This window comes from Apium graveolens, chromosome 9, assembly GCF_009905375.1.
Source record: "Apium graveolens cultivar Ventura chromosome 9, ASM990537v1, whole genome shotgun sequence".
NCBI lineage: Eukaryota > Viridiplantae > Streptophyta > Magnoliopsida > Apiales > Apiaceae > Apium > Apium graveolens.
In genome coordinates this window covers 256,795,510-256,867,598 of record NC_133655.1, presented here as the reverse complement: position 1 = coordinate 256,867,598, position 72,089 = coordinate 256,795,510, and the positions used below count along the sequence as shown (strand labels likewise).

Genomic DNA, 72,089 nt, shown 5'->3' with positions numbered 1-72,089 from the left:
CGGTTTAGAAAATGTTCACATTTGGGTCCCCTATACTAAGGGTATACGCAACTACTGCTTATCTCTAGCATAGGTATTATGCAACTTATAAACATTTGAATCAACAATTAGATATCAAGATTACGAAACTGACATACATATATACCATATCAATATGCTCCAATATATCGCAAAATTTGCTAATAACAATCATGCACTTATCACAAAATAATGCATATACATATATTTACATCACAACAACAGTATAACGGGTAGAAAACTTTCTTGAGCGACTGGGGGTGGTAAAAGGCTTGAGACGAGTCTGGTAACCTATAAACAACTTATAAGTTAGAATTAAACCAAAGTCGCTTAAGAATCTATACTTTAACCAATTAGACCCTAACGTTCGCTTTTGCGCTTACGATTCACTTAAGTCGCTCGAGTACCCTCGGCTCCACCATTTTTAATAAATTAACCATTAAGAATTTTAAGGCGATTCTTTCGCGAGTACCCTACAAACTTCCTAATCCACTTTACATAATTGTTTCATACTCCAATTAGTCATTTAAGGACCTTACCCAAGGTTTCAAAGTAAGGCGAGGGGTAATGGTTCGTTCGCGAAACGCCGTTACTTAAAACGGTCGTTTCTCCTAAACCGTACATCGGATTCAAGCGAACCACATATCAAAACGAAGCTCGTAACATGAAATATCTAAACATGGCAATGGTCAGAATATAACAGTGAGTTCACGGGTCCTGAGGTTAAGAGCAAAAATAGTCTAAGGTAAATCGGGCATTACGACGGCTATGTTTACGCGATTACCAAATTTATACCACTCCAAATCAATTCACAATCAACCCACAATCATCATTACAACCAAACTCCATCCATACTTTACTACAACAGCCCCAACATCTCAAGATTTCTAATTTATACTACCCTCAAACATGAACTAAAACCTATACTTAAGTTCATTAATCAATAATCAAAATTTACAACTTCAAACTTATTACAAATCCAACCACACTCTAAGTATACAAGAATCATGCTTCTCATGAACCATATCAATAATAAAAACTCTAAATATACAAAAGTAGGGCTAGTGTATGAGATTATACCTTCCTTGGTGAGTAAAAGTAACTAAGGAGCTTGAAACAACCCTTGGAAATCCTTACTAAAGCTTTATCTAAACAAAAACACAAGATCAAAATTTCAAGTTATTAAAAACACTATTCACTCTCTTCTTCCATGAATTATTGGAAGAGATTGTGAAGGAAATGGAAGCTTACATTCATAAGATATCTATATCTATATACAAGGAACCTTGGATAATTACCTCACTAATTATCAAAGCTTGGAACTTGAATTTGGATTTTCTTTTCTTTGAAAAAGAAGAAGGGTCGAGAGCTTTGTTCTTGAGGAACAAAGTGAGCTTCTTGATTTTTTTTTATGTTATGATAATTGTTGGCTTGGTTGCTTCCTTTTTTTTTGCTTATTAATTAACCTTTTACCATGGTAAAAATTGTGTGGCTCACAATCAACCAACCAACCCTTCCCATTTGGTCATGCTTATGTCATCTACGTATGTCATCTTGTTACACTTGTCTTCCTCTTGTTGGTGTGATGACATCATCATCCACTAACCTCTTTGATTAACTCCTAATTACTTGGCTAATGACCACTGATCTGTTATACGGTTCGCTTAACTTTTGTTCTCGTTTATCGTTTGAGGGATCATACTCGGGATCTTATTACTTGGGTTCCCTTAACCTTTCTCAATACATTATATTCCTTTTATGATCCTCTCTTATAATCCTTGAATTTAAATCATTTTAATCATGTTACCTTATACTCAATTCTTTCGGTATCTGGTGGATTTTCGGGAAAAATCAAAGTGTTCGAATTTGGATTCTGACGATCTTTACATACACTTATATACCATATAGAGTACTAATAAGATCTCATAATAACAATAAAAGAACCCCTACATAGTGTGGCATGAAAAGATTTCTTATTCAGCATAATCAGCAAAATCACTATTCATAAGGGTTACAAAAAGTCCAAAATTTTTGGGGTTATTACAGGATGTGTGGTTGTTGAGGTTGTGAGGTTGATAGTTGAGGGTCAGAACCATCTGTGACAGGAGTCACAGTTAGACTCACAGATTTCTCTGTGTTTATGACAAGTTGTTGTTCCTCACAGGTAGTGGGAACCTCCAATTGAATTGGTAGGGATTTGACTGGGTTATTGTCATGTGCACCAGTCTCAAACCCTTGTGTGTTTTGCACCACACTGTCACTTAAATGTATTATACTTGCCTCCTCTATAAAAAGACCATTGACAATTGTACTCCTAGCATCTACTGCTAATGCAATTTCTGCTAGGGTTTTGAGGGGAGTTGTTCCCGAAACAGGAACCTCCAATTGAATTGGAGAGGATTTATATAGCTCCCCCTTAGGAGTACTACCCTCAAACTTAACAGCCTGTGAGGGATGATTTGCACATGAAGGTGCATTTGTGACATCCATGGGGTCTTTAGTAAAAACTGATGAATCCCCCATGGTTTTGATGGTGTCATCAAGTTCTACCCCAGCTAGTAGCCTCTCACCATCTGAATTTAGTGTGTGGGTGGTGAGCAAGGTTTCTTGAACCAAGTCACTTGAAAGGGGCAACACTTGAGGATTTGATTCAAGTGTTTCATTATAGGAAGAAGAAATATTAGATATAAGAGTATGAAGTTTGGGACTGAGTGTTGGAAGCTCCCCCCGAATGAATGAGGGAGCTTCAAGCGATGTGCTCTCTTTGTGTGTGCCATCCTTATTTCTCCTATCATACATTTGTATTTGTTCAAGTGTTTGTTGTGCAGACTCTTTACAAGATGCATTGGGGTGAATGTTCTTTTTAATGGAAACATCATGTTGAGAGGATGTCTTTAGAATCTGTTTTGTCCCCATTTGTACAATCACATCCTTTTGGGAGGATACAGAGGTGGCTTGAGTGGTCAGCTCAGTTTTCTTAGCCTTCTTTGTTTTTTTGACCAAAGGTGACTCAGGTTGTACTTGTACTCACTACTCTCATTCATAACAGTTAGGGTTATCTCCTTTCTCTTCTTTTTACTCACTTCACCCTTTTAAGAGGATGAAGTGGTTGGTTTTCTAGCTGCTATTTGGTTTGAAGAAATGGTCTTATCTTGGGAAGTCCCCTGTTGATTTTCCTGTATTTGAACTTCTACAGGTTCAGGGACCATAGTTGTACTAGGTTGAGAATCTGATCTCATATCAGGAATAGGGTAAGTGCAAGTCCTAAACCTCTCCATCATGAATAGAGTGATTTTCAGACTCACATTTACCTTATTCTTTGTAGTAAGTGAACCAAATATAATTTTGGACATTTGCTTACAATTTCCTATTTTAGTGTTGTCTATACCATTCAACAAATGTATGTATGATACCTTATGATTTAAGGTAGACATGATAAATCTAGGGAAGAAAATTTATTTACCTCTAGCAGAGAGGGGCATGGTCATCCTGGTTACAAGTTCTTTCAGGATCAATAGACCAACATTCAAGTGTCTGTTGTGGGCTATTGAGAACACCAGCTTCTGCACCACACTTGAAATGTTGTCATACCCTGTCTTCCTGCATGTGAAGGCCCTCACTATAGAATCAAACACAAAGGATCACTCATTTCTTAGGTTTGTTCTGTTCAAACTTCCCAAGTTGATTCTTCCTCCATAGTTGATGAAGTCCATAAACTCAATTAGTTCGTCCTGGGTTAGCACCTCCACTAGATTTGCAGTTGGAAGACCCAAGGCTGCATTCACATCTTGCTCATTGAAGTCTATTTGTTGGCCTCCAATTGAGCATGTCACCACCAAGGACACTGAGTTGTCAAGCATAACAGTTCCCACCACTGCTGTTGTCCGGAATCCATGCAGAACGTCTAAGGATAGGACTGGGTTAGCTATTAAAGCACCTACGAGATAGGATTCAGACAAAAATTTCACAAACCCCTTAAAACTGTCAGGGGTTTGGTTAGCATCAGTGAAAGCAATATAGTTGGTTCCTTTCTCTGGGATTACAGCTCTAACATTGTTGAGGGCCATTTTTGTTGAGTAAGATTTAATGGGTAAGAAAAATTAGTGAGAAAGAGTTTGAAATGAGAGAGAAATTGGTTTCGAATTGAAAGAGCTAGGTCACTTAGAGTTCTCGAAGGCGTAAGTATATGTATCGAGATGTCTGGGTATTTATAGTAAAAACAGATGACTCATCGAGAAGTCAAAAATAGATGTTTGGATTATACTTATCGAGAAGTCATTTTGAAGGTGAATTTCATATCGAGAAGTTATTTTAATTAACTCTTTTTGAGAACCAAAAATTAACTTATCGAGATGTCACATAAATACCCAGTTTGTCCAAAATGAACTGAATTGTTTCCAATTTTTATTTGAATAAATCACAATAAAATCAAAAAAAATTGTCAAAAGTATATCACCAAAATATTTATTGAATTAAATTATTTCAATTCTGAGTTATTTATGTTAGGTCACACAACACTATAGAAGGGGGTTGAATATAGTGTTTATACAATCAAATCGATTTAGAACACAAGTATGTAACAATAATCAAGTTTATTCAATATAATAAGCTCTGTTACAAAGTAAGTTAAACTACTCTCTCAGTGATGAACAATATCACTAAGAGCTACTAGGTTACAATGAATAATGCTCTCGTGAATGATAACACATATAGTGTAAACCCTGAGTTGTGTTTATATAGTACACAGTTACAAGATATCTTCTAATTGATATGGAATATAATTCTGTCTCCTAAAATATATCAATCAGATATTATCTTTTACAAGTCTTCTAGTCTTCCAACTCTCCATGCATATCTTCTATTGTTTAGTCCAGATCCTCTCCTATAATCAGCTGCATTCCTTATCTGAATTCTTCCCGCACTTAAGTCCCGATATATCTTCTGACGGCCTTAAGTTCTGATATAAGCTCTGACTTTAGTAAGTTCTGATTTCCAGTAAGTACTGATAAGTCCTGATATTAAGTTCTGAAACTAAACACAAATCATATTAGACATGACATCTCAAATATATCTAACAATCTCCCCCAACTTGTAAATTATGAAAAATATATAAGTTAATATATTTGATGATGTCAAAAACATTTAAGTACAAATACAATGAGAGTTTATTTAGAAAACTAACTACAACTTACAGTCCATGCAGCTTTTACCAATCTTATTGAATCAATCTGATTCCAAAGTGATTCCTTGTAAAGTCTTTTACCAGCTTGTCTTCAGCTTTTCTCAGAACTTCAACTAACTGTGCTTTGACTTGCATCAGTTCTTCATCTTCATTGTCACCAATCTGATAAATGGTTGTTCTGAGTGTTGGAATAGATGTTCTTTCAATACCATCTCCAAGTCTGATAACTCTAGGATGTGAAGAGTCTTCATTGTAGCATAGACACTTTCCTTTCAGAATAACTTCCACCTTAGCAGAGTTCTTCCTCATAGGAATTTCTCTTCCATCATCTTCAGTTATTTTTGGAATGTACTGAGAAGCCTTTGTACCAGAGATTCTGAGAAGATCTCTTATATCCTTCAAAATATATTCTGACCATCTTCTTGTAACATCATATTTTACTTCCAGAAGGTAGTGAATATGTTGAAGCTCTTTGACAGACTTCTTTAGCACATCAGTATCAGCTAGTCTGTAAGTTCTGCCATCATTGAGAAATAAGATCAATTTCTCTTTTAGATCATCTTTATCATGAGCATCCATCACAATTTGAGCAGACAGCACTTTGTCAAGGTGCTTTTGTTTGATTTGTTCATATGGTTTGTCTGTCAACATGAAAGGATCTCTGAGAGTAACATCTATTCCTGTTTGTATCTTTTCTTCATTAGAACCTAATCCAACTCTATCTCTCGGTTGCTTGGCTCTTAACCCAAACATTGCAAGTATATTAATCATTAGATTGGACTTAGGTTCCACTGGAGTAGCTTTGTTCCATAGTAACTTCTTATCAGCAATTGTCATCTTGTTTAAATCAACTTGAGCTCTGTCAGAGGTTGATGTCTTGATGACTTGATCAGGATTTGTTGTTTCATTTATACCTTGTTGTTCTGAAATGTCTTCACTCTGAATAACTTGAGCTATGTCAGAGGTTGTCTTAGATTCTTCTATTATCTTCTTTCTTTTCAGAGTTTCAACAGTTTCATCTTCTGCAGCTGTATCATCAAAAACCTGAACCATTTTGCACACAGGATTCATCAGGATTTGAATAATCTTCATCTCCTGTTTCTTTGTTGGTTCATCAATCTTTCATTTCCCTTTTTCCTTTGGATCAATTTCAACTTGTGATCTTGTCTTGGGCTTTGAAGCCTCAGAAGTTGACATTTCCTTGATCACAATGCCTTTTTCCTTAGGCCTTGGAGGTTTCTTTGCATTAGAAGCTTTAGATTTAAGATTTGTCTTCTCAGCTGCAAATCTAGCTTCTTCCTCCTTTAGAGTCTCTAAATCCATTCCAAGATTATGCTTGAGAAACAATCTTTTAGCAATTTCTTCATCAAGAGTCTGAATCTTGGGATCCTTATAGTAGACAGTAGTCTCCCTTCCCTTAAGTTTCAGAGTTTGTAAAAACTTCTGAGAGTCTTGACTTTCAGCTTGAATCAGAATATCAGAACTTGATATCAGACTTTGATTTTCAGAACTTGCTTTCAGAACTTGAGCATTCACAGCTTCAGAACTTGTATTCTTCTGTGTAGAAGATTTACTAGAATCAGAAATTAGTTTATGTGAAGAAACTTTGATGCTTTGCTTGCCTTGACCTTTTCCCTTGCTAGGGTTTCCCTGGTCATATTTAGAATTATCCTTTTTCTTTAGAGTTTGGCTAGTTGAGCATTTGGACTTAACTACCTTCTCCCCCTTTTTGGCATCATCTATCAGGAGTAGTGAGAGAAGAAGGAAGATTGGATTTCAGTTAATTGAATTTGTTGAGCAGCTTGATTTTGCAAGACCTCATCCAGTTGGGCCTGCTGCTTTTCTTGAACTTTCTCAATTGCTTCCACTTTCTCTTGAATAGGTCTAATAAACCTCTTTTTATCTAGTTTGATCTCCATGTCTAGCTTGTAATAACCCCAAAATTTTGAACTTTTTGTAACCCTTATGAATAGTGTTTTTACTGATATTGCTGAATAAGAAAACTTTTAATGCCACACTATGTAGGGGTTCTTTTATTGTTATTCTGAGGCCTTATTAGTACTCTATATGATATATAAGTGTATGTAAAGATCGTCAGAATCCAAATTCGAACACTTTGATTTTTTCCGAAAATCCACCAGATACCGAAAGAATTGAGTATAAGGTAACAGGATAAAAAGGATTTAAATTCAAGGATTATAAGAGAGGATCATAAAAGGATTATAATGTATTGAGAAATGTTAAGGAAACCCAAGTGATAAGATCCCGGGTATGATCCCTCAAACGATAAACGAAAACGAAAGTTAAGCGAACCGTATAACAGATCAGCGGTCATTAGCCAAGTAATTAGAAGCTAATCAAAGAGGTTAGTGAGGATGATGTCATCACACCAATAAGAAGAGGACAAGCATGGGAAGATGACATAGGATTGATGACCTAAGCATGACCAAAAGGGAAGGAAGTGTGGTTGATTTCAAGCCACACAAAAATCACCATGGTTAAAAGGTAAATAATTAAAACAAAAGCAAAAACAACCAACCAACAAATCATTTCACCAAAAACACAAGTTGACTTCCCATTTCAAGCAACAAAGCTCTCGGCCTCTTTTCCATTTCAAGAAGAAAAAAACCAAAATCCAAGTTCCAAGCTTCATTAATTAGTGAGGTAATTATCTAAGATTCCTTATGCATAGATATAGCTATCCTATAAGTTTAAGCTTCAAATTCCTTCACAATCTCTTCCTAAAATTCATGGAAGAAGAGGGTGAATAGTGTTTTTCAAGAACTTAAAATTTTGTTCTTGAGTTTTTGTTTAGATTAAGCTTTGGTAAGGACTTTCAAGGGTGATTCCAAGCTCCTTAGTTACTTTTACTCACCAAGGAAGGTATAATCTCATACCCTAGCCCTACTTTTGTATATTTAGAGCTTTTGTGTTTGGTATGGTTCATAAGAAGCTTGATTATTGTGTATTTAGAGATGTGTTGGTTTTGTGATGTGTTTGGAGTTGTAAACCTTGTTGATTAGTTAAAGAACTTAAGTAAAGCTTTTAGTTCATGTTGGGAAGCAGTATAAAATTTGAAATATTGAGTTGTTGGGGCTGTTGTAGCATTGTATGTATGGAGTTGGGTTGTATGGTTGAATTGAGGTTGATTGGTGGTTGATTTGGAGTAGGATAAAAATTGGTAATCGCGTAAATATAGCCATCGTAATGTCCGATTTACTTTAGACTGCTTTGTTCTTAACATCAGGACCCTAGAACTCACTATTAGGTTTAGACCAATGCCATGATTAGATAGTTCATGTTACGAGCTTCGTTTTGATATGTGGTTCGTTTGAATCCGATGTACGGTTTAGGAGAAATGACTGTTTTAAGTAACGGCATTTCGCGAACGAACCATTACCCCTCGCCTTACTTTGAAACATTGGTTAAAGACCTTAAATGACTAATTAGAGTATGAAACATTTATGTAAAGTGTATTAGGCAGTTGGTAAGGCACTCGCGAAAGAATCTCCTTAAAACTCTTAATGGTTAATTTATTAAAAATGGTGGAGCCGAGGGTACTCGAGCGACTTAAGAGAATCATTGAGCGCAAAGCGAGTGTTAGAGTCTAATTGGTTTGAGTATAGATTCATAAGCAACTTTGGTTTAATTCCAACTTACATGTTGTTTATAGGTTACCAGACTCGTCCCAAGCCATTTATCACCCCCAGTCGCTCAGGCAAGTTTTCTACCCGTTATACTGTTTTTGTGATGTATATATGTATATGCATTATCTTGTGATAGATGCATGATGGTTAAATTAGCAAATCTTGCGATATATTGGAGCATGCTGATATGGTATAAATATGCATTTCTGTTTCATAATCTGGTTATCTATCTGTTGATTTCAATGCTTATAGTTGCATAATACCTATGCTAGAGATAAGCAGTAGTTGCGTATACCCTTAGTATAGGGGACCCAAAGGTGAACATTTTCTAAACCGGGAGTCGATGTTCCCGAGTATATTATATATATAATTATATATATATATATATATATATTGATATAGTTTTCAAAACTATTAATCGAATAAGGTTTATTCGATAACTTTATTTTAAATAATGAATATTATTTGAATATTCATTCGAGGACTTATGACTCTGTTCATTCTATGTAATGAATATTATTTGAATATTCATTTGAGGACTTATGACTCTGTTTATTCTACTTATTGAATATTCATTTGAGGACTTATGACTCCGATTATTTACTAATTAATATTCTTAATTTTATTAAAGAATAATGTTTCGATAATCAAACTTTTTTTCGATTATTCAAGTAAAGATAGTACTTTCGTATAAGTATATCTTTGGTTATTTAAGATTCATTTCAAGTATGAGTTTAAAACTTCTACTTCAAGTTATTTATATAAATATTATTCTTTATGGGAATATTATTTAAATAATAATATTTAGATATTTTCTAATATATCGGGATTGATTTATGTCATTAAATCAGCATTACTCCAAACATTCTTAAAAGTGTTTTCGAGTCTTCAAAATGATTTTAAAAGTTAGAGCGGATCCCAAAACTCATTTTTATATTCAAGATCTTCCTTTCAAAGGGGATTTAAATACTCCCTCAAAACCTGAGGGATCCGGCTCTGTGGTGTATTTATATTCGCAACAAGGTTGCTGTTTTGATAAATGAATTGATTACTTACCCAACGTTCGGGAAGTAAGTCAATCTATTGAGTCGGCATAAGCAACATGGGCTCAGTGGGCGTCCATGAAAGTGTAAGTGGCTCAGTGGGAGTCCATCAAATACGTAAGTGGCTGAGTGGCAGTCCAGCATAAGGTCCTATTGCGGCCAGGGTGATGACCAGTGGGGAATTCGTCCATCTACTAGTAGAAAAGGTTACTTATTGGTATCTTTGCCTGATCAGCAAGATATCGGGTTTATGCCAAAATTCTTTTCCTTTCCAAAATTCATTGGATGTTACAAACTCTGTTCATACTTCACATAACAGAGGTTTCCAGGAAATGTATAAAAGATATATATGTGGATATATATATCGGGACTAAATAAAGTATCTCGTAACTTCATTTCATTCAATAATATATCAAAGATTGAATCTATTCAAGTCTTAACTTGTGGTCTCATCTATGGGATGACCTTTTGAAACCTATAATACTTTGAACAGTGGTAGTTCAAGTAGCTTTATAAAATGGTATAAGTATAGAGAAGTAATTGGTAACTTCATCTTCCTTTAAGCTTATATCCAGTAAGTATCTACCTTACACTTGATAAATGTTTCCAGTAAGTTATCCATTTAGATACTTGCATTATTGTTTACACTATATATTATCTTGCGAGCTGTAATGCTCACTCTTGCTTCATTTCTTCATCACACAACAACAGTTAGGAAAGATGGCCAGACTCAAGCAGACCCAACGCAAGCGCGTGGGAAGCGTCTCGCGTCTTCCCGTTGATGTTGTAGCTGTTATAGCTGCAGAGGTAGATCTATTGGTAGATCAGGCATTCTACTTTTGGGAACCAAATATTGTATAATTATAACTTGTGGCAGATAATGGCAAATAACTGTAAACTTATCAAGTAATCATTTTGGATTGTAATAACTTTTAAATTGTGGATTCAAGGACTTGTACTTATTTCAATTTCATCTCTGAGACTATAACGGGTTGTGGTGTGTGTTAGTGTGGGGTCACAGCATGAGGTTATTTATTATTAATTAAGTTAAGTGATATTGTGGAAAGAAAGAGCGTAACGACCCGGATCCCCGACCTCGGATCTGGGGGTGTTACATAGCTTATCAGTTGTTTCTTGAAGTTTATCAACCTTTGCTTGAGTTGTGGAGTGTAGACCTTGAAGAGATTTAGTACTGAGAGCAGTGACATTAAGTTGTGTCTTAAAATCAGAGTTTGTCAGCAACTCATCAGCTTTTGAAATATGATCTTTCAAAATATTTGAGCTTGGAATGAAGTCAGGTTCATTCCACTTCTTGGTTCATTCAACTCCTCTGTGAGTTTCTTCCCGTGGAACAGGAGCATCTTCTTCAACAAATTTAAGTAGTGCCTCATTTACAAGAATTGGAGCATTAACTGGAGCACTGTCTCCAGAACTTGATAACATCTCCTCATCTTCTGATAACACAAGAGTATGTGTAGCTGAAGGAGATTCTGGAACTACTTCATCTGTTTCAGGATCCAAATCCAGAATTGGAGTAGTAGGAATATCATCATTTAATGGAGAAACGGGTGGAGTTGCTTGTGGTGCTTCCAGATACAAGACAGTTGGAATATTCAAGTTGTGAATATCTATTTCAGAATTTGTCTCTTGTTGTTTAACATCATCTGTAGCTTGGATTGGAGAGTGAGGTGGAAAAATTACATGTTCTGATCTGTAAACTTCAGGAATTTCAGATTCCTGAATCAGAATTTTTCCAGGTGCTGGAAGGGCTTCAATTACTGTAGGTTCTTGTGAGATCAGAGATTCCTGATCCCCTTCCTCAGCATCTTTAGCATCCTCAGATTGAGGTTGTGCCATATGTCTACCTGCTCTCATCTTCCTTGATCTTCTAGATGGAGGAGTGACTTTATCTGTATCAGAACTTGAAGGTCTTTTCCTTTTCAGAATTCTAGAACCCTCAGCTTCATTCTCCTTCTGAAAAATTACCTTTTCAGCTTCTACTATCACAGGTGCTGATACTGGAACCTGGACATGTTCATCCTCATCTGATTCATTTCTTAGAATCAGCCTTTTCTTTCTCCTTGGTGGAGATTGAGGAACAGATTTGGTCCTTTTGGTTTTGGGCCTTGAGGATGTGTCAGACTTTACAACTGGCACCTTTTGAGAAGTACCAGAGGTTGGTTTGGATTTGAGAGGTGAGGTTCTGATGGTAGGTGCTGATGAGTGTGGTTGAGAGGATTGTGCTGATTGAAAGTAGGTTTTGATAGTAGGTTGTGGTTGAGTATTGGAAGGCTGTGTTGGTGGGAGATGAGAAGTAGTAGGCTGTGTAGGTGGAGGTTGTACTGGTGCTACATCAGGATATATGGTACTGTATGTATGAGGATCAGAATTTACTAAGAATTGTTTTACTGATTGAGGAATTTGGAGGGGTCTTAGTACATTCTTCTTATTATCAGCAGATAATAAGTCTGTGAAAGCCCTTTTGTGATGTTTAAAAGGTTGAATCAATTCACTAACCAGTTGGGGCTTATCAGAACTGCAAAAACTGTAAATAAGTTGACAGAATCTAGCAAAGTAAACAGTATTTGTGTCCTCTTTCAACCTATCCCCAATAAAACCCAAAATAGCAGTAGCATAATCAAAATGAGTTTGATTAAGAAGTGCATACCCTATTTGCTGACCCAGAATTGGAATAACATCAAAATTTAAGCATTTGTTGGCAAAGGCTCTGGTGATGCAATCAAAGAAGTAGCTCCACTCCCTTCTGATATATGGCCTCTTCAGTTGTCCCAGCTTGGACAGACTTTTCTCATAGCCAAGATTGGCCATCATACCCTGTAGAAGTGGATCCTCAATCTAAGCATTAAAAGTACAATTTTCTGGCAAATGCAGAGGTTGTTGAACAGTAGACAAGGTAACCAGATGCTCATCTTCCCCAGTTGTGAAAATGATGCTTGGAGACCCATTTTCACCACCATCATCATAAAATATAGTCCTCCAAAACTCCAATATTTGTGTTCTTAAGAGTGATTGTGGTCGGGTTAGAGCATACCCAATCTCACTACGAGCCAGAAAGTCTTGAATGAAGTGCAGATCTGAAGGAGCCTCGTCCTTGTTGAGAATAGCCATGTAGTTGTTGGGGACAAACATGGCTCCATCATAGATAAGATCCTTAGGTGCCATTTCTGTGAAAAGTTGTGTGTGTATAAAGTGTTTGATAAAAATGCCTGTGAGAAAATAGCTTCAGAGAATAATAGAGAGTGAGAGAGAATAAGAGAGAGTAGAAAGAAATAAAAGTAGGTAAAAGATTGTAAAATCTTTTAACTTTACTATTTATACTCTCCACGTGACAACGGCTATATTTGTGAAGCATAACAGACATCTGACACATGGCAGCATGTAAACAGTCAAAACATTATTAGTGGGCACGGTAAACGTGCAGTAATTATTGCTCACATGTGGTTACCAAAACAAACACGCAACCCATTAACCAAATGATTATCACTATTGTTATCTCACTTAATTATTTTTTGATAAAATATGACCGTTACAGTAAATACCAAAAATCAGTCAAGTAATTAAATAATGCCACGTAAGCATCAGAGTTTCCATCAGGATTTACATCAGAACTTGACTATTATCAGAATTTAATGGTCATCAGAACATGGCTTATGTACTCAAAAAGTGAATGACTGTTTCCGTGATTCTTCACACAGATACTGACTGGTTTCTTCAGAGTTTAATCGTCAGAACTTTCATCAAAACTTGTCCTCAAAATTTATGCAAATAATACTTAACTGTTTTTCAGAAACAACTTAATCACCACAGTAATTTTCATCATTCATATGGAGTGATAGTGTGTGTATGTACAAATGATCAGATAAAGATTAAAGTCTGATAAACTTCAGTATATCCTAGAAATAATGCATAACTAAGAAAAATGCTTAAAATATGTCTTTAATTGTGAAGTCTACTATAAAATAAAGTTATGCAAGAGTTCACCTCAACTGTATATGCTTATTTTATGCATCTTTTGAAATTCTTTAGACAGTGGCTTCTCAGTATAAATGAGTTACAACTGCCATCAGAATTTATGTTGTTATTAGAGTATTTCTCCAGTAATCAGAGAATGTGAAAAGTCACCAAAAAAAATTAATTTGCTTTTCTAATGCATATAACTTAATACCAGCAATGCATTTGGATCTTTCCTTTCACATATTTACTCTAGATCTCAAGGGAAAGCCTGATTTCAATTTTTCTTTTCTTTTGTTTTCTTCAGATAAGTGAGGTTTATCAAGCATGTAGTTCATCCTTAAGATTTACTGACATCAGAATTTGACAGATAAGAAGCAATAATCTAGTTTTTACTTAGTAATAAGATACGCAAAGTAAATTTGACTAAGATCAAAATCAGAACTTGCTTGTGCTATTGATTACCACATAAACAACTAATTCAAACATGGGATACACAGTTTGTTATAGACTACTAAGTCAGCATCTAACAAAATAATCCTCATTGGATTGAATAGTCACAGAATATTCAAAAGACTATCAGAGTATATAGAATCACATCATATAACAATCAGTATTGAATATTTAACAATTTAAGCACAGATTACATTGAGATAAGATAATCTGTAAATACTGATCATAAATTCTGATGCATGAGAACAAAAACTAAACAGATTTTGAGAAAGAACCTGAAACCATTCCAAGTTCATTTACCAGTCTTGTAAAAGTAGCTTCACATAGTGGTTTTGTGAAGATATCTGCTAGTTATTGATCTGTTGGGACAAAATGCAATTCTACTGTACCTTCCATCACATGTTCCCTTATGAAATGGTACCTTATGCTGATGTGCTTTATCATTGAGTGTTGAACTGGATTTCCTGTCATAGCAATAGCACTTTGATTATCACAGTAAATAGGTATTTTGGAAAAGTCTAACCCATAGTTCAGTAGCTGATTCTTCATCCAAAGAATCTGTGCACAATAGCTTCCTGCAACAATATATTCTGCTTCTGCAGTTGATGTAGAAATTGATTTCTATTTCTTGCTAAACCAAGAAACCAATCTGCTTCCAAGAAATTGGCAGCTTCCACTAGTGCTTTTCCTGTCTATTTTGCATCCTGCAAAATCTGCATCTGAGTAACCTATTAGCTTAAAATCTGATTCCCTAGGATACCACAATCCTAGATCAGCTGTACCCTTGAGGTACTTGAAAATTCTTTTCACAACTATTAGATGAGGTTCTCTTGGATCAGCCTGAAATCTTGCACATACCTCTGTAATTAGTAATATCTATTGATGCTCCAGTATCTTTATCTAACTTGGTTGCAGTGGCCATGGGAGTTGATGCAGTTGAACTGTCTTGCATTCCAAATTTCTTGAGTAAATTTCTGGTGTACTTGGATTGATTTATGTAAGTACCTTCTTCAGTTTGCTTGACTTGAAGTCCCGGAAAATAGCTCAACTCTCCCATCATACTCATTTGATATCTTGACTGCATTAACTTGGAAAATCTTTCACAAAGTTTTATATTTGTAGAGCCAAAGATGATATCATCAACATATATATGTACCAAAAGTAAGTCATTTCCATGGTTGAGGTAGAACAGAGTTTTATCAATTGTGCCTCTAGTAAATCCACTTTCCAGAAGGAATTGAGCTAAAGTCTCATACCATGCTCTTGGAGCTTGCTTAAGGCCATAAAGTGCTTTGTCAAGCCTGTAGACATGATTTGGAAATTTTGGATCTACAAAGCCTGGAGGTTGTTCAACATATACCTCTTCTTCCAATTCTCCATTGAGAAAAGCACTTTTCATATTTATTTGAAGGACTTTAAACTTCTTGTGAACAGCATAAGCCAAAAAGATTCTTATGGCTTCCAATCTAGCAACTGGAGCAAATGTTGCATCATAGTCACTACCCTCCTGTTGAGAGTAACCTTTAGCAACCAGCCTTGCTTTGTTTCTTGTAATTATGCCATTACTGTCAGTTTTATTTCTGAACACCCATTTTGTACCAACAATGGATCTGTCATTTGGTCTTGGTACTAGGGTCCAGACTTTGTTTCTTTCAAATTCATTTAACTCTTCCTGCATTGCTTGCACCCAATCAGCATCTTGAAGAGCTTTTTCCACTTTCTTTGGTTCAATCTGAGATAGAAAAGAATGATAGAGACATTCATTTGATGTTGTTGTTCTAGTTCTGACACCTGCTCCAGGATCTCCAATTATCAAGTCAGGTGTGTGTGATTTAGTCCACTTCCTTGTAGTTGGAAGTTGATCTCTAGAAATGGATCCTCCCCCATAATCCATGTTGTCTTTATCAGCATTTTCTAATGCTCCCCTGAAGTTATGCTCTCTGAGATTCCAGCATTTGAGTTAGATCCTTCAGGAATTGAAGAATCAGAGTTTCTAGAATTGTCAGAATTTGGCTCATCAGCACTTGATGAATCAGAACTTGAAGAGCCATTGACTGGTTCTGATGCTTCTTGAGAGTCTTGAGATGTGATTTGTTCATCAGCTTGCTCCCTCTGAACAGGTGCATTTTCCTTTAGAGTAGTTACCACAGTTTCAATTACATCAGAATTTAACTCGTTAGAACTTACAGGATCAGGATTTAGGTCATCAGAATTTACAGAATCAGAATTTATATCTTCATTTTCAAATCTCAGTTGATCATGATCATTGAAATCTTTAAGTCCAGTAATCTTTTTATCATCAAAAGATACATTGATAGATTACATGACTACCCTTGTTCTTAAATTGTATACTCTGAAGGCTTTTGTGGAAAGTGGATATCCAATAAAAATTCCTTCATCAGCTTTTAGATCAAATTTTCACAGCTGTTGAGGATGAGTCTTAAGAACAAAACACTTGCATCCAAATACATGAAAGTATTTCAGATTTGGCTTCTTTTTCTTCACCATCTCATATGGTATTTTTCCATCCTTGTTTATGAGTGTAGCATTCTGTGTAAAACAAGCAGTCTACACAACTTCAGCCCAAAAATAGGTTGGTAGCTTTGCTTCATCAAACATATATGAAGCCAGACTTTCAACAAATTCTGATGGCTTCAGAACCACTTTGCCTGTAGAATTACTTACAACTTCACAGTGTTCTTCACAGAAATCCACATAATAACCTCTGTCACAAATTTGACTCACAAATTTCTAGGAGCATTAGGAACAAGCATATTATTATTGCTTTTATTCACACCTTCCTTTCCATTCCTATTTTTCCTAGCTTCCTTGACCGTGTTCATATTTTTAATCTCTTTCGGCTTATACTTAAGCTGCTTTTTTGTCATTAAGCCAATGTTTACTACAACTGGTTTATCCTGTTTTAATTTGTCAGAAGTTGACTTTTCTTTGACTTCTGTTTTAGAGTCTTTCATCTTTTCAGATTTTGACTTGTCAGAATTTGACACAAACTTGACAGGATTAATTGTAGGCTTTCAGCTTTCTTGGTAAAGTTTGGTTTAGATGACACAATTTCATTTTCTTCTTTATCATCTAGGTAACCTAGACCTTCTTTCTAATTTCCATTTTCTAAGATTTTCTGAGTTGTTCTTCCAGAGTTAGTCCAAGTTTTGATTATCTCCTTTTTCTTTTCTAGTTCAGATTTAAGAGATTTATTCAGTTTTAGCAGTTCATCTTTAACATACAAAGCCTCATCTCTTTCTTTCTGAGTTTGATAAAATATAACTAACTCATTTTCTAAGTAGTCAATTCTGTTTATAAGAGCAAGACTTTCAGATTTTAATCTTTCATTTTCTAAAGTCTGATCTCTAAAACTAATGAACATGGTTTTAAGATATAATCTTAGCTCAGAAATATCATCAGTATGAAAAGCAAGATTTGAATGAGGTACCTTTTCCAGAACTGCTATCAGCATTTGCCATCAAGGCATAGTTCACCTATTCTTCAGAATCTGAAGTGTCTGCTCAGTTTTTCTTCTTTGTGATAAGTGCCTCGCCTTTATCACTTTTTCCTTTCTTATAGTCAGGAGAGATGTGGCCTCTTTCACCACAATTGTAGCATTTGACATTTGAGTTATCTCCTATGTTAGACTTTCCTCCTTTGCCTTCAGACTTTTTGAACCCTTTCTTTTCAGAACTTCCACCTTTCCTAGAAAACTTCTTGCCCTTTCTGAATTTCTTGTAGGCTATCTTTGTGATACCCTTCACCATAAGAGCACACAGTTGCATCATCTCTGCATCAACATCCACTTCAGATAAATTTTTAGATTCTGAATCATCATCATCAGAATATGATGACTCTGAATCAGACTGTATGGTGAGAGCCTTTCCTTTTCCCCTTTTTGAGTCAACCACTTTAGGAGTATCCTCCTCAGCTTTAAGTGTAACTTTCTTTGACTTTCTTCCATGCCTTTTTCTCCTTTGATCCATCTCAAGTTCATGAGTCTTGAGAATACCATAAATTTCATCAAGACTAGTTTCAGTAAGGTCATAGTTCTCTCTTATGGTAGTAGACTTCAAATCCCAATTTTCAGGAAGAGCTAAAAGGAATTTTAGATTTGAATCTTCAAGATCATATTTCTTGTCCACCAGTGACAGATCATTCAAGAGTATGGCAAACCGGTCATATAAATCAGTTAATGACTCATCAGCTTTTGAGTCAAAGTTCTCATACTCTTGTGTGAGTATAGTCTTCCTGTTCTTTTTGATGGTTTTAGTTCCCTGGCATCTTGTCTCCAAAGCATCGAATATTTTCTTTGCAGTCTTGCATCCAATTACCCTATTTGACATGAAATTGTCAATTGCACTATGAAGTAAATGCCTTACCCTTGCATCCTTGGCAATAGATGAGATATCTTCAGGTGTATAATCGCCTTTCTCCTTTGGTATCATCTTTGATGGTTGATCAGCAGCTGTAACAGAGAGCTTGGTAGGCTTATATGGTCCATCATTAATTTTCTCAAGGTATTCTGGATCTGTGGCTTCCAGAAACATAGCCATCTTTACATTCCATATAGAATACTCAGATGCTCTCAGTATGCGAACTCTAATACTCTCATATCGACTGTGGGTTTGATTGTTTTGAGTATCTTGAGTTCTGGTGGGCTTAGGTGGAGTTTGTGTTTCGTCAGACATGATTGTAAACTGGATCTCACTGTTTGTATATCAATAAAGAGGCTCTGATACCACTTGTTAGGTCACACAACACTATAGAAGCGGGTTGAATATAGTGTTTATACAATCAAATCGATTTAGAACACAAGTATGTCACAGTAATCAAGTTTATTCAATATAATAAGCTCTATTACAAAGTAAGTTAAACTACTCTCTCAGTGATGAACAATATCACTAAGAGCTGCTAGGTTACAATGAATAATATTCTCGTGAATGATATCACATATAGTGTAAACCCTAAGCTGTGTTTATATAGTACACAGTTACTAGATATCTTCTAATTGATATGGAATATAATTCTGTCTCCTAAAATATATCAATCAGATATTATCTTTTACAAGTCTTCTAGTCTTCCAACTCTCCATGCATATCTTCTATTATTTAGTCCAGATCCTCTCCTGTAAATCAGTTGCATTCCTTATCTGAAGTCTTCCCGCACTTATGTCCTGATATATCTTCTGACGGCCTTAAGTTCTGATATAAGTTCTGACTTCGGTAAGTTCTAATTTCCAGTAAGTACTGATAAGTCCTGATATTAAGTTCTGAAACTAAACACAAATCATATTAGACATGACATATCAAATATATCTAACAATTTAAAAGTCCAAAATGATACTTGTAGAGAACTCTTGAGTTAACACTTATAGAGAACTCGACAATGACTTATCGATAAGTCATAATTAAGCTTATCGAGAAGTCACTCGAGAATTCAGTAAATTGACTTATCGAGAACTCACTCGAAAAGTCTTAAAATGACTTGTCGATAAGTCAGTTAGATTAATCGAGAACTCGGCTTTGATTACTTTGATTCTGCCTTGTGTTAATTTTACATATTGAAGATGTAAATTATAAGCCAGACAGTTTACTTAGAATTTGAAAAATTCCAAGTTGAATTTTTATTTTTGAAAAATAAATATGCAGAGATTTCTGAAATATTTATAATTCATATTTCAGTTAATTTCTGATAAAATCAAATTAATTATGATTTACTGGAAATTAATCTGCTGCAACACATTAGCTGAGTTTTTGCCTTAGGATAAAGAATTTAACATTCCAATTTCACCTACAAGTCTAGTGAAAGTTGCTTCATCCAAAGGTTTAGTAAAAATATTAGCTAATTATTTTTCAATTGGAACAAAAATGAGCTCAATGGTACTATTTGCAGCATGTTCTCTAATAAAATGGTACCTTACATCAATGTGCTTTGTCCAAGAGTGATTAACTGGATTAGCCACAATAGATATAGCACTAGTATTGTCACACATAATTGGAATTTTATGTAACACTAGGCCATAGTCCATTACTTATTTCTAATCCAAAGCACTTGGGCACAACAACTTTCAGCAGCTATATATTCTGCTTCAACTGTGGAATTTGACACAGATTGTTATTTCTTGCTATGCCAGGATACAAGTTTTTATCCAAGAAACTGACAGCTTCCACTAGTGCTCTTTCTGTCCACCCTGCATCCAGAAAAATCTGCATCTGTATATCCAACAGCTTCAAAACTAGTTCCCTTAGGATACCGTAGTCCCAAATTTGGAGTCCCCTTCAAATATCTGAAAATTCTCTTGACAGCCATCAAATATGATTCTTTTAGATTGGCTTGAAATCTTGCACATAGACATGTTTGTAAACACGATGTCTTGTCTACTTGAAGTTAAGTAAAGCAATAATCCAATCATTCCTCTATAACTTGAAATATCTACACTTTTGCCCTTTCTATCTTCATCCAACTTTGTTGTTGTAGACATAGGTGTAAAAGCAGGTGAACAATCAACCATACCAAACTTCTTCAATAAATCTTTGGCATACTTAGTTTGGCTGATAAAGATCCCATCACTCTTTTGACTGACTTGAAGTCCAAGAAAGTAACTTAATTCCCCCATCATACTCATTTCATATTCACTCTGCATAAGCTTAGAGAATCTTTGGCAAAGCTTTTCATTTGTAGAACCAAAGATAATATCATCCACATGGATCTGAACTAGGATTATATCATCACCATGCTTCTTGTAGAAGAGAGTCTTGTCTATAGTACCTCTAGTAAAACCATGTTTAGGTAAGAATTCTGATAATGTATCATACCAAGCTCTAGGTGCCTGCTTTAGTCCATATAGAGCCTTGAGTAACGTGTACACAAAATCTGGAAATTCTGGATCTTCAAAGTCAGGTGGTTGTTGCACGTAAACTTCTTCTTCTAACTCACCTTTTAGGAAGGCACTCTTGACATCCATTTGATACACTTTGAAATTTGAATGTGCAGCAAATGCTAGAAAAATCCTTATTGCTTCAAGTCTTGCAACTGGAGCAAAAGTTTCATCATAATCAATTATTTCTTCCTATGAGTAGCCTTTTGCAACCAACCTTGCCTTGTTTCTGGTCACTATACCATTTTCATCCATCTTGTTCCTGAACACCCATTTTGTTCCAATTACACTTCTGTTCTTTAGTGCAGGAACTAGCTCCCAAATTTTTTTTCATTCAAATTGATTAAGCTCTTCTTGCATGGCAGATATCCAATCAGAATCCATAAGAGAGCTTCTTCAGTTTTCTTGGGCTCTACTTGAGACAGAAAGCATGCATGTAGGCACTCATTAGCAGTTGCACTTCTAGTCCCTACACCAGCATTTGGATCACCAATAATAGCATTTATATTGTGAATCCTATCCCATTTTCTGGTGTGAATTTATTGACTGGTGCCTTCATCATTTTCTTCATTATTGGTATGATAGGTAGATCCTTCTTCTCTTTCTCCCCCCTCCCGAGTTTGTGCTATTAAATTCAGGTGTTTGAGATGAGCTTCCATTTCCATGATTTTCCTGTTCAGTAGACTCTTCATTCATCATTTGTTATACATTGACTTCATCTTCTTCATCAGAATCACTGTTAATGTTGAGATTTTCAAATATAAGGGATTCAACTTCATTATCATCAAGACATTCCAAGCCTGGACACTTGTCATCATCAAAAGTCACATTTGTGTTCTCCATGATTTTCTTTTGATCAATTACATAGACCTTGTAGGCAGTTCTCTCCAATAAATATCCCCGAAAAATTGTTTCAAAAACCTTTAAGTCAAATTTTCCCACATATTCAGAATTGTCTTTTATAATGTAACACTTGCTTCCAAACACATGAAAATGCTTTACGTAGGCATTTTTTTAGACATGATTGAGTAAGGTGATTTTCCATGTATCTTGTTAATGAGATATATGTTTTGAGTTTAGCATGCAGTATTAACAGCTTCTTCCCAAAAACTAGTTGGCAGCTTGGCATCTTATAGCATTGTCCATGCAGCTTCTACTAATGTTCTGTTCTTTCTCTCAACTATCCCATTTTGTTGAGGTATTCTAGCAACATAGAATTCTTGAACAATGCCTTTGTTTTTGCAGAATTCACTCAATATTGTATGTCTGAATTATGTCCCATTATCACTTCTCAATCTCTTTACACAGTTTTGATCTTCAGCCTGTGTTTCTAAATTCTTTATGTGCTCAATTATGATGTGTGGAGTTTCATCTTTAGAGTGCATAAATTCTACCCAAGTATATCTTAAGAAATCATCCACCATCACAAGTGCATATTTGTTTCTTGAAATTGATAAGACATTTACTGGCCCAAACAAGTCCATGTGAATAAGTTGCAATGGTGCACTTTTGGAATTCACATTTTTTGACTTGTGACTTGATCTTTTCATTTTTCCTTTTCGACAGGCTTCACGTACTTTAATTTGAGCAAACTCTAATTTTGGCATATCTCTCACCAACTCTTTCTTAACCAAAGTGTTGATTGCATTGTAGTTTAGATGTGAGAGTTTCTTATGCCATAACTTGCTTTTCTCTGCGGATGCCTTGGTGTAAAAGAAACAAATCCCGTCCTTATTTGTTGAGTCCAAGTTCGCAACAAACAAACTTCCTTTCCTTGCTCCTTTTAGAGCAACTTCATTGGTTTTCTTGCTGATGAAGTTACATTCTTCTTTGTCAAATAGAACTTTAAAACCTTTGTCTGCAAACTGGATGACACTGAGAAGATTTACTTCAAGACCAGCTACCAATGCAACATTATCAATGACAATATTTCCAGAAACAATCTTGCCATATCCCATTGTGAATCCTTTGATGTTATCTCCAAAGGTCACCAAAGGGTCAACCTTCTCCTCAAATTGTGATAACAAGACCTTATCACCTGTCATATGTCTGGAGCATTCACTGTCTATGATCCATATGACCTTCTTCATTTTTCCCTACATACAATGAGTTTTAAGTGTGTTTAGAACCTCAAGCAGTGTTGGGTAATTTCTTCTTGTTAACTGATTTAACAGAAGTAGAGTTAGAAGTCTCAGAAAGAATACTATTCATAGATGTTTGTGCATTCTCCCTTGCAGCTGTAGATCCAATATTGACTTCTTTGAGATCTATTCTCAGCTTGTGGTAACTCTTCATTACTTTTAGATTACAGGAAATGCAGTCAAACTTATCACAAAATGAATAGGGATCATTGGCCTTGGTTTCATTATACTTGCAGGCTCCCTCAACTGGCTTGCTAACCATCTTCTTACAAAGATAAATTAGGTGATTCACAGAGCCACACTTTTCACATTTCTTTATTGGAGCATCTGCAACATAAGCAAAGTTGTTGCTTTTGTTTATTCCAATCTTCCCATTTATGTTCTTTTTCTTCTTTCTTGCATCTTCAGTTTTTATTTCCTTGACAAGTGTCTTGGAGTCTTGGTTATCCATGAGCTTCATTTTAACTTCAGTAACAGGAGAGATTTCTTCATTTGTCTTTGCAGCATCTTCATCTGCTAGCTCATGTTTGATTATTAACTCATTTTCACTAAAGTTAATTTCTTCAGCCTTGAACACAGGTGACTTAACTTTTCTCAGTACTACTGGGACATCTTCACTAGCAATGCTCTTGTCTTTGTCATCTGCAACTTTCTTTTTGTTGTTCAAGGCCTCATAATCAAATCCAATTAGCACATGGTTTATTTTTCTCATGATATAATCCAACCAACTCAGATGCATTCTTGAAGGACTTTCATTTAACTTCATTATTCTCTAGCTTTTCCCCTTAATACTGCTTCAATCTCATTTGCACACTTGAGCTTGTTTTTCAAGTATGCATTTTCTTGTTTCACAGCTTCAAGCTCTACCATCAATAATTCGGTTTCTTGTTTCTCATTTTCAAGCTTCTCATTTATCTTTATCAGTCTGTTAACCTCTTCATTAGCAGCAACCATACTTGTGTGAATGTGAAACATTTCTGTGCTCATCTTATCAACAGTTTCCTTATATTAATTTATATTTAAATCAATGGTGGTAAGAGTTGGTACCTGTGTTTTTTATGAGGATGACTCTCCTTGCTCCAAAGCCATTAATGCATAATTTCCAACTTCCTCATCTTCATCATTATCAGAGTCATCCCAACTCTTTCCCTCTGCAATATAAGCTTTGATTTACTGTTTCTTCAGAAGAGCTTCATACTTTGCTTCAAGTTCAAGATAAGCATTGTTTTTCTTTGCTTTCTTGGGTTTCCTTCATTCTGTAGTAAAATGGCCTAGCTCACCACAGTTATAGCACCTTATCTTTGAGCTGTCAATAGATCCAGTTTTGTAGCCATTTTTGCTATCGGATGTGTACTTCCCTTTTCCTTTCCAGCTGCTATCTTTGTTGAATGATTGTCCTTTTCCCTTGAAGAATCTTGGCTTCTTTACTCTAATGTTAGAGAACTTTCTTTCCAGATAGGCAATAGATTGATCTAGCTCATCAAGTTCATCCAGGGTGTAGAATCATCTTCTTCCAATTCCAGTATGACTTGTTACTGTGAATCATTGTTTCTTTGCTCACTAGTTGAGACACTTGGAGTCTGGAATCTTGGCTCATCATTAGAGGTCTGGCTTTCATTAACAATAAGAGCACTTGAACCATCTACAACATTCCATTGACCAACTCTTAATGATTTCCTTTGAATCATATTTCCAATTCATATGTTTTTAAGATTCCATATAAAACTTTCAGAGTTAATCTGCTCAAGTCTCTCCCTTCTCTAATTGCTGAAATTTTCTGTTCCAAATGGTCAGGGAGTGTGAGAAAGAACTTCAAGTTCACTTTTTCAGCTTCATAATATTTATCATGCAGCTGCAAGTCATTAATCAGCTTGTTAAACCTTTCAAACACATCAGTAATGCTTTTCTTTGGCTTAGCCATGAAACCCTCATACTGTGAAATCAGTATCCTTCTTTGATTTGACCTAACTTTCTCAGTTCATTCACATAGTATCTCTATCTTTTCCCAGATTTGCTTAGCAGTGTCACAGTTGACAATGTTATTGTACATTACATTGTCAAGTGATTCTATTAACATCAGCTGCAAGCTACTATCTAGGGAAACTTTTTCTTTCTCGGGCTCAGAGTATTCTGAAGGATCTTTTGGAGCATAATGAGCTGGAATGACCATGTCTCCATTTGTAGATTCCTTAACTCTCACCATAGGAGTGAAGGGCCCATTCTTGAAAATATGAAGTTATAGTGGATTGGCCATCCTGACAAACAACAACATTTTCTTCTTCCATAGAGTATAGTTAGTCTTATCAAAAGTAAGTATTTGTTGATACTTATTTTCTGTGTATTCATTCTTCCAAGATCTTGAATTTATTTACTTTCAGATTTTGCTCTGATACCACTTGTTAGGTAATGAATTACACACAAAGGGGGGTGAATGTGTTTTGGTGTTTTTGTGCTTTTCTTGATTTATGTATTGTAGTGAACAAAGTAAATTAAATCTTATAGTGAAATGTGTTGCTATTGAAATTAAACATGTAACAATAATGAACACAAATCTTTCAAAATTTACTTAATTTTATATTAAAATTAAGAATGTCTTGCTACAAAATTTCTAGGCTCTTTGTTAATTAAGAGTTTAGCTTCTTCCTTGAGAGAATACAAAATTTCTGATCTAAATTGTGACATCTAACAAAGCATCCAGTGTTTACTTTATATTACAGTAAACACTGGTTATTACACAGCATGCATTACCATGTACAAAACCCTTTTTTGGATAATCAAATCTTTATATTTCTGGCTTAGTATATCTTTGCTAATCTTGCACGCCTGTGACTTTGTTCTATCACTTAATCTTGGCCTTTGGTCTTGTACTCTTCAAGCTGCTTTTGTAGACTTGTCAATCCAACTTATTAGATTATTTGTTGCTTGATAATCTTGGATATTGGACTGGTCTACACTTTGTACTTTGAGTTTTACCTTGAGATCTCCAGTTTTGTATATAGAGAACTTGACATCTCGATAAGTATATTGGCTTATCGAGATCTCTAATCACTCTACAAATATTTTGACTTGTCGAAGTCTCTGAGTTCTCTATAAGAGAATTTGGCTTGTTGAGATCTCATTTCTTCATATCTTCACTTTGACTTATCGATAACTCTGAGTTCTCTAATGGCAAGTTGACTTATCAATAACTCTGAGTTCTCTAGTGACAAATAGACTTATCGATACCTCAGAGTTCTCTAGTGAAGAAATGACTTGTCGATATCTCCAATCTTTATGTCTTCAATTTAGCTTGTCGATATCTATGAGTTCTCTAGTAGCTTTTCCTGACTTGTCGATAAATCATTCTGGAGTTCTCGAATGACTTCTCTATAATACTTAATCTGTGACTTGTAGAGAACTTGACTTAGAATATTTTTCCCAAAACAGATTTATTCAACTCCAAGCTTCTTCATAATTCTTCTGAGGCATGATCTTCTTGATCTTCTTCCAGATAGAATTCTTAGGCTTGATACTGTTTATAGAAAAAGACTTCAGTCTGCTCTTGAATATTTTTACAGACTTAAGAATTACAATACATAACGCAAATATAGATTATCATATAACTTACTTAGGGTTGTCAATTTCACTTAGTCTTATTATTGTACATGCATGTCTTGCACAACAGTTAATCAATTTTATTTTTTAATAAAGATATATATATATATATATAACTGATTATAGTTACCTTTTTATTTATAGAATATATACAACAATATTTGGGAATGTCTATGCCAACACTAGTAACCAATGTTGTAATAGTCGAGGATAAATATACCAATTACAACATTTATAAACGAAAACACATAGTCTTAATTGTTGCATAAAGCCATTTATAGAGTAGTGGCACCCGACTCCAATTCAATTTTGTGATCAATGGCACGTCTAGGCGGCAAGGATTTAGGCAACTCAGGGGGCATAAGATCATCAAATTCCCTTAGTATCTCGGCGACATGATCCGGAACTTCAACCATTTGATATGGCTTCACTTCAACCAATGCCGCAAGATATGTTACTTTACCTCATTTCAACACAGCTTCCACCTGTAAGGTTGATAATAACCCAATGTTTGCTTTTCCATTATCCCACTTCACTAGAATACCCTTCGCAAAATAAGGCTACTTTTTATCTCCTATAAATATTCCACCATAATGAGGCAACACTGGGATATTCTTTGCCAATAGGAAATCCATTCCTAAAATGTTGTCAAAATCATCAATATTCAAGGGGCATCTCCAACAGCTTGCACTACCCTTCTCCATGGTCTTATCTTTACACTCACACGAGCCACACCTCCAACCCGTTGAGCATTCGCATTCACATCTTTAAATTGGCTTGTACTATGTTGCAACTCAGTGCCCAACAACTTAATAAAAATTTCAACCACAAAGCTATTAGTAGCATATGTGTCTACAAGACCATCACACTCTGATTATTAATGACAACATTCATATACAACAGCCCTTGAGTCTTCACCATTTCCTCTATTTGTAGGGCATTCACCATCCTGATTGGTTTAACCCGCATAGGCGCCTCATTCTGCACTTCATTCTCTTTGTTTTTAATTATGGCATTCAGGTTCTCTTTTCTATGACTTTCTTTCATCAAATGAGGACCCCCATAAATGTAGAAACTCTTGCTCTTTGCCCGTAAACTGACCATTATTCTTGGGTGTGGCTTGGGCGTCACCATCTTTCTTCTTGTCTGTATGTCCTTTACCTTTTCTAACGACACTTTTATTTTTACCAGCATCACTACAAAAATTCCCAACCTTGTAATCAACCATCCCATCAGCGACATCAATTTTAGTAGTCGGATCTTTCACATTCTACCTTCTCAATTATGATTGTGCCCATGGTTTCGGTCCCGACACAAAGTTGAACAATTTGTCCTTATCTGATATATTCTTAATATAGCGAACTGAACTCCTTCATGTAATCACAAACAATACATGTTTGTCTTAGATTTTTCATACTTTCTCTAGCCAACCATGCAACATCATTGGGTAAGAATTGATCCTTCAACTCTTTCTTCAGCATTTCCCAACTATCAATTCGGGGACTCGCTAAATCCCCATCATCATTCGTCTGTGTGTGCCATCATAATTTCACATCCCCAATCAAGTACAAACTTATAACCATTACCTTCTCATTTTCTTCAATGTAGGTAGCCTTAAAATACTAAGTTATATGCCACAAGAAGTTTCATGTTCCTTAGCATTCCAACTACCATCGAACGCCTTTAGTTTAGGAACTTTAAACTTAGAGTGGCCATTATTTTAACCACTCGAGGCGCCGTCATTCACAACCCTCTTCAAGATAGTGATATCATCACTCATCTTCTACATTTGATCTCTAGTTAATTCAGTAGATCGGCGGTTGCTGCGAACCAGTCTGCAAACTTGCCATCACAAACTCTATGAAGAGTCTCAACCATCGCCTTCACTTCGTCCAGACCTTCATGAAGGTTATGAACATGATTATCCAATAATATATCATTTTTCGACAAAGGAACTCCGAAGAATTCCTCAATACTTATCAATCGTTCACCCATACAGTTACTGACAATGATTAAACACATAATACACCAATGCAACTTCGATACCAGTTGTCACAGGCTTATTTTTTTCTTACAATCGCTTGCGCGATCTCAAAAATCAGATGCGCCTCTACCCAAGATAGATGACTTTTATGCAGTCCATGCACATTCCCTACCTTGAGCAGAATTTTCAAACCCGGAGTGATCTCCATAATTACCCAACAAAATGACGCATGCATCGCGCCTTGAAAACTTCAAGTAAACTCAATATGTTCCATTTCACTTAACTAACGATCAACCAACATCCCAAGCCAAAAAGATATCTTCTCGAACCTTCTCTCTATGGCGTTGAACTGATCTCCGTGGGCATTTTTAAATTCACCAAGATCATACTTCAAGGTCCTGCATTTCCTTATCAAATGCATCAGATTTCTGACTATGGACTCGCCAAAAAATATTTGAAACCCAACAAAATTAACTTTGCTCCCACATGATTCTGACATCATATTAAATACCGTACCTCTAATATCATTTAGGGGCAAATATTTTTCAAAATATATTAGAGAGCAATTTCAAAAAAGATAGAGAAAACTACTGGTAAAGTAGCATTGAGAAGTGTATCTACAGTTAGATAATAATTCGAAAGATGGAATATGCTCTTATTCACTTAGTTGAAATAATATATGATCTTAAAACACGTAGCGAAACTTCGACTTTACTCGAAAAGAATGGAATTCTAACTTTTTAGTTTTTGTTTAATACAATTATTCGGCACAATATCTTGTTTGATATAGGTTTTATCATCAAACTTTTACAATCTGAAAACATGGACATTAAAGTTGATCATTTTTTTGCTAGATACTAAAACAAGGTGTCTGATTTTATTCCAGGGGCAATTTTTTTAACGCTGCATAGGGCATCTCTCCGTCTGAAGGTTGGATTTATATCTTTATTGAATGGGGAATGACATGTCCATCCGAAATAAGCATATAATTAAGAATATATCGGTAAAGTCTAATATAATCGTGAAAATTGAAATTGACATCAGAATCTCAAGGAGAAAAAAATATTAAGATTGTGAATTAGATGACGTTGCAACATAAATTAGGTTTAACATTATATTGGTATTCAAAAAAATAGGTTGGACATTTAATAACTTTTATTTACCCGTTCAATTTCTAGTGGATTGGTGGTTTTGGGGGACTGTTAACAATTGGTAACAGACCCATATTAAGTATTGAGGTTCAAAAAATTGAATACATATAAACTGCATGTATATTTATATGTTTTTTATTTTAAAAATTATCAGTATATGTTAAGTAACGAGGTTTAATTAAGTAAATATATATTAGATCAATATATATTGATATTAAGTAGTGAGGTTTTATGAAGTGCCGGAAAAGCCTCTCACCAGACTCCACCTCGCCGCTTCCAATTCATCTTCATCCTCACCACTTTTCTGAGCCGTTCATCTCCGTCTGAATCGACTGAAATATCGTCGCTTTTTCAGCAATTGTGCTGGATTTGGTTCTAATCGTTGGTTGGATTATTTCGATTCAAAAATAGGTAGCAGGTTTATTTATTTTGTTCATTTACCAATGATTTTGGTTTGTAATTGGTGATTTTTCCGATATATGAGTCTGTAGAAGGAGGTGGTGATTATTGATGATTGGTGATGACGTTGTGGTGATTACATTGGTACAGTGGTCGGAGTTGGTGACCGTAGTCAGATTTGGTGGGCATAAACAATATTGAATGTGATTTTTCGTATTATGATGGTGATTTTTCATTTTTTTATTGTGATTTTTTATTTCCTGTTGGTGATTTTTGATTCGACAGTGGTGATTTTATGGTGATCGCTGGAGGTGGTGGCCGCCGAAAATGGTTGTCACCGGTGATGGTCGAAAATGGTGGTCACTCGTGGTCAAAGTTGATACGTGGTTGAATTAAAAGAAGATTGCGAAATATTAATATTTTAAATGAATGACTGGAAATGAATATGATGTATTTAAATGAATGGATATGATGGCAAATGTTCTACGTAGCAAAGTGATTGTAGAGATCAAAACATGAATAGAGTAGACTACCATACGCTCCAAAACAATATAAAAATTAATAATAATTTAATAAATAAATTTTGATATTAAATCAACATTAGTTAAAACATTTTTAATTTAAAGGTCGAATTATTATATATATTTATTTATTTTATGTAATATACAGTGCGGTGTGTTTTGAACCATATTATTATATTATCAAGATGCAATTCGCACGATTTATCAAAAATTCAAACCGCGATAAAACCATGAGAATGGAAAACAACGTTCTGTGGTGCTGATGATTTTTGTGATTTGTGCGGTTTCATAATCACACATAATATATATAAATTTTTGTTTGAGCCTTGTAGGTCAAAACTATATTGGTTTAAATAAATTAATATGGAGATTTAATTTATTTTAACCCTGAACCATAATATATATTAATTTTATTTTAGACCTATAGGCCCATTATATTGATCAATAGATTATCTTTGATTTGACTTTAATAAAATAGTATACATGGATAAAGAATAACTAAAAAAGGTTCTTTAAGTAAAAAAAATATAGAGTAATTAATTAAAAAAATTAAGTACCAATAAACAAAATCGTCTTAGATCGACTTTGTGTAATTGAATTGATGTATTCACCGTCCAACCTTTATTCTTGAGTTAATGTTATTCGAACAATGCTTTATGAACAATGTAAATGTTTTAATATAGTGTCCGAAAAATGCTATAAAAATAATGCATCATGTATTTATATATTATTATTATTATAGAAACATTAAAAATGTAATCATTACAAAAGTCTAACTAATTTTACAAAATGCTACTCAAAATAATAGAATGGACCGCATAATATATGCATGGGCATGGTAGTTAGATACGGTTTTTCGTGCAAATCGCACCGCAACTATTTAAGTGCGTACCAATAAAATATTGGTTCCGTTCAATCTAAAAGACACGGTTTTAATTTTAATGGCGCGGTTTCGATATTAAAACCAATATATAATTTTTTATATATATACTTTTTTATTGGCATTCAAGTAATAATAAAACACAATGTGAATAAGGATTGGATATGGTTTCTCAAAATAAGGTAGAAGAGGGGATAACTGGTTAGTCTCTTCGGTTCCTGAGTTTAAATTTGGAAAGAAAGGAAAAAATTTATGTTATTTATTTTTTGTAACGTATTTCTGATATTTTTGAAAGAAAGAAAATAATAAAAAAAGAGATTATATATGAATTAATTTCACTCCAAAATTTTATTTCCTAAAGTGAGATTTGAGAGAGAAAGATTAATTACAACAATTATTATATTAAATATTTCAACAACTTTTTACTCTTTATTCCTTTCTTCAAAAACTAGGGAATATAATAAAGAAATTTGTGTATCAAATATTTTCTTGAAAAATTGTAAGTACTTTTAATAATAAAAAATAACTTAAGAGTCATTGATAAAGATGATGTTGGAGATGGTGAACAATTTTTATATGTTAAATTATTCGGAAGCAATTATTTATATAATTTTTAGCAAAAGTTGTTAAAGTTTATTAAAGTTGCTCTAAACCACTAATAATTTGATTTCACGCTTTATTTTTAAGTAGTAATCATCTCTTTTGAGATATGTCCTAACATATATATTTAAAAATTATATGAATCCACTAATATCATGTACCCACTATCTTTCTCCCTCTGGCATTTATACTTTATTTTAATTAGGTGAAAATATTTTTAGTAATATAATATCAAATAGAATTGATGATAAAACATTATTAGAGACAATATTACTTATACATGTCATCAACTACTAAAAGCTTGTATATAACGAATAAATTAAGATTATGTTGGACTTACTCTAAATATTTGAATTTTTTTATTTATATTGTAGTAAACTCGCAGCCGGTACCCTTCGAGTATGTAGGGAATAAATCTCATACACTTACGTAATAGCCTGCAAACCACTTTAAATTATTATTTAATTTAAATATTAGATATTTTTATAATAAATTTGAACAAAAATATTTATTATAACTTTTTTGTTATTAAATAGTAAAAGAATATACCAAAATAAAAATTCACAAATACTACAAAATCAAACCGAACATCGTTGGTATAGTTTTGATTTTTAACTACGGTTTCGGTTTGAGATGGTGTGATTTTAGTATTACAATCAAATTAAATAAAATTACACATTAACTAGCGACATATATTAAAGATTAAAAATTTCTATGACATTGTAAATTAAATAAATTACATACACCTTACATTTAACTAAAAACACATAACAATAATTATTTTAACATGTGCAACTATTTGTTGCAATAGTACCAAGAAAAGCCAGGAGAATAGTTTTGCAAGATGATAAATGATAAAAGGAAGTAAAGGAAGTAAAGAAACTTAAGATTCTAACACAATTCCGGCAGGAGCACCAGCACCCGCCTCTTCAGTTATGATCAACCAGTTTGGTCAGATACAGAAAATCTATAAATGTAAATTAAAATTATTATTACATATGATATATATTATATATATTATAAATAATATAATTAATTAATTAATTTATATTCGGTTTAAAAAAAATTAAAACCAAACGGCAACTATATTATTGGTTCGATTTTATTCGATTTGATTATTAATTGGTTCGATTTTTAATAATTCGATTTTGACCTAATTTTTACGATTTTGATTTTACTTTCGGTTTTTGGTTTGATTTTACTAATTCCTATCACATAAACTATCTATTTACGTTCATTGTAGTCACTTTGTAGATAAAATATTGGTGAATCCCATTATTTTACTCATTTCTACTATTTTATCATTTTTTTAATTTCCGTGAACAATTCAAATTCAAATATATATGAAAGAGAAGAAAAATACTGACTCAGGTAGGAGTAAATAAGAAAAATCACAAAAAAGACTCGGTTGTAAATTAATTTTTAACTTGCAATCAGCCAAACATGTCCTAAGGCTCACTGGTCACTAGTATTGGCCCGATGAACTCGGCGACTTGTCGCCGCCGATCAATTCTCCTCCTCCGACGTTTCATATATAGGTAACAAGTGTTTTTAAAGTTCCTATTTTGGTTAATTATATCTTAATGGCAATAAGTTTGTTTATTAAAATATATGATTATGCTTATTCTGGTATTGTAACATATATACTTCGATCAAACATTTCACTGTATAAGTTATGCTTGCTGATTTCGAGCCGGTCTTCGAAAATTGGATTATAATGAATTAGAGTGTTAGCTTCCCGATATTATTTAGACAGTAATGCTGTATTGAATTAGAATGCCGAGCAATTATTTTAAACATACATTGTTTTAGGGGATGAGGATGAACTTTACGCAACTATGAGTTTGTGGCATGTACCACACGTGTTCGTTTTATTAAAATCTTGGGTTAGTTATCAGATGAGTCACTTAGTACGTTCTAATATATTTTATAAAAATCTTGGGTTAGTTATCAGATGAGTCACTTAGTACGTTCTAATATATCAAATGAGTCTCTGCAAAATTTTTGGTCTCATTCAAGTCACTCAAGCAAAAATGTGTATCATGCCGTTAAATTTTTCGAAAGTTAACGCTATAATAAACATTTTTTGTTAAGGTGGTTGACGTGTTATCTACGTGGATGTGTCATAGTTCTTGACCCCATGTTGTTGCAGCTATATCGGGTATAGTCATTAAAATAAACATTTTTGGGGTATGAATAACCCTAAAAAACCGACTAAAAATCATATATACATGCGGTATATTCTGAAATGGAGTCCAATAAGGCACAATTAGCCATCAGAATGTCACTTTATCTTTTTCCGTCAATGTTTTATAAATTATTTAACCGAATCAAACATGTCATCTAATGAGTGATTTAAATGAGATCAAAAATTTTGCGGTGACTCATTTGATATCGTCAAGGGACTTTATGTCGAGTTTGTTATTTTAAATGCTTCGATGATGTCAAGGATGCTTCTGATGTCTTGCAATTTATTCAATAAGTGTAATTTACCTTCTTTGGAGAAATTATGCATTTTTGGTAGCTTCCGAACTCGAGGACATTTTTTTGTTTTTTTTGACAGGGGAGGTATTTAAGATTTTATTATTAGATAATTTATTGTGTTAGTAAAAGGATGTACAGAAGATCAGGATTATACCCAAGTTTCGCTAAGTTAAGACCCTGATATAAATAATAATCTACTAGAGAGGAGTAGCTAACCTACAAACATGCTGCCTAGAGAAAGGTAACTAACCAATTACTAGAATAATTAGATGGCCAACAGAAGTTGTTATTTTCAACTGATTACAGCAACCATGGAAGAATTTGTGCTTGCTTATGGAACCAAGTAGAAGAATGCATCTTGCGTTTGATAGTTGCATAATCTGGTAGCATGAGTATCATGAGTAATGTATTTGATGTAAGAATAAGATCTCTCTGGTTCCTTTTCTTCCATATGTAATAAGCATAAATTTACGGGCACAGGAATGAAAGAACATCTTTCTGGGTTTAGAATAATTGGAGTGCAGATGCTATGAAGTCAAATCGGCCAGAGATAGAAATGTAAAATGTTCCTAGAATTGCAGCATTGTTCCTTGATTTGCTTAAGATTGCGGGAAGAAAATCAGTGCTGCTGGCGGAAGAAGAATCCGACACCTGATGTACATAGGTAGCACTGATGTGTGGAGTTTGTAAGAAATGTTAAAATGGCTGTCTAGAGTTGGGAGTTTTGATGACAAATGATCTACATTAGAAATGCTGCTTGTGCCAAACAATCAAGTGCGAGGGACTGGATTCGCTTTAAATCTTACAGAGTGCCAAATAAATTAGCTTCGGTTCTGTCCTCTGCACCTATACAACCAGGTATATTTTCTTTTTGTTTATACATATAATAATAATGCTGTTAATTGAATTTAAAAAATTTGTGTTTTAATGCATCACCAACTTTCATCACAAAACTAAACCTGATTGCCCCGTTATGCCTTTAAAGTTTGAAGTAACTAGTAATTCAGGACCTGTATTTTACCTGGAAATGAGAAGCTTGAACAGACAAAAGTTGATTTTAGCTATCCTAGAACCTGTGAAAGGTCAAACCGTCGCATTATGCTGGTATAGTAGGATCTCAAAGGACGTCCCTTTTCTTGTTTTATATATGCTTTCTTTGTCCTTCACTTCCACTAATCTCATATTTGTTTCTTTAGGTGTTGCCCTTTCTATAATCCAGTGTCCCTTTTTTTTCTGATTCTGTGTCCGTGTGTCAGGAGAGTACAGTATTAGTAGTAATATCAGTATAAGTAGTATATAAGGGCACTATAGTCTTTTTCTGTTTTAGTAAGAGTATTAGTATAGATAGATCAGGAGTTTGTATTGTTCAGTTTGTTGAAATAATTATTCAGAAAATGGAAATCACTTTTCCACCAATCTCTTTTTCTCTCTAGAATTCTGTTATTCTCTTTCTCTAAATGTTCTTATCCTCTCTCTAGGGTTACCTTCTCTCTCTAAAACTAAAACGATCAATTCTACTCTGATTCTTCTACATTTCTTGCCTAAATTCTATGTTTCTTCACTTGTTTGCTGTTCTACACTCTCAAATATACAGAAAAACACAAAAACATAAAAAAACTAGAAAATTACCTTGTGAAGGCATGACACCGTGCTCGTGCGCTCATCTACATACACAAATTGTGTATGATGTACTAAGAGAATGCTATTATATACTGTGATTTTGGTAGGTACAAGGTCTTTGTGGTGCATAGTGCATACTGTTAGTGAAGCTAGAATATGCAGTGCCATTTACTTCATCACCAACAAGTTCTTTATTATTTTTCAAGAATACTATATAAGTTACTGGACTGATGGTTGTTATGTAGATTTAAAATAAATAATGATGATGAAACTGATTTTTATTTACGTTATTAAGATTTACATCTCAAAATTATTAATTACAATTGTTTGTTATTATACATATACATGTATACTTTTTAAATTTGTCATGCTTAATTTGAACGATTAAGTTTATGTTTGTCAATTCGGATTGAATTGCCTCCATCTGAGAGGTTCTCTCATTATATAAAGATATCATATACATACAAGAGGTATACAAGCCTGAATATCAGGGATTACAATCACTAATATCTAGGTTGATTTCTAGTAATCAAAAGATACAATCATATATACAACTATGCTATTAATGACTATATATTTACAGGAGTGCATGATATATGCCTTGTCCTTTGCTGCTATGATTTAAGCCTTAATATAAGTTGTCATCCCCCTCAAATTGATGTTGGTCTGTCACGAAGCATCAATTTGCCAACTAGGAACTTATGATGTTGGTGTGACGTAGCTTTAGTATAAACATCATATACTTAAGCGTAGTGGAAACATGAGGAAGAGATATTGTGCGATTGTCAAAGGCTTCACGAATGAAATGACAGTCGACCTCGATATGCTTTGTACGCTCACGATAAACTAGATTTGCAGCAATCTGAATCGCACTAGTGTTATCAGCATAAAGCGGAGTGGGGTTAGATTGACTGAAACCAAGTTTAGCTAGGAGGCCACGAAGCCAAATAATCTCTGAACAAGCAGCAGACATAGCACGATATTCTGATTCAGTAGAAGATTTTGAAACACGAGCTTGCTTTTTACTCTTTCAAGAAATCAAGGAGTTGCCAAGAAACATGCACCAGCCTGTTACAGATTTCGAGTGTCAGGATTTTCGAGTGTCAGGACAACTAGCCCAATCACCGGCACTATATGCAACAAAATTACGAGGATTACCAGCTGAAAAAAATAATCCATTTAATAGAGTAGACCTATTTACAACCAATGGTTTTAGCATTAGATGGACGAGGAACAATATCCCATGTGTGGTTATCCTCAAGAGCTCGAAGTTCTTCTTTCATAGCATTACACCAACAATCATGTATAATAGCTTCTGAATAACATGTAGGAATAGGAATATCAGCCAAAGTAGTATGCGTTGATTTATGAGAAAATCCATATCGTTCAGGTGGACAGGTGGCTCTAGAAGAGTGTCGCAGACTGTGTGGGGGCTTATATGCAGTGGATGAAGAAGTTTGAATAGGATCAGATGTTGGATCAAGCTGTCGAGGTACCATAGTTGGACGACGTCGAGTATATACAATTCCCGACTTGAATTTCTCAGAAGAAGTATTAGGTATTTCATGAAAATGAGGAAGAAAGAGTAGCTCTGGCGGTGTTGTGGAAACTACTGAAGACTCAAGTTGAGTAGAAATGAAATATTGATTTTCAAAGAAAACAACATTATGAGAAATGCAAAATCTTTTAGAACAAGGATTATTGCAAACATAACCTTATGTGAGAGGGAGACATTATAACCCATAAAAGCACATTTAACAGATTGAGCAGAAAGTTTATGAATGACGTTCATGTGGTGATAGATGAACAAAGCAAACACATTCAAAAGTATGCATAATAAGATAGTGGGGATGCTCATGATAAAGACGATAATAAGGAGAATCCCATTTGTGAGGGCAACAGATCAATTAGATAAACAGTTGTGCTTAAGGCTTCTACCCAAAATTTGGAAGGAACAAAAGATTCAAGTAATAATGTATGAACAACATCTTATAGATGGAGATTCTTACGCTCAGCAACCCCATTTTATTGAGGCGTATTAGGAAAAGAATGTTGGGAAGCAATTCCATTTTGTTGTAGAAAATCATGAAATGCATGAGAAATGTATTCCCCACCCGAATTAGATCTGAGCACTTTCATTTTGCCTGAAAATTGATTTTTGATGTAAGCTACAAAGGTTTTAAACACAGTAAATACCTCAGATTTTGAATAAAGAAAATAAACCCAAGCAGACTTGTTGTAGTCATCAATAGATATGACAAAACACTTAAAATGTGCATGAGGTACGATAGGACTAATACCCGATGCATCACTATGAATAACATCAAAACACTTTGTTGCACGACTACCATGAGAAGGAAAAGGCAGCGACTTGCTAAACAATCAAAGGAAAGATTTATTTTATTGCCCAATGATCCAGAATTTATTATATGAGATAAAACAACATTATTAGGATGGCCTAAACGTTTATGCCATACTTCACCCTTGTGGTTTACATCAATACTAGCCAAGGAAACAAAATTAGGAATAGGAAAATGCAAAGGAAATAGACGTCCAACTTTAAGCCCATTCGCTAGTATCATTCCCGATACCTGATCCTGCACAACACAACCATCATGGGAAAATCAAACATTACAATTAGTATCAACCAATTGTCCTACTGAAATAAGATTGGCAGTAGCTCAGAAGGCACAAGAACATCTTTAATTGAGGAATTAATGTCCCCGATATCATGAATGGTAACTTATTACCGTTAGCAACCTCAATGTCTCCTTCATATTTTTTAAACATTGCTAAGGGTGCTACATGAATTTGTCATATGATTGGATGTGCCAGAATCAACAAGCCATGATAAGGAGGGAAGAGTGTGCTTACCTTGAAGCCATAATGTTGAAAAAGCTCTAATAATCATTTGTTAATCATTTGCTGAACGATTTCTGGTGTAACCGCTGGTTTACCATCTGATGAACCACAGCAGCGTGATTAGCAGCCTGATTAGCAGCATCAACCTGCTTAACTTGGCGATGCGGAGGTCGGATTGGACATTCCTTGATAATATGTCCTAGCTTCTTACAATATGTGCAGGAGTTCTTTGCACAATCAACAGTGATATGTCAATATTCCTTGCAGCTATAGCATTGAACTTGTCTCAAGTTCTGTCTTTGCTTTTACCATAATTTGTCGCATAAGCAACTGCAGTCTCATGGACCTTGTGTTGGTGAAAAATAACTTGTGGTAAGACGTTGCTCTTCTCGCAACAATTCCTTAAAACAAACATCCAAGGAGGTGGATTACGATTCATCAGATTTGAGTGGACTGCCTCGTGCTCAGGACGCAATTTCATGAAAAAATGATCTCAATACTCTGCTCATGGGCTTTTTGAACAGTAGCCAACGATTCTTTCGGCACTTCAGCATAAATTATGTCAGCATATTCTGCCCATAGTTCTGAAATCCAGAAAAAAAATCCTGAACTGAAAGATCACCTTGAGAATACTTGGCATTCTCATATTCCAACTGAAAGCGTTTGGTTGAATTGTCTTGATTATAAATATTCTTTAAATACTCCCACGTGTATTTAGATGTCTTATATGGCTTCAAACCAGGAACAAGCATTTAATCAACTGATCCCAAAATCCAAGTCATGACTCTAGCATCCTTTATCAGCCACTTAGCCAAACTAGCAGCTTCAGTAGGAGCTGCATCGCTACCATCAACATGGCCCCAAAGCTCCTGTGACAAATAACCGAAACCGAAACTCCCAGAGTAATTCTTACCCGTGAAACGTACACAAAGATTCTCCAAGTTGCAACTGGACATGATATCCAAAAAAATCAAACTAAAAAAACAATACTTAGAAAAATCCTCAAGACCGAGATTTAGACAAAAAAAAATAACTCTCAAAGTTCAAAATTTAGGCTCTGATACCATGTTAAGTAACCAGTTCGTCTACAACCTTAAAGTGTCAAACAAGATCTTATATACTTTAACACTCCCCCTCAATCGTACGATACATTGCGCTACGATTGACAATAACCCAAGTCCCTCCCTAAACTGAGCTCTAATACCATATCAATTCGGATTGAATTGCCTCCATCTGAGAGGTTCTCTCATTATATAAAGATATCATATACATACAAGAGGTATACAAGGCTGAATTTCAGGGATTACAATCACTAATATCTAGGCTGGTTTTTAGTAATCAGAAGATACAATCATATAAACAACTACTATGCTATTAATGACTATATATTTACAGGAGTGCATGATATATGCCTTGTCCTTTGCTGTTATGATTGAAGCTTAACATAAGTTGTCAGTGCTTTGTATTGTTTTTATACAATAAATCGTGTTCTGTGAGTTTTTCAGCATTTTTTTTCATGTTTGATTTAGCAAGCTTGTGTAATTTAAATAGGTATAGTTAATTGGTCTTTAATCATACTCTTTACAATTTAGGACGCGTTATTACAAATAATCACAGTCAGATTTCCTAGAAAAGAAATTCGTTTATTTAGTTTTATTGAGTTTTCATTGTCATCAGCTGTTGCCATGAAGCTCAGAAATAAAATCTGGTTAATGCACCTCTTTAATGATCTCTTCAGCCCTTCTTTTTATTTCTTGTAACGTATACTGTTTGCTTCTGAAGTTCCTTTTTTTCCACCTCTTACTATTGTTTAATTTAATTGCAATGTATGTTGACAAGTCCATGCGCTTTATGTTTGATTTAAAAAGTGTGCGAGTTTAACAAAGATAAAGTTAATTGGTTTAACATCCATGTTTGTGTAGTTTTTAAGATATCATTTGTGGAATATATTCAAGTTAGGATGATACTCGAGGTTTAATCTAATGTTATTTTTTTATCATTCCAGCTGGTTTTAAAATATTGGAAATAGAATCAGATAAGTGATCAATGCGATTTTTTATTGTTCTTTTAAACTCCTTTAGTTTCTTAGTTGCAAGTTTTCTGCATCTTGGTATCATTTATATAATTAAATAAACATTATTAGTTGACAAGTCTGTGTGCACTATGTTCTGATAGATGATTGTATATTACAATACATTTCCAGTCAGAACAAATTTCTGATGATTTTCCCAATTACCCGTGGATTAATTAATTCGCCATGCTAGTCAGTTAACCATACTCCGTAGATTAGCAATTGACCATTTGCAAGTCCTCACTCGTTGATCTACCAAACAATAATCTCTGCATTATGTTTACAGCTTAGGAGTAACTATCTCCTTTCGAACTATGTCATTCCCATGTGTGACACAAGCATATCGTGTAACTTTGTAAGCTTTATTAAGTACTTATAGGAGAGATGAAGGGTCATGCAGGGGGCACCTTATGCATTATGCTGTACCAGTAGCATCAGGTCAAAAGTGCTAGTTGATATAAACCTTAACAACGGTGTGATTTGTGCTTTTATACATTTTTTTTGGTCGTCTTTAGCGTACCTTAGATTCAGTTGGTGTCTTTTTCTTTGTATTTGCAGTATGATTGGATGCCATTACATTTAGCCATGCCAGAAGAGATATTGCGAGGCATTTATCAATAAAGGTTGCTGACAGCCTGACAAGACCTGAATGAACAAGGTAATAGTGTGTATATCTAGGTTCAGTGTATTCAGCTTGGAGCAAGTAGTTATGTGTTCTTTAGCTATATTTCACTTCTTATTCTTCGTGGGGTTAAATTAAAAATATTACATGTTTCCTTCATGAAATACTACTCTGTCTTTCACTTCCATACATCTTCAATGCAGCCCTGGGCCAGAGACTGGAGCTATTAGGTAATTGTGAATGCTTAGGATTTCTATCAGTGAAGGTTGGTTTTTGTTTAATTTTCCATTTTTGGACAGGGCAGCAGGACTCTGATATATCATGGGCGCTGGATGGAGAGAAAGGCTATGCTGGAATCAATGTAACATTTTCTTTTTTCTTTTTTTTTATGGAGTATTTGTTACCATATAACTCTACTAAAAAGATTATACATAACTTTAGTCCTATAATTATATCCAATTAATAGATTGTCATTACAATGAAAGATTTTGCACCAAAACATATAAACTTTTGTAGAATTTTTTTTATGAGTATTTGACAGTATAACTACATCAAGTGCTGAAGGTCAAGGTGTGTTATGTCTTTTTCAATTACCTTTTCTGTTTAATGTTAGTTTCTTCACTTTCTTGCTTCTTCTTAAACATTTGAGAAATTTATACTGTAATTTATTTATTTTGTAAAAGTTTAAACATATATATAGGAAATTAGTTCCGTGAGGAGGATATACCTTGCGCTCATTCGTATATCACATTTTAATTATTCTCTTGCATATTTTTAAAATGACAATCTATTGTATTTGTACTACCATTTATTGACATGTTATTTGTGTACAGCAGTTTCTATTGAGTCATTTGCCTAGTTTATTTTACTAAAGCAAAGACAGTAGAATGGGTATTCTACATTGCGGCACTCCTGTTGTCAGTTGGAAAAACCTTGAGATTTGTTGTGTATCTTGTTGGCCGTAGCATAGCCTTAGTATATAGTTTTACTGCAGCTGCTTGAATTTTTTATAAGACATAGACATCAAACGTATCCAATTTTGGTAGTGATATGTGGAATTTTAATGCAGTCAAGTAAAATCGGTTTACAGATCTAATATGGATGAGAAATCAAACTGAACTGGGGAGAATACATGTATGGATTACGAGACTATTAATGACATTCCATGAATGGGACCGCAAAACTAGCGCTTTCTTTATCAGTCTCTTACGTGCCGCAAGTGTTTTCTTTATCGCTCTTACGCGTGTCCTCTTTACTATTATAAGACTATTTCACTCCTTCACTACTCTCGTTGTCCTCCTCTATATATCAATTTCCTATCTCAATTCCATTCTTAATCTAAGTTGGTAGTTATCAAACTTTGACAAGGCAATGTCGGTGAAACGATCAAGACTCGGCGAGTCATCAAACTTCATTGAGAAAGACCTCCTCAACCACATGTCCTTTACAGTTGAGTCTGCAAGGGGGAAGGGTATTGCAGCTCCTTCATCGGGTGAAAGGAAGCCGCCCAAGTGCTTTAGACCATCAGTAGATGAAGGTAATAAAGAACAATTAAGGCAGAACGTGATTCTGAAGTCTCCATCTCAGGCGAGTAAATCTGGTGGCCTTGGAGACTTTCTTAAGTATTGCAACTTCTGTAGCAAAACGATCCCAGAGAATAAAGATGTGTTCATGTACAGGTAACCTTTCATCAATTATTTTTTTTATTATACCACTAACTTCTTTTTGTTGAGGAACACTAACCTTTACTTGGCAAACAAAAATTAAGTTTCTTTCATTCTGATTTTTTGTTCTTTCTTCTGCAATTTACCTGTGTTTAACTTTCTAATTTTTTTGCTGACAGTGCACCTTTTAAGATTTTTTGGAGTAATTTTGCTTTTACAAATTAATTAAATTGTTCCATCAGAATATGTATGTGGTAAATTGTTTTGTGAAATATTCATCCAAAATTTTGCAGTGCAACTCTGTTCTGTGATTTATTTAAAAAGGTCTTGCAACATAGGTTAGTGGCTAAATAACATCTGATTGTGGTAAGGCATCAGTTGTTTCAAAGTTCAATTGGATTTTGATTTTGTAATATATGTTATGTTATTTATGCTAGATTAGCATCTGAAATTTAAAATTTGGAACACTTAGTTGAAGTTCCCAGACCCCAGTTTTATCTTATCTACCTAGTGTTTTAATAAAAAGACTGCATCTACTCTTATTTATATCTAGAATGTAATTCTTAGGTGTGGTTTTCTGTTCACTTCAGTGCAAAATTTATATTAGACCACACAAGTTCTCCTTGATCGCTTGTAAAGCTTGATATATATTGTTATTACAATGGTGGTCCATACAATTATCATGAATTGACTTCTTTATTTGTTTCTTTGATGCTGCAGGGATTACTGTGCATATTGTTCTGAACAGTGCCGCGATTTTCAAATTGAGATCGATGAGATGTTTCAGAAGCAACTTGAAGATTCAAGAGCTGCGGTTCAGGATCAAGAAGTGAAAAATGTGACGAAGCGTTTCTTCTAAATCAGTAAGCAGAAACGAATATGGTCCAGGTTATGAGTGCTTCATGTTCCAGTTAGTGCTGGCGTATAGCGTGAAGGATATTTGTCAATGGCCTGCATGCTAGTAACTGATGTCTAGTTTTACTCTGTTTGTTGTTGTTATTAAGTTCCGTTGGACAAACTATTACTATGTTTGTAATTCTGTGGGTGTATTTCAGACTCTGTCGGTATTGTATTAATATATGAAGGTATTGTAAAAATATATGAAGTTACAAAAGTTATGTTGTTTAATACATCTACTGTATGCACGAAGCTGAATATGGTGTTTGAGCCATCCATCAGATTAGACTTAAAAATCACGTAGAAGTCGGTTCCAAACAGAAGGAAGAGGAGAACTAACACAATATCTCATGATCAGTATTTTAGTTTATATCTGATTCCGTTTTCATTTACACTACATTACTCCTTCCAAGCGGTGACTGAGCTGTGAATGACACAAGTTTATAAGGAGCATTTATGCTTCCTTTAACTCTAGCCTAATCTCTACACACCCTATGACTTATACACACACCTCCTATAGATATGTTTTGCATGCAAAATATGATGTGTAGTGTAGATATCTAATAACCTCTACCTGCCTCTCAGCTTTCATATTTGCATGTTTGTACATCACCTTCCTTCCTCGTATGTTGACTTGTACACTATCTCTATATCCCCCTTCTTTAAAATAAATAAATTATACTACTAAAATAAAGCTAGAATCTGATGAAGAGTTTAAGTATCGTCGTTGAGTTCAATTCTCGCTAATGTGATGAAGAGTTCATGTATCGTTGTTGAGTTGAATTCTCGCTTGTCCCCTAAATTTATTAGAACATATACTCATTTGTAAGGTTTATTCTTGTTTATTCTAAAAATTTATTGAAACATATACTTATTTACACGTGATGGTATGAAATAAAGAGATAAGGCCGAGAAACTTTTTCTTTGTTAAGTATAAGGCCAAGACGCTCTTTGTGGTACATATGATATTACTAAAAGACAATGTTTATTTTAAAATTTTGGAAATATATAAATTTTACGGATGGTAGCTAGCTAAAAATAGTTAATTTAGCATGTGTTAGGTAATATATTAGCTAAGATTTTGAAGTTTTTCGCATGAGAGGAAGGGGGAAGCTTTACAATGATGGATTATTATTCATAAACTAGCTCGATAGTCGGTGTGACCCATGGGCATGTTCTTTTCTGAAATATTTTAAAATTTGTATACATCATTGTTAAATAAATACTTCTTTTGTCTCATTTAATTCACTACATAATTTTTTTCAACACTCTATACGTATTTTAAGGTGAATATAAAGTATCTTTTTATAATTTATTTTTAAAATTTTCTTTTTGTGTATTAAACTTTAAACATTAATTTTTTTTCAAAAAATAAATTTAAAAAATTTATATAACTACATTTTTTAGGAGCGTTAAAATGCGTGTTGAACTCCCTGTCCCCTTATACGGCAAACCCAATGGGACAGAGGGAGTATATAACATGTTGTGACTTATGAGAATTTAGTTTTGTGTGTGCAGTGACCTCTATTTTAAATTTGAGTTTCTCCGATTTGTATATTCATCCCGTGCCAATTACAAAAAATTTATAAACTGACGTATGGACCGTTTTCGTATTACATTGTATATGTTATATTGTGAGATTATCTTTTTTTTTTAAAAAAAAATGGATCGAATAACAGATATATAATATTCGTAAAATATGTATTTTGAAGTGTTTTAAATTTTGGAATTCTACAATTGGTGCCATCTAGACATTCATAATTCTTTGACAATATCATGTTAATCAAATAAGAAAAAAAATTAGTTCATTTGCTTTAGTTGCCTTAATTTCTTATTTTGAGTTTGCAGTATTCATTGTAGCGATTGTTAGTCTTAGCCTTAAAAATTTCAGTACAATTTTCATTTATATTTAGTATTTACCGTTTTATGATAACGATGCTTTATTATAATAGTTCCTTGTATTATCATAATAAAATATATATATATATATATATATATATATTCATGTATCTATATAATTATAAATTGTTAATTTTAGATTATAAAGTAATAATAAATGTACGTAATAATGAGTCATATTAATTATACATGTATATTAATTATACATGCATATTAAGTTAGATGCAATTAATACATACATATTGAATGAAATAATTATTAACAACAATTATAAGAGATAATTTAGTAATTTTAATAAAAATAAAATATCTCGTGCAACCCATTAGTTGCTCTATTATATATATATAATAAATATGAATCAATTAAAATGAAGTAAACTCATAAAATTTTATGCTTTACGTGTGCTCATATTCATACAGTAAAAAAGTCGTCGAATTAATTATCTACAACTTCTTCATGTATATTTGTAACTTGTAAGTTGAACATAGTACTTGTATACTTAATACTGGATAACTTGTGACCACTATTCTGAAAAGCGCAAATCGTTCCAAAGCGGTGGGAAGACCTTCTAGCGCTTAAGCGGTTAAACGGACGCTTAAACGGAATTTTAAGCAGGTCTATAAACGGATAAATAATATTTATTTAAAATTTTATATATAATAATAATATGTATAATACTAAAATAATAAAAGTAAATAAAGTATCAAGAATATAAATATAATTTTTTCTTAAAAACTTATATATTTTTATTTTTTAATCAAGATCATTTTTTATTAAAATAAAAATTAATATTTAAAATTAAAAATTTGACAAGTCAAAATCGATTTGACCGCTTAATGATCGTTTAATCCGCTTAATGACTGTTTAATTCGCTTATAAGGCGGCTTAATCTTTAAAAACACTTAATTCTCCGATTAGTATAAAATCGAAACGCTTAATGGTCCGATTCCGCTTAGACAGCCGTTGCTTAATTGGCTTTTCAGAACACTGCTTATGACCAAAGTCATGACCAGTAAGTTAGGCCCCTCTAAAGCCTCCATAATAAAGAAAATTATGGGCTAATGGGCTTATCTGATTACCACCGGAGTTCTTATATAATTGAGTTTATAGACTGTCTATGAATTTCTTGTGTACTCCCTGGGCCAAGATCACAGTTGTAACTTATAATGTCTGGTCTATTATTCATTCATTCAGAATATATCTTTCGGCTGTGATTCTATAATGCTTTCAAAACTTAACAACGCAGGAATTCTCAATTCCCAATGAAAAAAGAATATTAGGTAGTAGTAAGTGTTTAAAATAAAAGGGGGGTTTTTACCAAATGTCACATCTGTTCAAAGAAAAGGTAAGCTTTAAGCTCACAGGTGATCTGGATTCTTCCAACATCATGTCTTATTGTTTTTATTATTTCTCCCACTTTCATACTCATTTTACCCTTCATTCATGCAACTGCTAATGTTGTCAACAGGCATAACTGCTAATGTTACCCCCACAGCATATTTTTACATTTGCATTTAAAAAATAGCACAGAGTGTGTGTTTTTCATTAATTTTTTACAGCTTATCTATTATTTTAAACTCCATACAACAGATTAGATTGGGTAAACTCCACATGCTCATGCAATAGCATTGCAAACAACATTTTCTAGTTCAGGAATTATAATCATAAATTCTCCTTCAGTGGGATTCGAACATGTGACCAAAAGGATAATTATATTTCTTTTAACTAATTGAGCCAACTCTTGCGGTCATATTTGATACATTTGAATTAGTTTAGTTTGGTAAGAAGCTATTGAAATTTAGTAGTTAAAATTTTAAATTCAATCTTGATTATTAAAAAGAGGGAAGGGCAGCATCAGCAAACAATGTCAAAGATTAGATAAGAAAATTTCAACAATTGACCAGGGTTTTTGATTTAAAACCAAGCTAATGGCAGAGTATTTGGACTCAAGTACTAAATAGATGTGTAGTTAGTCACTGTTTAACACAGAAAACCAGCAAAAACATGTGCCAAAGGTGGAGACATGAAGTGATATGACTTGCATTTCTATTTTCTAGTCTCTCTACTATTTCATCCTTTTGTGATTCATGGAAAAACATTAAGTCCCTAAAATCTCAAGAAAATGTACTACTAGCTAGCTAGGCATCTGTTTCTAGGGTCTTCTGGACAATTGCATGTTTCCCTGTCACCCCCATCCTTTTCAAGCCTTGCTATTTTGTACTGCATCTTTTTTAGTTATTTGATATACTCATGCATGTAAATTTATATATGTGTGTGCATGTACTTTTTTCTTTTGTTTTTTTAGTCTTGCTACTCTAATAATTTCAACTGTGCTAAACCAGAGCAGGATGACCCTGAACACAGTGTGGGGGTCATTTTGGCTCAAGGTAGAACTGATGTGTCATTTTCTTATTGAATTCAATTACATAGTCTTCTTGGAAAAGTAATATTATGACTTGTCCTTTTCTTTCTTTTCAGTTTGCATACATTTCAGAGTCACCTTCAAGTGATGATACTATGCATCCACGCCCAAGTGAGACATACCCGGTATGTTTGTCTATATGTTTTATTTGGATTCCTTATTGTATTTTGGATATATTAGGTATGTTTGATTGTAATTTGTTAAATCTCGAGAAATAATGGAACTTATGAAGTTTGAACAAAACACAGTACTTTCTAGTTATTGTATACCCTTTGATTGTTTGCTTATAATTTAGGTGCCATTTAGCATTGTATATTTGATTAGAACAATATAACTACTTTGTCCCTTCACAATGCTATCCGAGAGCACATAGTATTAAATTTAATGAAACTGGATGCCTATCTTTCCAAATGTGATGTATAGTGACATTGCAGCAAGAACCTGGCGCACATCAAAGTAAGTGCAAGATGACATCTGTTTTAATCAGAGCTTTGATTTTCAGACAGCCAAAGAGATATCAAAAAGAAAAACAGAAATGCTTTTTTTTCTGCAGCAAGATTCCACTTCTAAGGTACAGCAATAGCAACATCAACAGCAAAATAAGCTTCATGCTCCTAAACATTATATTGATAAATTGTACTTAAACTACAATTAGTATTATATCCATCCACCTTATCTCCACTAATCTCTACATTACAAGAGGGAAAAAAAAAAGAGAAAAACTGAAACATTCTTGTAAGCATCTCTAAGTATAAGGTCAGATTCTATTCCTCTGTTATATCAGTATATTTTGTTCAGTACTGTGTCTCAAATTATTATTCATCCTGCAAACAGACAAGGAAAAGGCAAAGTTAATTCTATAAGTATACTAAGAGGCTAAAGAGTAAAGAAGTAATGAACAATCAACCTTGTTTTAATTGGTTTACCTAATCAACTAATATTAACACGATGCCAAATGCATGTTTCGATGGGTTTAGATATACTACAGAAGACTTCTGTTGGAAGAATTTCAAGGATCTTGGTTTTTGTCGAGGCAACTCCATAAAAAGGAATCAGAAGGTTAGATTTTGGAAGTAGAAATGCAGAAAGTAAGCAATAGGATTAATCTCCAATATGAGTTGTAAGGCTCCATTCAGTCTATTGATTGGCAACAGAATACAGTATATCAATATCATTTCATGCAAGGCAAAAGTTGTTTGTGAAATCTGCGAAGTGGAAAGAGTGACCATGTTAATGCATGAACAAAACTGATTATCAGAACAAACTTCCAACAATGTGCTTGTTAACACATTAAAACTGTTTTAAAGTCTGCATATATGAGGTCTAAATTGCTGGAATTAAAAAGTGACAGCGTTCACTTGGTCAAAGAGTGCATTATATACCATTTGGGAGCATTATCAAGGGTGGTTAAGGAATCCCAACATCTTACATGACATGGCAAGTTCACATGACGATTGTTACATTATATAAAACCTTGTGTGACGATTGTTACATTATATGAAACCTTGCCTAGATTGGAGTAAAGAATCAGTACAAATGACTAGACAATGCAGTTAAAACAAGGATTTACTTTTGTTGCTTTCTTATGTAAAAGTATTACCTGAAGGGATAATGTTGTTGTCTATCTGTTGAAATGAGTCCAAAAGAGATTGGATGCTCTCGCACTTCAGTACTGGTCCAATCCTCGGAAGAAATTCAGTTCCCCATATCCATGTGAGTATGGCAATAACTCTTCTACCTCAATTCTGGAGCTTGAACAGCTCATTCTTCTTCTAATTCTGCTATGGTTTATAGATTCAACCTCAGCCAGAAATATGCTGTAAACTGGTCTATGATCTGAGAAACGAGACTCTCCGCGAACATAAGACATCTGATGCAAACCTCTACCATACCACAATATGCGATCACACCTTCACAAACATACACTTTAGTTAGTTTTTTGACGTAATCATTAGATCTTAAAGATATCCTACATTACCCCGTAGATATGTTATAACATTTTATTAGAGTTTTGTGGCAAAATAATTATTACCATGCTGGTGTTCTTCGCTTTTCTTTTGGGTGCATATCATCTCCTGCATATCTATCTGAATTATTTGAATATTTGTACGTCGGGGGAAAGTATATTCTCCCCTCATCCCAGCCTTCAAAGACACGACCTCTCTTCTGCTCTACTCGAAGCTACATATTCCAAAATGTGCAGATCATGAATAAGTTTAATTGCAAAATGATATCCAAATACCAAATTAATAAATCTGATGTAGTTATACATAATTGTCAGCAGTGTAATTTGCGGACTTGCATGATTTACCTGGTCATTTGCTAGCAAATCCCTCCAGTTCCGCATTTCAACAAGAGCCTTTGCAGTACGATAAGACAGGGCAATCCGATAATTTAAATCTCCGAGCCATATGATTCGACTGCACAAATGCGAACACAATTCACTTACATTGTGTAAAGTTTTGCTCACACTAAAATAACTGAAATTTTCTGATCCCCTGCTATCAATCCGATCAAATATATGAAAAATCATTTACAAGTTGAAAATTGAGGGCCTTACTCATGCTCAAGGATTGTCCGAGGAGATTTCTCATCTCCTATGCCATTAACTCGGGGAAACCTAGTCTTTTTTAAAATTTCCTGGACATCGGAGTTTCTGCGTAGCTCATCTCCTTCCTTCTGTCCCGAGGTTAAATGACTACAGATGAAGCAGAAGCTAGTTTGGTGTAAAGACATGCTAATTGAAATTGAACCCTGTACATGAAAAAGGACAAGCTTGCCAACATAAGTAAATTGGACATAGCTATGGTTTCAAGGTCCAAGTTTCACGAAATTAATATTACCTTGTTTCCAAGATAACCCATCAGTCCTCTACCTACACAAGAAACTTTCATGTTACGAACATAGTCCCTGAGATCACTTTTCACCCATACTGTGAGAAAAATCCCAACCATCTGTTTGCTGGAAACCAAACAGTACCTTGAATTCCCTGGTTGTCTATCTCCATCATCCATTGAGATAGATCCACTGTATGACATTGGAGAATAGTGAACGGTGCAGGGAGAATCACCGATTTCCTCATCAGAGGAACAATTCCATCCCACATTTGTTTCATAGTTACTTGGATTCCCCCCACACATGTCTCGATCACATACACTAAAACGACGGTCAAGTCGAGGTTGTGACATCGACATATCATTACCCATCATCCTCATGCTACGGCTCAGTGACCGAAAAGAACGACGACTAAAGAAAGATGATGGCATTTGTCTTGATCCCTCAAAGTCTGCATCTAGTTCCACAACTGGATCAGGGGTTGGTGAAGGTGTGCGACAACCGTCATCTGTTCCTGGAAGACTATTCAAGGTATTCCGGATGAGGGCTAACCATTTTCTTGCCGGGCCATTGTCTTCAGTGCCCAAGACATTACCAGCATTTAGAGGAACTATTTCTTGAAACCTAATAATGAATTGGATCAAAGATGTTATCAGCTACTAAAACACTACAGAAAGATACATTGTATATACTACAGATGTAGGATCACAAATATGATCAAGAGATCTCACCCAAGAACATAAATGTCAGCAGGGGGTGAGGTGTGTAGCCAATCTTCCAGATTCAAATGATTTGGTGGGGATTTTCCAGCCACATTCCATGTAGCTACAAATATTCTGAATCCAAATTCGAAGAGAAATATACTTAAAACCAATAATTGCAAAAATACAGATCAAACAACAAACTTGCAACATAAAACACAACACACCTATAGTTATTCACATCAGTAACTTGGGCAGCATCAGTGTCAATTTTACTGCGTCGAAACCTGTCAGAGTTTTTCTTGCTTGATCTATCTGCCAAGTAAAATCCAAATATAGGATTAAATTTAATTACAAACGGATGGAGGTGGGGGGCAACAAAAGACATAAAAATAAGTTCTTTTTCCTATCTAATTAATCATAAATTTAGTGGGGTTTGTGGTCCAAAGAAATAATAGTATTATCCTGACAGTGAACCTGCTTTGCTTTTCTTGATGGTGCATGCCTCCTTCTCTGATAAATTGTTTCTCCATTCTTGATCACCACCTGAAAAAGAGATAGCATAAAGTTGCTAAAGCTGTAACATAGAACTGGTATTGAATCAACCCCACATATTTACACAGTTCTTTTGTTATTCTTAAAGAAGACCCAAAAGAATAAAATAAGATCTTTGCATATATAAAGAGAAGAAGAAAACAAAACAATAGATCTTAATCTGCAAATCCAAATGCCAGAACAACCCATTATAATCCAAATGTTTTACTACAAAAATTATCAACTAGAAAACAAGATCTCACCAGAACAAGCACCCACAAAAATAAAATTAGCACTAAAAGGCATAGGAACAAGAAAACAACACCTTCATAAACAAATTCTTCACTATCAGCATGAAAGTCTTCAGTTTTAGTCTTGATATTGAGCCATTTCTTGACCAGTGTCTTAGGCCATGAAAGCTACAAAAACAAAACACAAAAAATGTAAGTACTTAAATTTAATAGACAAAAGTTTTGACATTTTAGCAAACACAAACCTTGCTTTTCTTGGAGTTTCCATCTCTCATTGTTCCAAAACTTCTTGCATACACACACCACTGATTATACAATAAAAAGCTATCCGGGCTTCCTCAAATTGTTGTTTAAGTGAAGCCAAAATAGTCAAAACCTTGAACTACATCAATTAAACAAACCAACAACAACAAAAGTTTGAACCTTTATACATGTATAGCCAAGAAAAGATTGATAAAAAGAAATGGTTTTTTTATCAGGTTTTATAGATGAAACAGTTCCCAGTTTTTCAGCATTCTTAAAACTTCCAAACACAAGTCAAATCACAAAACTACAAGATAATGAGTTCAAATTCTTTCTTATATAATATATATGAAAGGCTCTTCAAAAGAAAGAAGAAAATAAGAAAGAAAACAAAGAAGCTCAAGGGGGGTGAAGAGAGAGTACAACAGTGATGCGTGAAAGTAATACTATGAGATTCTGGTTGTAGAAGAGGACAATGTAGTAGACATAAAGGTGTGTGCACATGTGTACATTTGTATGTATAGATTTTATAGATACAGAGAGAAGGAGTGTGTCATGTCATAATGTGTGTGTTTATTTTTCTGCTTTGAAATTAATAATTTTAATTTTTAAGTGAAGAACATCAAAGTATGAAAATATTTTCAAGGTGGGAATAAAGTGGTAATGCAAGCTCTTTCCATCTTCTTACAGTTTTTTTTTATTTCTTCTTCCTCTCAGCTCAATGTTTTGTGCCCAAAAATCAAGAATGACAGTCCCCTACTCCCCCTATTCTTCCACTTCACACACACACACAAGTAAAGCATTGACCCCTGACAGCAAATTAAGATGGGTAAATTATTAAATAAAGACATCATGTGAAATAAGAGCTCGAGTTCTTCTAGATGATCGTTGCTGCATACTTTTTCGAGGTTAATAAGCAGTTAAGCACGGTAAAGTAAGGATAAGTGAGCCCTGCATTAAAATTCAGTGTCATTTACTTGTTAATGACCAATGCTCGAAAAGAACCAAGTATTTTTTTTGCTAAGTAAATGAACCAAGTATTTACATATCATGTTATGTAATCTAGTTTTTCTTGATTTAAACATGCATAAATGCACTAACAAGAACTCAGCTAAGAATACAAATTTGTCTTTTGTTGTTGTACAGTCTTGGTACCAGGAAACAAACATGAATTTTATTTTATCTTTGTTATGTTAAATTTTAATAACAGGGTAATAAAAAGGCCAAAAGGGGTGTGCATTTTTTAACCTATTATGTTCTTACTTCACTACCCCAAACCTTTAGGGGGGTTTCAAAACATAGATAGCATACAATTTTGTATATGTAATGGTTGAGTCTTCTATGTAGATTTTGGGACTAGGAGAGATGCCTATCTCCTTTTGTAACTATATAATCAAACAATATGTTTTTGGTGGTTTCCTACTTTTGAGGGTTTTTATTTTGCTAAACCCAAATATTTGTCCGGGGAGCTAAAGCAATGGTTAGAAGGGTTTTTGTGCAAGTCTTGAAAACATTAATTTCTTGTATGCTCTGCAAATTTAGTAATTTGAGGTTCTTTTTGTTAAATCTAGACTTCTGCCTATGGGAATTAAGACATTAATGGTCCTAACTAGAAGTTTCATGTCCTTGATTTAAGAGCTAAAACTTGAGTGTTGATGAATGTACAAAATTTTATACTTGCACACACACCATCTTCATCTCAACTTCACTACTAGAATAATTAAAAACATACTGATGTATTATGCTCAGAATGATAAAATCTACTGGAAAATATTTACCTCTAACTTAGAGTAAAGAGACTGTTTTCGTAAAAAAAATTACGGTACTGCATTTTACCTTAGAAGCACTATAAAAATTGTGAACTCTAAGCATAAGTATCAAACTCCCACACATGTTTTGTTACTTTTAAGAAGTGGTCTCACTTGCTAAGTAGTAAATTTAATGGCAAGAATGCAGTAGGATCTTGCAAGTGCATTTAGGGTATCTAAACCCTGATTCGACCCGACCCGACCCGCAACCTACGCAATGTCCTGAAATATGGAGCCATAAAATGTGGTTGCTTGTAAATTATAGCATGTCCAGAACAAAGCAGTGGCTTCTTGGACTAAGATTTCATTAATCTTTAATTAGTAATTACACATGCCGCATGTGGGAGACCGTGTTTCATTCCCCCAAGCCAGAGTCTTGGCATATTTTGTGGTCTTAGGAATCATTTACAACATATTTTTCTTAATAAAATACTCCAGTGTTGCTAGATCTTACTTGTGCATGATCAAGTTGTGCATTTTAATTCATTGGTGTAATGTTCTGTATAGCAATATGAATATTGTAAAGCAACGCGCTGCAGGGCGACATTGTTGTCACCATCTTCTTAGATCCACCATTGCATTGTTTCGGCTTGCCTTAAAAAGCACGGTGTATCTGCGCTAACTATGTTCTTTCCGTTCATTATATGATCTAACAACATGCATTCATCCAATTCTCCATTTAGCACTGCATTGCTTCGATTTGCCTTGGAAAATAATACATTATCTACATCAACTTAATCTATGTAAAAGATAAAGAAATTCAATTTTGATCTCTGGAATAAAATTACATTAGATCACATCCACGTGGGTCGTCTCGGTAAAGAAGATGGTGTAATCTAGACCATTTAACTTTGGAATCCTTCAAGTTTACAGTTATAACACTCTTTTATGTTCTTTAGTGTCAGTTAAAAGGGGATAAACTTGCAGACTAAGAAAATTATTGAAATGGAAAGGGAATATTTTTTTAAAAAAAAATGGTATAAAGAGGTGGGTCTTGCAAGTATCTTATCCAAAATAGTAGTATGGTATGACAAATATTTCAGTTTCATGTGAAGCAACACTTTGGTGTATAATTTAACAAAAAAAACTCTTTGGTGTATAATCATATAATAAGAATCTAATGCAAGGGGACAATACAACCTATTTGATTAACTATACACTGGATTAATCGATTACAGAAATCCTGCTTTACACGTATCGCTGAAAAACTACGTTGTAGCATGCGTTTGTTGTAAACTGGACTTGTTCGTAATATGCCAACAATTTCAAAGGGGTAATATTGAGGCACAAGACAGTCAAAGTAGAGTTTTGACATGTACTTTAAGTTCTAAGTACCTTCTGATGGAGGTAATAGGGGTTTCTTTTTTTTGCTTTTCAGTTGTACCATCTCCCTGAACCCCTCTCTTCTTTTACCTTCATTGTCATAGATTTCATAGCCATTTTAAGGGTCATTTTCTGGGCTTTATTGTCTTTAAAACAAGCTTTATTTCATATCACATAAATTAAAAGAATGCACATAAACACTCCCCCAGGTTTTGACCACTTCATGCCTCCAACATACAAACATGGTTTATGTATGTATCTGACACCTAGAAGCATGAGAATTTAGTAAGTAAACCAATTGGTGGATCTCAAATGAAAATTAATTATATATATAAATTAAATATAAATTATTTTAGTTGGTTACAGGGTAAGGGGTAAAAAAATAGAGAAGCAAGTAAAAAGCAAGCAATGAATTGGGCCATTGAAGCAGTGAAGCAATAGATGAAGAGACCTTGATTACATTGATGGGAAGGTTTTTCACGGGGGGGTTACAAAATTTACCAAAAAACCCTACATTTAATTTCTGAGCTTCATTACAATTTAAGATAGTTGACAGTGGCCAAGATCATATCAATGTCTTTCTTTCTTGCCTTCTTACATTTTTCTCTAACTCACTCTGCTACTCATATCACTTCCCATGCACGTTTCCCCAATCCCCATCTTCTCATTAAGTCTCCCCCCCCCTTCATTTATTTTGCTCATTTCCTGTCACATTTATTTTTTTCTTCATTCTGCCACAAGTTATTTGCAACTCCATATTCACCCACTTGTACATGATTACTACTATTAAACTACAAACCAAACCTAACATATACGGTATGTTTCGCTCGTAACTAGAAACTAAACTAACGTACATATTACGCCCGTAGACATTATCGCGTCACCGAGAAATGAAGAGGTTGTTTTTATGAAGATCAGGGCGAGGGATTTCAGTATTCTGATAGTTTAACTGCTTCTAGTATTGCAAAAAAAATAATAAGGAATTGATTTGAAAATAGGAAATAGTAGATAGAAAGGGGATAGGCTAACTATGTCCATACTACAGCACAGAGTCTGAAGTGCAAACTAGTGAAACAATTGAACTACATATGTTGTTTACCCACCAGTGATAAAAAGTCCACCCATGGACTTGTAAGATATAGTATTCCTTTTGTTTCTAGAAAGGAAAATAAGTTCTTGCCACAAGCTATAGTTCCCTTGAGGTAAATATGTCCAAGATATATGTCATGCAGATCTCAGTAATCACAGTCAAGTACATGAGTAAGAAACTAGTCAGCACATGTAACTCACATGTGCTTAGTGATTATAGTCAGCTTCTACTGGTGGAAGTGATGGCATCTTCACTTGTATCATCTCATAGCAAAACAAGGCACCACACCCAAATTACAGTTAAAAAATGAAGAACACAAAAGTAATTCTCCTTGAATCCATCATCCTTGATACTTATAAGTGCAAAAACAAGCTAAAAATTTAGATAAATATCGTAAGGGTATAACATACATGGTAAATGTTCTTGATCAACTCGGCAGTCTCAGCCATATGCAGCCAGATTATGTGCCTAATTTGTCAGCATCCAAATTGCAAATTTGATATGATATATGAATGAAAATGCAAAATACCCAAAGTATTGGACTTCTTATACTTATACGTCATACTACAGGTCCAGAACAGCGTTTATCCACTTATGAGTTGATGAAAAAGATGGATATATAAACATCAATTATCCCATAATATAAGCCCCATGCAGTAACATTATTCCAACTACTTCACAATCTCCATCCAGAAACACAAAGTTACCAATACATGAAATTTAAGCTCTGACCCAAGCAACAGTTTCCAAATAATAATGGATCAATTTTTCATTCAAATGTCCCGCAATAATAATAGAGATCTACCCACATAATTTACTTAATGTCAAGTATAAGGAAAATTCAGTTCCATGACATTGCCCGGGGTTTGTTGGATAAACTCTTCGTGTTTCTGGACATACCCCTACAATATATGCCATTGTCAATATTCTATAAATCAGAATTGGCTACATTATAAGAACATATACAGTCCTGAAAGATATATGAAACAGGGATACATGGTGAACACAAACTTCTATGATTTTTCTATATTCCTATTAAGTTTACAATTAGACTGGTATGACTTGCAATGCAGAAGCTGTCGTTTCTGATATACCTTGGAGTAATGTTATTTGCAATTTCTGAAACTAACTTACCTAATTTCTTATGCTACCGAGGTCATCGATAAAGAGCAGATCCTTGTGCTTACAACCTACACAGAACTTGGTTCATTACATACTAGCATCACCTCTCTTCCAAAATTGTAGTTAAATACGTTAATTGTCAAAACAGTGCATTTTTTTGAAGGGGCATGCTATTTTCAGCATATCAGGCCCTTGTTTATCGCAAAGTTAGTTGGATCATCTACTCTGGAGCGATAAAACTCTTTTAAGTCAATTAAACCAAGACAAAGAGAGCATATGAAGAATGTTGACAGATTATTTGCAATTCCTTTTTCCCCCAGGCCCCATCCATTCCACTTTCTTAAAAACCTGTGTCAAAATTGCACAAACATGGAAACGCCAGATTGTTGATTTAATGAGCTTGTATATAGAATGCAATGAGAAATGTTCGTCATTCATTCAATGGAAATTAAGAGAGATTACATGTGTTTATACTTGTCTGACTGTAACTAAATCCCAACTAAATTGCTAAACAGAATTTCCAGTTACTAACACGTTGAATTAGCAACAAACTATGCACACACTATACAAAGAGAAAACATAACCAATTAGCTAGTTCCATGTATCAATGGCAGGTCAGTAATAGTTTTCTCAAGTTGTGCACTCTACTTGTGCGTGTAATCCCTCAATACTTCCCAATGGATCATCATAAACAGGAAAGATCAAAATTGCTTAAGTTGTGTATTTTCCTCGTACCTATACTACTGCATAACCTGAAAAAGCCAGATTGCTAATTTCACAAGCTTAACTATTGAATGCAAGAGAAATGTTTTTCACTCCTTCACATAAAAAGAAGAGAGAATACAAATATCTATACTAGTCTAAGTGTGATTAACTCTCAGGTTAACCGCTATGAATCTCTATCAGTAGCTAATCTAACAAACCAATTAGCTAACAAAGTATGCACAAATAATATGAAGAGAATAACATAACCAACGAGCCAGCTCTTAGAGTATATGGCAGCTCGCTAATAGGTTGCTAAAAGTCGCGCCTTCCTTTTTCTTTGCCAAGTAATAATTCTAATTACCCAACAGTGAAAATACAACAGGCCCGAAAAGCCATCTACTTGTGTGCTTTTGTGTGTGCAATCCCTCAATATAGACCCACCGGACCATCATAAACAGGAAATATCAACAATAGTCAGCTCGCAGTCTAGTATACACATCAAAATTTAAAATCAATGCTTCGTCACCAATTATAAGACAATTCGCCATTGCAGTTCAGTTATTACCTAGATACAGAAATTAGATATTATGAAATACCTATACCAAATCAATTACATTACATCCGACTATAGTCTTGGTCACTTGCTACATTATTGTTTCTCGAAATATATTATAATTTTCCACTAAACTAGTTAATCCTAAAAATTACCGTCACAATCCTACAAATCATTCCAGTTCCGCATGCTAATTTATATGAACATACAAAAATATAAAACTAAACTCATTTCATCGAAAACAATACATAAATTTTACCGAGAACAAGGCAAAACATCGTAACAATTCCTGGCCAACTTGACACACTGCAACCAATGCAAAATCTCGGCATTAGGATCCCTCTCCACACCAACATCCGTAACCGTAATCTGAACCACACCTCTAAACGCACTGATCCGTCCCCGAACACGAGCCACAACTCCAACCTCAACAACAGAAGCCAATGAGTCCGCCAGCTCAGCCAAATGTCGAACATCTGTGGGGTCACGCCGCGAAAAATAAGGCGAATTGAAATGATTGAGCCAGAGAATGCAGGGAATGCAGCCTGTTCCGTCGTCGATAGTGAACCGGAGAAATTTGTTGGGCTTGTAGTCCCGGGAAGTGATGAGGCCCAGTGTTTCGGCCCGAGAGAGAGGAGTGGGAGATGTAGTGCGAGAGAAGAGTGATGAGTTGGATGGGAGAGGAGTTAAAGTGTTGAACTCGAAGGCGAGGAGCTTTACGTGTGTGTTCATTAGCTTGTTTTCCATGATTTGGCGGGAGATTATCGTTGGGTTATGACTTGTAAGAATGATCAGATACGGGAATTGTTTGATTCGCAAATTCTTTTCTTCTTTGATATTTTTGGGCCCCATTGGAATGTAATCATATCCAAAGTTTTGCCACGATGAGTCCGTAGTAGGGCTGTTCACGAACAGCTGTTCGCGAACAGAGCTGTCGCGAACAAGTTCGGGCTCGGCTCGATAAGAGCTCGGTTCGGCTCGGTTCGGCTCGGTTCGTTAAGAACTCGAGCTCGAGCTCGAACACATAAATCTGTTCGTTAAGAAAACGAGCTCGAGCCGAGTTTTGGGTATGTTCGGCTCGTGTTCGGCTCGAACTCGGATCGAGCTCGTTCGGCTCGAGCTCGGCTCGGTAAAACTCGAAAAAATGTAATATTTTCAGAATATTTTAATAATACATTGCCCTGTTTTTAATTTTTTTTTTATGAAAATCATTACAAATATGAATAAAGGTCTCAAGCAGCTGCCAAAAAGATATACAAAATTTTCCGACTATCAACATTCTTTCGATGCTTTTAGATTACATTACAAAAAAATTAAAACCAAAATAAACTTTCATAGCAAGTTGCAGCAGCTTGATCCCAACTCCAACATGAACTTCATCAACCTGTGCATAATTTGAAAATCAAATAAATAAAACAAAATTTATAAACTAGAATAAACTGGATCAAATATTTAAAGTATGGTTAAACAAATTAAAAAAAAATAGGGTGCTTGTAAAGTATCATCTAGCTAGTAGAAACTAACTAGGAAACTAACTAAGTGTTGCAATCACCTCCAGAAGTATGAAAGCTATTGTTTTGACTTTAAGAATAATGGTGATACTGGATGTACTTTCTATAAGGGAAACAATCTGAAGTTTCAGTTTCATAGCAGTGGTAATTTTCCAAAAGTATGCATTCTGTCTCCTGCCAATCTTTCAACGAGTAAGTTCACAAGTTTTGTCCCTTCTAACTATATATACAAAAACCGAAGATATGAAATTATGTTTCTTCTTAGAAAAGCTAATATGTAGAGCTAATTAAGATAGTTCTAATTGATAAAGTAGTGCTTTCTTTTCAATGTAGAAAGGAAGAAGCCGATGTTGATTATTGTCATTGTTGTGGTATTCTCCCTTACTATACTGCTTCTCTCTGGGGATAATTAAATCCAAAAGAAAAATACTGATAAGCTACTAACCTTTTGTTCCTCAGCCATAATGCTAGAAAGCTCCTAATAAGCAATATACAAAAGATATGCCGCCTGTAGGAATAAATAAACAAATGTACAGCCACCAAGTTAGTGCAGTGGCTGAGATAAAGAAGCAAAAAATAACAGACCTATTATAGGTGATCAAATATAGCACGAGCAAAAAATAAAATGCTACATAACCTTATCCTTTAATCCAAATTTATAATGATATCCTTTTCGTCCTCCTGTGAACATTTGAAAAGGTCAAATGGAAGCATGTTAGACTAAAAACATGTTTATTCTTCATTCAAACTCATATAAATTATAAGGAATACATGTTCACCTGTTTCAATTTTTTCAGTCCATACAATTCACGAACCCAGTCTGCTCCGCACAACAAAACTTCTACTGTTTCGGGTTTTAAACAAGAGCGATGTGGTTCAATCACTCTACCACCAGCGCTGAAGGTTGACTCTGAAGCTACCGTGCTAATAGGAATACTCAACACATCAGATGTCATTTTGGACAAAATTGGATATTTTGCTGAGTTTCCTTTCCACCAAGCAAGAACATCAAATTTTGAACTTGGAGCGATAATTTTCTCACTCAAATACTCCTCCAATTCTGACTTTGTAGGCTCAAGTATACCGCCACTCTCTCGAATAAAACTCTCGTAATCATTGATCCCTTGAGGTGTTTCACTTTGTTCAATAATAAAAAGCTGGAAGTTTCATTTTAAACCGCGGATCCATGACGGCACCAATTGACATTACCAAGTTAGTTTCCCCCCAATATTTCTCAAATTTCAATTCCATTTTTCGCGCCATCTCTCGAACATGCATATTTGGATCGATGGCCTTTCTGTCTATTATATGCCTGACCCTTCTTATCTCTGATAAAAACAAATTCGAAGTTGAATAACCTATTCCGGAAACAACCTTCGTGACATCAGAAAATACCTTAAGGAAGGAGCACACTCCTTCAACTTGCTCCCAATCCTCCGCACCTGGTACATACTCTTTAAAGCCTGGATCAGATGTGCTATATATAAGAAAAACATTCTTGAACTGAATAGCACATTCCAACATATTATATGTTGAATTCCAGCGTGTAGGAACATCCAGAATCAGCTTCTTACATTTCAAACCTAATGACTTAGAAATTTCAGCAAACTTAATTCTGCGACTTTCCGAGGCTGCTATATACTTAACCCCATCCCTAACTTTATCAACTATATCTTCAGTTGGGTTTAAACCATCTTGCACACATAAGTTCAATATGTGTGCGCAACAACGAGCGTGAAACATCTTTCCCTCAATAGACAATGACCTTTGAACACTAAAAGTTTATTTTAAATACCGTAAAGCGACATCATTCGCAGCTGCATTATCTACCGTCAATGTCCCAATTTTATCAATAATCCCCCATTCATCCAAACACTTAAACAAAGCTTCTGAAATTATAAATCCGCTATGTGGGGGAGGGACATTACAAAAATTAAGTACCCTCATGTTCAAATTCCAATTGGAATCAATCCAATGACCCGTGACAACCATATAACCAATTTTCTGATGTGAGGAAGTCCACATATTAGTCGTTATATTAATCTTTCTAATATATTTAAACATTTCTCTTAATTTATTTTTCTCAATTTCATAAGTACTGAAACAATCTTTCCTAACAGCATGCCTACTAATTTTCTCCCAAAACGGAGTAGTTGTTCGCATAACTTTATCAAACATAAAACTCTCGATATGTCTAAACGGTAATTCATTTACTAAAATATAATGAGAAATAATTTTTCTCATTTCAACATGATCATACTTGAAATTACCGACTGTTACCTCTGATGATTTCGCATCGATTGGCTGAAACTGAAGTAATGCTTGACTTGTCTGTCCATTTTCTTTCCGACATTTGTCGACATGCCTATTTAAAGTAGTTGTGCACCCTGTTGGGTCACATTTGATCCTTTCCTTGCAAAATTTATAAATGGCGATCGTCTGATTGTTTTCTTCGACCGTGTCCAAATATGGCCAGCAACGGGCTGTCTTTTTCCTCGGCTTCTTTTGGTAAGGCTGAGACTGTTGAATTTCAAGGCTGCCACTTTTTCTTTTTCTTGAAATTTCTTCTTGCTCAGTCATTTCAAGAAGTTGTTCGGATTGGTCGTTGTTATCACCATTTTCACCAGCATCTTCAGATTCTATATCATCGCCAAGACTTCTTACTTGTTCAAATTCTGCATTTTCCGGAATAATTTCAATTTGATTCTTCTTTTTTCTGGAAGGAGCCATTACAAATCTGCAACACAATGGAACAATGTTAGGATTAGAATTCAGCAATAAATCTGTAAAAAAATTGTGTAACACTATTTCTATGTAACAGAGAAATTAACAATATAGTAGCAGTCAGCAATACAATAGCAGTTGAAAAAGAAGACTGAGAACCTTCATGCTTTCTAAATTCAGCACAAACCAATATGATTGTAGATACATACAAGACTACACTTTTGCAGTGAAAAGGCAACAAAAGTGTAAGATTTATAATGCCTGTAAATATAGAATTTTCGCAACTATGCGTCTACAACTGACTAGTGCATAGCATCAGTTTAGTTATATGAAGCACTCACCTCAACACAGAAAAACACTAATAAAAACCACCCCTGTTTTTCCCAGACAGAAAAACAATCTTACCAAGAGATGCACGCAGCAAATACATTCGATAACTTCAATTACTACCTTTAAACATCATCAATGTCTCTGTTCCATATAGTTTTATTGAATATATAATAAAACTACTATATCCCATCTTGACAATATCGGGATGGCACCTACTAATCTTTATCAAATAAAAATTAACTGACCTGTTTTACAGCCTGGTTGCATAAAGGTCCTATAATTTCAGGTTGAAGGTAATTTCTTCAGCCAGGAAAAAAAGAAATGGCCTAAGCCCTAAGGTTTATGTTAACAAGTATAAGATTTTTAGCTTCCCTATTGACCATAAACGTATAAAAGAAATGGACAGTATCATATCTCCCATGACTTCTATCTTTGAATGTTTCATAGTCTTCTCCTAATATTCCAAAACTCAATTATAAAAACTACAAAAATCACACTATAATCCATCTAAAAATCATGACACACTGGAATACACCCAGAATAACCAAACCAACCCACTTAACTTTAACTTAATTTGTGGGGTGCAAACTGAGCAAGAAAATACAATAAATTGATCCAGATAAAGCTAAATAGCTAAACATAAAGCTAAATACTTAAACAGTTAAAACAACAAAATGAAAAAGCATCTCAAACATAATCCAAAACTAAACAAAATGAGAACATTACCGGGAATCTCAGATTTGGGAATTCAGGGAATTTAGGGATTTAAGTCGTATGGGAGGAGAAAGTAAAGAAAATGACGATGATGAGAGAGGCGGGGAGCCAGAGAGATAGGATTGAGAGAAACAAACATAATTTAGGTTAGGTTTTTTATAATTTGGGATGGGCTTAAATATGGGCTGGACTTCAATTAGTTGATGTGGGTTAAAAATGTTTGATTAATTGGTTACGGCTCGAGCTCGGCTCGGCTCGTATTTGTTCGCGATTGTTCGTGAACAAGCTCGTGTTCGGCTCGTTAGTTAACGAGCTCGAGCTCGAACACGTATTTTTGTTCGATAAGAAAGCTCGGCTCGGCTCGGTTCGTCAGAAAAAAATTGAAAGCTCGGCTCGTTTATGTTAAAACTCGACTCGGCTCGGTTCGTGAACAGCCCTATCCGTAGTAGCATTGGCTAATACAGTGGAAACTCGATAAATTAATATCTTTGGAATCAAAAAAAAATATTCATTTAGCGAGATTATTTATTTATCGATTAATGAATATAATATTTATTTATCGATAAATGAATAATAATTTATTTAGATGATATTTTTAGACTTTTTTTTGTAATTATATCATTTTGTATATATCCAAGATTTAACTAAACTACTTTCTAAATTGAACTATAGAAATGTGATGAATGTTGAACATCTTCTAAACTATCCTGAAGAGAATAATGCGGTTATGGATTCTCCTACGGACTAAGAAATCATTGAAGTTGTACAAAATGATGAGGCAAATGATCCCGAACCCGATGATAGCATCACTATACCACAAGTATCCTCAAGAGAAGTTTTTCAAGTTATTGTCACTATAAAAAACTACGTGCTGCAACATGATCAAAATATTCCAGAAGTGGTGCATGCTTTACACAAAATCAAGGATCAGATTCATTTCGGGGGAGGAAAGAAACAATCAACTTTGGAGGCTTTTTTCGAAAAAATATGACTTATTAATGTGTTTGAAAATTAGTCATTGAATGAAATGTATTCATGATATATTATATAAATAAAAATATATTATTTGAAATATAATGATTATTCATTTATATTTACATAGGGTCTATAAAGACTTCATTTGTATTTATTCGTTAATGCATTAAGCGAAATTATTTGTTAAGCCCATTGGACCAGGTTGGTACCGAAGAAATTTATTCATTAGACGAGGTTATTCATTAATCGAACATTCATTTATCGAGGTTTTATTGTATATTTATTTGGAAGTATTTATCCGGGTTTGATTCCCCGCTGCGGAATTTTTACTTATTTTTCATAAAAAAATGAGAATGTTTCATCCGCTAAAGCTATAAATAGCATTTGCTTTTTTCCTTAAAAGAAATTGAAAATGCCAGATTTCATCGTAGCGTAATCGAGTGGAAATAAACCGAACATCTTTGTAATATACTCCCTCTATCCCTGAATACTTTTTCTATTTGTGTCGGAGACGTTTGTCAATACACGTTTTTTATTGTTAATATCTTTAATTTTGTATTAGTATTAAATATAAAAATTTCACTGTATTAAAGTACTCGTAAACACGAATACAACAAGATCACTCATGACTATGTTTGATCTTATAGATTAACCGTAAATTAATAGTCAATAGCTTAACGTGAACAGTGACAAAAGTCAAAATGGGAAAAGTATTGTGATACGGAGGGAGTACTAGTTTTAATAATATTCGAAATGGTTACTAAATATGAGAGGAAAAAAATGATAAAATCGCATAGAGGTAGAGAGAATATATTAGAAATATTTGGTGCAAGTCAGCAAGGTCATGTATTTATAGTCAAGACGAAGAACAAGAGCATTCAATGCATCATCAAAAAAATGTATACCACTGCCCTTGATTGTCATCTAACATAGATCATAGATTGCCTCGTTAAAAGCTTGTTAAAGAAAAATCCAGTGGGATAAAAACTTTGACGAAGGAAAAAGAGTTTATCTCCTCTTGGAAAAACTAATCATTCTCTTAATTTTGTTGTAAAAAATTCTTGAGTCGACGTATTCCAATGTTATGTCGCAACTTCCTAAATGTTGAATTCGGTAATGATTTCTTGAATAAATCAGCAAGGTTGTCACATGATTGAATTTGTTGTACATCAATTTCACCATTCTTTTGAAACTCATGAGTGTAAAAGAGTTTTGGTGAAATATGTTGCGTCCTATCTCCTTTGATATATCCTTCCTTGAGTTGATCAATGCATTCAATGTTGTCCTCAAACATGACCGTAGGAATTCTTGTGATGTCTGGTAATCCGCATGATTCTTAAATATTCTTGATGATAGACCGCAACCAAACACATTCTCTACTGGTTTCATGAATTGCAATGAGTTCTGAGTGATTTGTTGAGGTTGCAAATGTAGTTTGCTTCGTGGATTTCCAGGAAATGACTGCACCGCAACATGTAAATACATATCCAGTTTGTGATTTGCCAAAATGAGGATTTAACAAATATCCAGCGTATGCGTATCCGATCAACTGCGATGTTGAGTTTTTCGGGAAAAATAACTCAAAATCAATTATTCCACGAAGATAAAGAAATATATGCTTGATCCCATTCTAATGTTTGTCCATTAGAGCAGAGCTAAATCTAACCAATAAATTCATAGCAAATGCATTATTTGGCCTTGTATTATTTGCAAGATACATAAGTGCACCAATTGCTCCAAAATATGGGATTTCAGGACCAAGAACCTTTCACCATCTTCTTGTGGTCGAAATGGATTTTTATCAGGTTCAAAAGATCTAACTACCATTTGAGTAGTCAATGGATGAGATTTATCCATATAAAATATGTTTAAGACCTTTTTTGTATATGTGGATTGGTAGAGGAAAATTCCCGTTGACAAGTGCTCGACTTGTATCCCAGGACAATATTTTGTCTTTCCAAGGTATTTCATTTCAAACTCTGTCTTTAGGTATATGACATCATCATTAACTTCCGTAGATGTTCCTACAAGATTTAAATCATCCACATATATAATAATAATCACAAAACCATATTGTGATTTTTTGATAAAGACACATGGAGAAATTTGGTTACTAATATACCCATTCTTTTGTAAATAACGACTAAGTCTGTTATACCACATACGACCATATTGTTTCACTCCATACAATGATCATTGAATTTTAATAGAGTATATATGACGAGGTTTCTTGAACTCATCCATTTTTAAACCTTCTGGGATATTCATAAAAATTTCACTATCAAGTGAACCGTACAGGTATGCAGTAACAACGTCCATAAGACGTGTTTCTAATTTTTCTTTAGATGTCATACCTAATATAAAACAAAACGTAATTACATCCATCACTGGCGAGTATGTCTCTCGATAATCAATGTTAGGTCTTTGAGAAAACCCTTGTGCTATAAGTCGGGATTTATATCTCATAATTTCATTCTTTTCATTTTATTTTCTTATGAATACCCATTTATTCCCAACAGGGTTCACACCGATTGGAGTTTGGACAACAGGTCCAAATACTTCTCTTTTACACAATGAATTTAATTATGTTTGGATTGCATCTTTCCATTTTATCCAGTCTTTTCTTCGACGACATTCATCTACACTTTGTGATTCAGGATCATAATTTAGGACGACACCCAATGCCGCAGAATACACGTTTACATCATCGATTATGGCTTTACTTCCATCCCATAATTTTATATCATGCACATAATTTATTAAAATTTCATGATTTTTTAATACTATATCTTCGGGGACTGGAATCTCTTCAGGAGATAATACCACTTTAGGGGTATTTGCTTCTTCTATAGCATGTGCCACTTCAGGGGCAATTTTCTTTATTTTTCTTTTTCGTGGTGCAACATCTTTTGCACCGACCGGTCTACCACGCTTCAGGCGTGACTTTGATTCTGTAACCAGTTCTTTTGTATCTGATTTTTGAATTAGTATATCTATTCTAGTTGGAGTGTTTACTGCAAGTATATGAGATTTAGTTATATTTCTAGAATCGTTAAATACGTCAGGCATTCGATTTGCGATTTTTTGTATATGGATAATTCTTTTAACTTCAAGTTCGCATTGACCGGTACGTGGATCTAGAAAATATAATATTGATGTATTCCATGTTATGTCAGGATTAACTTTATTTGAATGTTTACCTCCCCCTAAATGAGGAAACATAGACTCGTCAAAATGACAATCTTTATATCTTGCGGTAAATAAATCTCCGGTTAGAGGCTCCACATATCTAATTATAGATGTGAAATCAAAACCAACGTAGATACCTACTCTTCTTTGAGCTCCCATATTCGATCTTTGTGGTGGAGCAATCGGTACATATACAGCACTTCCGAAAATTTTAAAGTGAGAAATATTAGAAACTTGACCAAGTACCAGTTGTAGCGGAGAATGTTGGTTGTAGGAAGTTAGTCTAATCCTAATAATATTAGCAACATGAATTATTGCGTGACCTCAAATAGATGTAGGTAATTTTGCTTTCAACAATAGTGGTCTTGCTATAAGTTGGAGTTTTTTGGTAAATGACTCGGCTAACCCATTTTATGTATGTACATGAGAAACTGGGTGTTCAATTGAGATTCCTACAAAAATGCAATAGTCGACAAAGGTTGCAGATGTGAATTTACTGGCATTATCTAAACGAGTTGACATAATGCAATGATCTGGGAATTGAGCTTGTAATTTGATTATTTGGGCAAGTAATTTTGCAAAAGCATCATTAAAAGTTGATAGAAGACAAATATGAGACCATCTAGTTGAGGCATCGATTAATACCATGAGTACCTAAATGGGCCAGATGATAGGTGTATAGGTCCACATATGTTTCCTTGGATCCTTTCTAGAAAAGTTGGGCTTTTAAGTTGAACTTTAGTATTGGATGGTCGAGTAATCAATTTTCCTAAAAAAATGCTGAACATGGAAGGTCATTGTTGGAAAGAACTTTAAAATCTTTAAGAGGATGACCAATAGAATTATTTATAATACGACGCATCATAGAGACGTCGGGATGACCTAATCTTTCATGTCAAAGTGTAAAAGATTTTGGATCTATGAGTTTGGAAGCAATGACATTGTGTGACTCAATAGTTCTAATTTTTATCATATATATTCTTGAGGAAAGTGAGTGAAACTTTTCTAATATTTTCTTGTTTCTAGGATTAGCGGAAGTAATAAATATTCTCTATCAGCCTCAGAGGTAATTTCGATGTGAAAATCATTGAGTTGGATATCTTTAAAACTAAGAAGAGTTCTAGTAGACTTACTAGAATATAATGTATTTGGAATGTGTATGTGGGTACCATTAGATCAGGCGAAACTAACTATTCCAATACCTTCGATTATATTAGATACGCCGAAAATCGTTCCAACTTGAGCTTCGGTTTTGGTTATATGGGTAAAATATTTTCGGTTCTGTAGAATCGTATGAGTTGTACCACAATCAGCAATGCATATATCTTCAGAATCCATTCTATATATAATTAAGAAATATAATTTATTTGATAAGAACATACCACACTACATAGTTCAAACAAAATATAGCACACAATACACACTACTATAGTAAATATATGAAACTAATCTTTAGCCTCCCATATGGGAGTTTCTTTAGGTTCATTCGGACCACTAATGCTTATTCCTTCATTTATGATTCTCGGGAAATCATCTATGTTATTGTTGGCGAAATTTTCTTCTACCATTTTCTCTTTTGATTATTGAGAAGATTGGTTTAGATTAACAAGATGATTTGGAGCATGATAATTACATGTCCAGTGCCCATCCATGCCGCACCTATAGCAAATATTTTCAGTTTTTCCTCCTCGTGGTGCCTTTCTTTTACTCTGTGATTCATATTGCCACTTCTGGTGACCAGAGTTGTTATATGGACGAAAATGCCCGTGGCTCCGACCACGTCCACAGTACCGACCTTGGCCTCGTCCACCTCTATACCCTTTTTCACGTATATTATGCTGGAATGACATGATATTTACTTCAGGTAATGTTATTTTCTCCCCCTGAGTTTGTGCTATCAAAATCAGGTGTTTGAGATGACCTTCCATTCTGATGATTCACTTATTCAGCTGACTCTTCATTAATTCTGTTGCTTGTGTTGAATTCAACTTCATCTTCAGGATCACAATCAATATTGAGATTTTCAAATTTAAGGGCCTCAGCTTAATTTGCATCAAGGCATTCCAAGTCTGGACACTTGTCGTCATCAAAAGTCATATTTGTGTTTTTCATAATTTTCTTTTGTTCAAGCACATAGACTTTGCAGGCAGTTTTATCCAATGAATATCCCAGAAAAATTGCTTCAAAAACTTTAAAGTCAAATTTTCCCATATATTCAGCGTTGTCTTTTAAAACAGAGCACTTGCTACCAAACACATGAAGATACTTTTCATTAGGCTTTCTTTTAGATACGATTGAGTAAGGTGATTTGCCAATATTCTTGTTAATGAGATATCTGTTTTGAGTGTAACATGCAGTATTGACAGCTTCTTCCCAAAAACTGGTTGGCAGTTTGGCATCCTGCTACATTATTCTAACAGCCTCTACTAGTGTTCTATACTTTCTCTCAACTACCCCATTTTGCTGAGGTGT

At 34.4% G+C, this 72,089-nt stretch overlaps 4 protein-coding genes and 1 long non-coding RNA gene across 15 annotated transcripts; 1 reads left to right on the top strand and 4 right to left on the bottom strand.

Annotated features, from left to right (window-relative positions):
* The first annotated feature begins 33,853 nt into the window (after positions 1-33,853).
* LOC141683907 (FCS-Like Zinc finger 17-like) lies at positions 33,854-44,921 on the top strand. Of its 8 annotated transcripts, none has more exons than XM_074488713.1 (7): positions 33,855-34,006; positions 35,433-35,810; positions 42,064-42,163; positions 42,331-42,357; positions 42,427-42,488; positions 43,496-43,806; positions 44,512-44,921. In XM_074488713.1, the coding sequence occupies exons 6-7, from the start codon at positions 43,499-43,501 to the stop codon at positions 44,648-44,650; spliced, it is 447 nt and encodes a 148-aa protein (XP_074344814.1). In that variant the 5' UTR covers positions 33,855-34,006; positions 35,433-35,810; positions 42,064-42,163; positions 42,331-42,357; positions 42,427-42,488; positions 43,496-43,498; the 3' UTR covers positions 44,651-44,921. The 8 variants fall into 8 exon arrangements, with proteins under 8 accessions (XP_074344808.1, XP_074344814.1, XP_074344812.1 ...); XM_074488711.1 differs by having other exon boundaries at positions 43,197-43,806; XM_074488707.1 differs by lacking the exon at positions 42,331-42,357 and having other exon boundaries at positions 33,854-34,006; positions 42,432-42,488.
* A 4,676-nt stretch (positions 44,922-49,597) lies between these two features.
* Positions 49,598-54,065, bottom strand: LOC141687451 (type I inositol polyphosphate 5-phosphatase 4-like). 3 transcript variants are annotated; one of them, XM_074492742.1, is made up of 12 exons: positions 53,576-54,065; positions 53,405-53,498; positions 53,023-53,091; positions 52,773-52,860; positions 52,576-52,680; positions 51,853-52,468; positions 51,570-51,763; positions 51,321-51,429; positions 51,042-51,190; positions 50,610-50,919; positions 49,936-50,214; positions 49,598-49,833 (listed from the first exon to the last, which is right to left on the bottom strand). In XM_074492742.1, exons 1-10 carry the CDS (start codon positions 53,603-53,605, stop codon positions 50,676-50,678), a joined length of 1,698 nt encoding a protein of 565 aa, XP_074348843.1. In that variant the 5' UTR covers positions 53,606-54,065; the 3' UTR covers positions 49,598-49,833; positions 49,936-50,214; positions 50,610-50,675. The 3 variants fall into 3 exon arrangements, with proteins under 3 accessions (XP_074348843.1, XP_074348844.1, XP_074348842.1); XM_074492743.1 differs by having other exon boundaries at positions 49,936-50,046; XM_074492741.1 differs by lacking the exon at positions 49,936-50,214 and having other exon boundaries at positions 53,576-54,064.
* Positions 54,066-58,311: 4,246 nt separating this feature from the next.
* On the bottom strand, positions 58,312-61,042 carry LOC141684780 (CST complex subunit STN1). Of its 2 annotated transcripts, none has more exons than XM_074489899.1 (2): positions 60,434-61,042; positions 58,312-58,696 (listed from the first exon to the last, which is right to left on the bottom strand). In XM_074489899.1, the coding sequence occupies exons 1-2, from the start codon at positions 61,024-61,026 to the stop codon at positions 58,636-58,638; spliced, it is 654 nt and encodes a 217-aa protein (XP_074346000.1). In that variant the 5' UTR covers positions 61,027-61,042; the 3' UTR covers positions 58,312-58,635. The 2 variants fall into 2 exon arrangements, with proteins under 2 accessions (XP_074346000.1, XP_074345999.1); XM_074489898.1 differs by lacking the exon at positions 58,312-58,696 and adding an exon at positions 58,955-59,264.
* Positions 61,043-61,408: 366 nt separating this feature from the next.
* LOC141682847 (uncharacterized) lies at positions 61,409-62,950 on the bottom strand. Its single transcript, XR_012559974.1, has 4 exons — positions 62,465-62,950; positions 62,323-62,366; positions 62,131-62,193; positions 61,409-61,558 (listed from the first exon to the last, which is right to left on the bottom strand). It is a non-coding gene; the product is annotated as an uncharacterized LOC141682847 (long non-coding RNA).
* A 166-nt stretch (positions 62,951-63,116) lies between these two features.
* Positions 63,117-65,558, bottom strand: LOC141682774 (zinc finger BED domain-containing protein RICESLEEPER 1-like). Its single transcript, XM_074487467.1, has 2 exons — positions 65,466-65,558; positions 63,117-64,422 (listed from the first exon to the last, which is right to left on the bottom strand). Exon 2 carries the CDS (start codon positions 64,413-64,415, stop codon positions 63,468-63,470), a length of 948 nt encoding a protein of 315 aa, XP_074343568.1. The 5' UTR covers positions 64,416-64,422; positions 65,466-65,558; the 3' UTR covers positions 63,117-63,467.
* Between the last annotated feature and the right edge of the window lie 6,531 nt (positions 65,559-72,089).

What these genes read in the sequence shown, in the direction of transcription:
- LOC141683907 (XM_074488707.1), top strand. An exon ending in AAGGCTATGCTGGAATCAAT is followed by an intron (nt 42,489 to 43,495) that starts GTAACATTTTCT and finishes AACTTTGACAAG; the next exon opens with GCAATGTCGGTGAAACGATC. An exon ending in AAAGATGTGTTCATGTACAG is followed by an intron (nt 43,807 to 44,511) that starts GTAACCTTTCAT and finishes TTGATGCTGCAG; the next exon opens with GGATTACTGTGCATATTGTT.
- LOC141682774 (XM_074487467.1), bottom strand. Translation starts at nt 64,415, where the DNA reads ATGGCTCCTTCCAGAAAAAAGAAGAATCAAATTGAAATTATTCCGGAA.
- LOC141687451 (XM_074492742.1), bottom strand. Translation starts at nt 53,605, where the DNA reads ATGAGAGATGGAAACTCCAAGAAAAGCAAG. An exon ending in CATCAAGAAAAGCAAAGCAG is followed by an intron (nt 52,861 to 53,022) that starts GTTCACTGTCAG and finishes TTTACTTGGCAG; the next exon opens with ATAGATCAAGCAAGAAAAAC. An exon ending in CGGACAATCCTTGAGCATGA is followed by an intron (nt 51,430 to 51,569) that starts GTAAGGCCCTCA and finishes GCATTTGTGCAG; the next exon opens with TCGAATCATATGGCTCGGAG.
- LOC141684780 (XM_074489898.1), bottom strand. Translation starts at nt 61,026, where the DNA reads ATGGGGCCCAAAAATATCAAAGAAGAAAAGAATTTGCGAATCAAACAA. An exon ending in GATGTTTTGCCTTGTTCTCG is followed by an intron (nt 59,265 to 60,433) that starts GTAAAATTTATG and finishes ATTTTGACACAG; the next exon opens with GTTTTTAAGAAAGTGGAATG.